Raw genomic sequence first — 72089 nt, forward strand, 5'->3', positions numbered from 1 at the left:
GCAGTTGAAGGGAAACTAAAGAAGAAGAAAGAGTAGATACAGATTGTAGTTAATTGAACCGAAAATGTTATAAGTTCAGTTTTTAAAAACTAAACCATAAAACAATATAAACTTTTAGTAAAAGTGGATCAGTTTTTTTAGTATAATATAGTATAATTACGGCTTAAATACTTACTTCGTCCTCCCGTGTTAAGAGGTGAATTTCTGTTTAGTACCCGGTTTTAAAAATGTAGACATTAGGTCTCAAAATTGTCAAAATTGTATGAATTGAGTCCCTTCCGTTAAATGGGCATAAACGGAGTTAACTCTCAGCTGACGTGACAAAGAAATCTTCATTTTTCTTCTTCCTTAGAAATGAGAGTTCTTTCATTACACAACTATTGTAGTGTCTGTCTCGTGACTGGGTCTTTTATTAGATTGGATTGAGAATAAGTTGGATAGGAAATTCTATTTGTAGAGAGAGAAAAAGGAGAAGAAAAATCTGCTATACAGGCTAATTGAATTGAAAATTGATGAGTGTTTCCACATTTTATCAATATTCTTTAGATAAATTAAAATTAATAGCTTGAATTTAGCTAATTCGCTTTCGTAATATTAAAAAAAAGTATTCTTTATATTTTCACATTCTATATTCTAATAAAATGAAAAAGTTTTTATTCTAAAATCGAATAAAAAAGAAAAAAAGTTATTTTCCTAATATGTCCCAGCTTTTTCTCTTTCCTGTATTTTTATTAAATATTTATTTATTTTTCTCTCTCCTTCCTCCGCAACCTCTACCTTCAGACCTTCAGAATAACCACTTCTCCGGTGAGTTCCCTCGCTCGTCTCACTTGCCTTCCTCGTCTCACTCGCTTGGATTATCCTCCAACAACTTCACCGGTCAAATCCCTTTCTCCTTCAACAACTTAACCCACCTCACCGGCCTCTTCTTAGAACCCAACGCCCGCAAGAAACGTAGATCTCTGTGGCTCGCCGTTGAAGGCTTGCAACCCCTTCTTCCCGGCTCCAGCGCCGTCTCCCTCCTCCAATTCGACCCCAGCCACGACGCTGGGGCATGTGTGTTCGGAAACGTGAAATCCGAGCTTGATGTTTGAGGGTCTGGATTCGGAGTGTGGTGATCTTATTTGGGGTTTGGACTCGATTTTGAAACGAGAGAACTGGTGTTCCGTGGAAGTTGCTGGGAAGTCGAGAAAGTCAGAGAAAAAATGGTCCATTGTTGCAGATGAGTGAGAAGTTGAAGATTGGGAACAAATGGAGTTTGATTCAGATGAGGTGAGATTTGGTTCCTCAAATAGAAAAGAGAAATTACTTTTGATGACATCAGAAGAGGGTGTGATCGAAAGAGGAGAGAGTTCTCTGAGATGGTGAAGTTTTATTTGATTAAGAGCAGAAAGTTGAAGAGGATTTGGATTTGACATACAGCGCTTGAAAATATACTGTTATATTGTTATTAAATTTTCAACATGCTAGTTTTTTATTTGAAAACAATGTTCCTCTGTAAATAAAAAGAAACAGAAAAAAAGTGAAAAAGAAATCGTGAAACTTATTTGTTACTGTTCTTTTGTAAAAGAAATTCTTTTTTTTTTGTGTTTGTTGCAATTATTAAAATTAAAAAATATAAATAATTGAAATTCGGACAAAAAATACATTTTCTTAATTATATTATAATACAAACATGTATGTGATATAAAACTAATCAAATCAGTTTTGCATTTTAAAATTCTATAAGAATGTGCCTTTTTTTAGTATATAATAAACTTAGCTGGAGTATTTGTTGTTAACTTAAAATGAAATTGTAGCCTGTTAGGAAGTGTTAAAACAATTTCATTTTTCATGTACTACTAAATCTAGCATAGAACAGTAACTATTTAACTTTAATTAATAATTTGATCTTTTTATTTAGATGCTTGATTCATTTTGATTTTAATTTTGGTTTTTATTTAATTGGGTTTCTATTTTATTAAAATAGATTTAATGGTATATATTAAAATATATAAATACTGATTTAGAAATGGTTTCTTATGAAGAAGAAGATGGAGAAGGAGCGTGTGCTTGAGATGTTTAAGAAGCTGAAGGAAGATTTTGAGTGTGTAAGAGATAGTGAAAAATGAAGATATATAATTAGAAAAGATTTTCATGTTTCAACTAGGTGCTTCCAATGATATAAAAAAGATTAAAAAAGAGAGAAAAAGCTGTGGCATTTCAGGAAAAGCAGAGGAGAGAGAAGAAAAAATAAAGATTTATTTTCCACGTCAGCTGAGAGTTAACTCTGTTTCTGTCCATTTAACGGAAGGGACTCAATCCATACAATTTTGAGACCTAATGTCTACGTTTTTAAAACTGGGTACTAAACAGAAATTTATCTCTTAACACGGAGACGAAGTAAGCATTTAAGTCTATAATTAACTATAGTGCGGTACAAATCAGTTATTTTTGTCCAACCCAATGGAGAAGTAAACTTCTATAATAATAAACAATAATTACACTTGTAAAAATGTAGTTGATGTTTAATAATGTCCTAATTGTTTCAAAGTTATTGAACCGAGCCTCACTCACACATGCATGTTGTTTTTCTACCGTTGGGCTGGACTGGGATGCTAAAGACTAATCGAAATTGGTCTCAACGAGTTGGGCTGACCTGGAAAGCATCTTACAAGGATCTGGGGCTACTGCTAATCTGCTAACAAATACCTTTTCTCTAACTACACCTTCACGTTAGTATGTAATTTTTTGTTTTCAAAATACCTTAAAATAAAAACAGAAGAATTCAAAATATCGTAAGAAATCAGCATCTATTATATTTTTCTTTTCAAACTAAAATAGTCGTGTCATTTAATTAAAACAATAACTTTGATATAAGATAGAAATTTATAACATAAATATTCTTTTCTCTTTAAAAATATTTTTATCGTGTATTAAATTATTTTGTTAGAGAAAGTGATAAATTGTCAACATACATAATTGTTTATACTGTTTATAATGTTTATAATAAGTTTTCTAACTTTTATAATAACTATCTTTAAACAATATTACAAAATATACAAGAAACTCAAAAATCAACATTCAAAAATATCAATAATATAAATAGAATTTTATAATTAGGAGTTTCATTATCTAATTTAAAACTTCATAGAATTTCCTCTACATTCTTTTTATAAATTCTAACTCTTTATTCATCTATTGGAAGATCAGAGACCGCCTGAAGATCCCTTGAAGCGAGATCTTCATTTCTAGTCGATTGATTTCAGCTATAAAGTAAGTTTATCTCTATCTTTTTTCCCTAAATTTTGATGTTTTTGCATGTAGGAGTTTCTTTCACTCTTTTGAAGTCTTAGTCTTCTCTAAGACTCTTTGTTTATCAATAGTACTATACTTTGATCAAATTGTCATGAATTGTAATAACAAATAGAGATCTTGGAGCCGTAGGAGAAATTTTAGAATTCTTGAAACTGTTGGGGCGCCAACTGGATAATTGAAGCTAGTTTATTTGGTATGGATTTAATATGTATGTGAAAATTTGATGTTTGTATGATGTGATGATTGATTTGTGAACTTTAATTGAATCGTGAAATTTGGTATGTTAGATGCTTGAAAAGGGTAGTGTGTTGAATTGAAAACTTATGCATATTGGTGTGTGGTGGTTTGATGATATGAAAAATTGTTTATTGATGTACTTTGACCGTGGGTTGGAATAAATTAAAAGAAGAGTGAGTTTTGGATATAAATGGAGTTTTGATAGGTAAAAGTTTGAGATCATGGTGTTAGGAAAGTCTGCATTTTTGGGAATAGTCTTGTAGCCATTTAAGACTTAGTTGGCCTCTTTTTGTAATAAAAATATGATGGTAAGTATTTATTAAACTTTAAATCCTAAACCTTAGACGTTTTATATAAGGATTTACTTCTTTTGAAATATTATATGTTTAGAAAATCGTACAGATATGTTTTATTGATATAATTATCACTTTAGATAACTGTAAAACTAAATTCTATGTTTTCTTTGCTATCTACTCTATAATATCAAAACATCTATGTTTTGTTTAATAAATTACTCTACTAAATGGATGTTATATATATATATATATATATATATATATATATATATATATATATATATATATATATATATATAATATAATTAACTATAAATTCAAATTATACAAATGAATTAACATAATTAAGGAAATCTTTTGATAATTGTCTCAAATTTATTTAAAACATAAATTTTAGTTTATTCATAGTATATAAACCTTTTTTATATTGACAGTATAAAGATATAAGTTGATATAATAATTAGTTATTCTAAAATCTACCTGTTTCAAAGAAAAGTTAATAATTATAAAAATTAATTTAAGATATCAGCCCTTATTATAATTCTCTTCAATATAAATTAAAATACTAATAAAATATATTTATAAATATTAATATTTTTAAAATATACTTATAAATTAAAACAATAAATAAAAATATAATTTTTAAAATATCAATAACTACCCTTTTTTATTTAGTTTTATAAGTTTGATGCACTTCTACTATCAAATTGTACTAAAAAATTAAATAAAGAAATATGTTACTAAAAACGCAAATTTTAACTTTCTCCTAAATATTGGGCAACAATACGTTTTATTGTGTCGAACTATAAAACTAAATCCTAAGAAATTATTGACCAAGTAATGTAAAATAGTCAAAAGATATTTATTTCAACTCATCAACTGTAAAAAGCACGAATTTCATACAGTTCGTTGAAGTTAAAAAAAAAATCTCAGACTTTAATGTACAGGTTTTAAAAAATAAGATATAAATCATGGCTTGTTTTATGTGCAAGTTCAATATATAAAAAAACACATGCAACGAAGACATAATTTCTAATTATTTGTGAAATGACTTTAAATTGATGAAGTCGTACTTACCAGAACTTACCTATATGATTTTTGAAATTATTTAAGAAATGAATTTAAAATTTAACCATTATTCTTCTGTGATCCTCTCTGAATGATTCTTTCATTGAGATGTAAGAGTTGGAGCTATACGTGTGGAGAGAGGAAGGAAGCCAACAATTACTCATGCCTTCTTCAGATTGCTTTGTGCTTGGATTAGGGATATCTTGTGCTCCACAATTATTCAAATTTACTCGCAATAATTTTTATTTGTATTATATTTTAGAATTAATTTTTTATCTGACTTTATATTTTATAATATTAATTTTTTTATAACTAAAAACATAAAATTAAAAAATATGTATGGATATCACGAATACTTAAGATAAAAAAGATATGGAAATAATATTTTAATGATATCAAGCAATGAGAAAGACAAAGAATTTTTTTTTTTCAAATGGAATGAGTCCACCCTATGTCTTTGTCATCCTTTGGTGACAGTGTCATTCTCCATTCTCATAAAAAATAGTTTATTTTAATATAAAATCTAAAGATTAATTTTTAACTTTCGAATTATGTAATTTAAAAATAAAAATAATTTTTAAATTGTATAATTTGATAATTATTATTTTCTTTAAAAAGAATTTAAGTTACACAATTTAAAAAAGTTTATAGGGTTGAAAAAGAATAAGTTTCACTGTCATATATTCATTTTCAAAGAAAAAAATTGCATTTTCATCTCTATATATAAATAATAGGTATTAAATTTTTGTTTCATCATCATCTTCACTAGATAATGAATATATATTAAAATCCGTATTTGTATCTGTTTTGTTATCTATTTCAATATTAACTAATTAATTTTTATAAAATCAAAAAAATTACAGTAAAAAAATATAATATTATCAAATATTTAATATTAAAAATAGAGAATTATCATTTTTTTAATATCAAATATTTAGAAAAAAGATTATAATCGTATATATTTCAAATTAAAATATCAAATAAATTTTCATGAGAACTAAAAAATTTAAATAATTTGCAAAAGTTAATGAAACCTAGTTAATAAAAATTAAAATTATTTTTAAAAAATATAAAAGGAAAACAAATATTCAAATTAAAAAATATTAAAAATGTCTCTTTACTTTAATTTTTTAAATTCTAATAAAATATATTTCTTTTATACACCAACAAAAATTATAATATTTGATCAAAATTACATAAAGAAAAAAATTAAATTAATAATAATTAAAATTTAACATAAATCTTTAATATTTTGAACTTCAATATATATTGGATGGTAATAAAAAAATTGATGACAATTATATTAAATTATTATATTATAATAAATAAATTTTATTTATATAATTATATGGATAAAATTACTGAATAAAAATAATTATATCAAAATATCAAAATGATATTCTACATGATAAAAATAAACAACAACAAAAATATTAAAAAAATATCAAATGTGTGTCTTAGGAATAATTTCATAGACTATTTGAAAAAAAACAAATATATAATTAAGATTATTCAAGAGTACGATAAGGTAAAAAATATATTAGAGATATAAGAAAATTGTTCAAATATCAACTATTAAAAGATAATAAAACTATTTTAGCAAAACAAAGAGTTATTCAAATAATAAAAAAATTAATAATAAAATAAAGAAGATAAATTGTTTATGTTACTTTTGTTGTTCAACACTTAAATTGAGAGTTAAACATCCTCGTGTGAAAAAAATACACAATAAATAAAAATATTAAAAATATATATATAAATGTGAGATAAAAAATATTTAATTAACATATATTATTTGAATATAATTATACAAATATTGTGATAAGAAAAAAAATATTTCAGAAATATGAATAAATTTCATAAAAAGGATAAGTACGGAAATGGGTATTATGCTAGGTACAAAGACACTGTAGGATAAATATGTACTTAGTAATACTCATCACCATATACAATTGAAAAAAATCAAATTTTACTCATCTCTAATTAATGCATGGATTCTTCCTCAAAACGAAAACAAAGTCGACCAATATTTACAAAGAGAGATTTAGTTCTCAGTCAAATGACTTATAAATTATTAATGCAAAAATTTATTCTTTTGAAAAAAAACTTTTAAATTACATAATTAATAAACTATTTTTTTTAAAAGTGAAACTACAAAATCCAACTGTAACCATTTTTTCTATTATTTGGTTATCATATCTTATTATTCTAGTTAACTATTTTGGGTAAATTTTATTCACTTATTACAAAATTTTAAGTTTTTAATTATTGTTATCTTAAGAGTATTATTTATGTTTATATGTGTCATTAAATGTATTTAGTATTTTTTTTATACGAGAAAATATTCTCTCTTTTTTTAATATCATTCCATTACATTAACTCCTACAATAACTTTCTTAAAGAAAAATACTAATAGAAAACATAAAACTATCATATTTAATTATCTTTCTTCTTATTTACCTTGATTTATTACCTTTATTAATTTGTTATAGTTTCTCAATAAAAGAGTAGTGTACAAGAGTTATATGTAAAATTTGTAATACCAAAAGACGTAACACATGGATGCATGTGTGTTTCCCCTGTGCCAAAATTAGGTAAGTAGAGAAATGTTGAATACAAGAATGCTTAATAGTATAAATAATTTTCTTGAACTGGTTTCAGAGGTGTTTTTATTAGAAATTTAAATATAAATGAAAGAATAAATTAAATAAAAAAATTGATAATATATAAAAAAAAATAAGATTAACAAAGATTAAATTTTAAAGTTTTACGGTGTGAGATAAAAAAATTCCAAGAAGCAACAAAACCACTTGAGCCTTTTCATGGTCCAAGCAAACAGAGTCGAGCCTGAATGAAATTACCGTCTTTCTTGATTGCATAATTGCTATTATGTTACGTGCATTAAGGCTAAAGCTAAACTTAAAATAATATAATTATAGCAGGATGAATAGTGGAGAATTTAAAAGAATGTCTAAAATAATAATGCTTAATCATTGTTTTGAAACTAAGTTTAACTGTAATCAATCAACTACACATGTTAGTGGATGAATAATAAGACTGGTTCTATTTTTGTTTAATCTAACTCAGTACACATTTGGTAAAGCAAAAGATTTAAAAATGGAAGAAAAAAGGGAGCAGAAGCGGCCTCAAAGTTCAGTTATCTTAATGAGTAATTAAGAGGCAGTGGAAGAAACGTAATACACAACACTGAATAGGGCATGCACAAAGCACAAAATTCCACCAATGGATAGGAAGTGATGGTGAGTGAAACCACATGAACCACTTGACTTGTTGTTTGATGAAGTTCCTATCACCAGCATGCTCAATCCAACAGCCAACACAATCCTGATCAACAAATCGTATGTATATGTTATGAAATTGTTCATCACACTACAAGATATTATACATTTAACATTTCTCCAAAAGAGGAGGCATTACCATGTTAAAATGAGAGAAGCTATTGAGAGCTGTCTATTGGGAGAAGCCTTATCAGGTTGTGGTTGAGAACAAAGGCAACTGAAGCCACCAACCAAATTCAGTATAACATGAGCTAATGCCAAAAGCACTGCTGCAGCCAACCCCAACATGAATGCCTTATGGCTTGGATCTTTACACTCAAATATCCACAATCTCAAGTGCTTAACCTGTTCAATTCGTTAAAAGCTAAAACAACTATTTCATCTCTCTACAAACTTGAAAAACAAAACATGTTCTTCGAACATACCTTGTTTTGTGCAATTTCAGCTTCAATGCCTAGAATCCCAGCTGCAATATCCATGACCACAAGCAAGAGGCATAAAAAAATTGCTGCTCCTCTGTTCATTTTGTTGGAGAACTGAAAGTGTTTGTTTCTGGTTTGATTGTTGGGAAGAGAGGTAAACACTGAATGGTACACAAAGTATATATAGAATAGAACTAGATTGGTAGAAGGTGGGATAAGTGGGAAAATCCTTTTCATACGAACTGGACAATCTAAACTTTGGTTTGCTTTTGTGTCTTTTTTTTTCCTCTGATGTTGGATTCGTTTGATAGGGTGCAAGGAAAGCAGGGCATAAACCAGCTCATAAAATAGCGTCGCTGTAGGTACTACATAGTGGGCCAAATGATTGTGGAATAGGTAACATTTCTTTATTAATAAATGCTCATAATTAACTTTTCTTATAAATTTATAGACTCATTTTATTATAAATACAACGAAAAAGGTTCTTTACACTTGACACTTACACAAAAGTAAAATGGTGATAAAAAAAATATTGTATTTATAAAAAAAAAGTAAAAAATAGAAAAGAACAATATAAAAGGACAACAAAAGAATTTTAGGTGTCAAATCTCCATCGTCCTAAATGCAATCATCTATAATCTTTATAATAATAAATTATAAATGAAAAGGTTCAAATATAAGAATATATATATATATATATATATATATATATATATATATATATATATATATATATATATATATATATATATAAAGAGATAAAAAGTTACATATAACATTGTTTTAAATATTTCAAAAGGCCAAATTTGTAAAAGACTAAAAACAAACATATCCTCCAAATATGAATGAGTTACATTAATTACCAATATAATACTTTTTATAACAAATTATTAGTACGAGGTTACATGTTCTTATCGTATACTTAAAATATAAAATAAATAAATAAAATTTATCTCTCCCAAATACTACATAGTATCTTATTATGAATTTTCTTATTTTTTTCTGCTTTCATTTTGCTTTTCATTCAGTCAAGTAACCAATGCAATGGTATCAAACGAGCACATGATTTCGTAATATAAGCCATGTATGCACATGAGCGATGGCATCAACGATAAAGCCAAGAATATTTAGTGAGGTGTCACTAATGTTGTAAATGATACTCTACTCTCACGAAAAACAATTTTTTTATTCTAATCTTAGAATAATTAGTACCTTATTTTAAAATTCATTAAACAAGTAGTGACATAATATTCCTTTTATTTTCCAAACTCGTGTACACTTTACGATAATAAATGATATACATATATAAAATTGAAATTGAAATTGGAAATTGAGATGGATACATTTGGAAGAAAGAAAATATCCTTGTCTTAGAAAAAAGATACATGAATACATGATGAATACCTATATGTGTGAGAAAAAGTATATATATGTGGTCTCAATCAGACAACCATGGTTTATGTTTGATGGCACTATGGACCTTTCCTTATTAATTAAGCGAACGTAATTTCATCACATAAAAGCTTATTAAAGCACTGATTGGAATAAGCAAAAGTGATTAATACTATTCTATAAACATTATTTAACGTTCAATGAGTCTTCTTTCAAGAATCTGTCACAAAATATAAATTTTAGAAACTTAACATGAGTAAATTATATGGAATTATGTATTATATTCTTAACGTGCTTCTATGATATTTCCTTAATAGGGGCTAGCATTTTAGATTTTAAAAGTTCCTTTAAAATGAACTAAAAATTGAGATTAAGATTGTTTTGTTGTGTATTTGTTTATCTTGAAGTTACTTTTTTTAATAAAGGTTGGGAATTAGAGAAGGTAATTAAGGTTGTTGTCATATTTTATAATCCCAATTAATAGTTTTAATTAATATATGTCTATATATAACCATACATGACAATACAAATTGGTGGAATCGAAAGCAAATGGGAAGTAAACAGTGAGAAGACCACTTAAAAGAAAATAATTAAGTTTACATAACAACTATCATTAAATTCAAGGACCCATATTTAAGTTTACCCAACACAATTTTCATCAAATAATTAAGAAAACATAAAAATTAAGATAATTTTAGAAATTTAAAAGAATCATGTTTATGAAATAACTAAGTATTACTTAATCTAGTTCCCGAAGATAAGAATTTCTAATAGGGAAAACTTTTTACTTTTAAAACTTTAATTAACTACTTGCGCACCATGAAAAAATAAGTTAAACAAACGTTAATTAAGATAAGCAAAGAGGGAGCAACTTAATATTTGAGATATAATAATCAAAATAAAACTCACAAATATTTTTATTTAATCAAAATTATACCAAAATAAATACTGGAGCTCTTGTTAGTTATATATATATATATATAATATGGTGGAAAAGGATTAGGGAAACAAAAACTTCCCTTCCCTAACCTTGTATTCAAACAAAATATAAAAGAAAATAAATAAATAAATAAAGATACATATTTATTTTTGTTTTAGTATCACATCATCACTCTTTTTTTAATAAATTTCTTTCCAAATTTCGAATAAACTGGCAGGCTTCTCGAATTACACCAAATTCAATTCACCACGGCACCAATGAATTTAACCTATAATCACCTAATCAAGCCACAGAAGAAGTATATAAACCATTGCGCCGGTTCAAGTTCTGAATTAGAAATACATGAACCATTGCACCAGTTCAAGTTCTGAATTAGTTGAACAAAAAGAATCTTATGCCAATTAGACAATCAAGTTAGCTGCATCCAATAGAATTCACTTTGCACCAACTAAACAAACAATTCCATGATGATCTAATTTGCTGCACTGCCATTGAATTCTTTAATTATTCCATTCAATCTAACCACATCAAAATCAATGGCATTAGGCACCGTACAACAACACCAATGAATTACCACAATTGCTTAAAGAATCAAATCGAATTTCTCCTCCTGCTGCTTGCTGAATTTTCTTAGCAATTGAATTCTCTATTTCAATCATTATATGGCACCAAAATTATGGAATTGATTTGAATAAAAAATCAATCAATAACTGTACCGCTCAAGTTCAGTTAATAATCACGAGCCAACTGCTTCTTATTAGGAGCTTGATCGATGATAGAAAAAGCCACCGTCAGTTCAATTTAACTGCACTGCGCTTGTTAAACGCTTGATAAAACGTCCGGAGCACAACAATCACAAAACTGCATCCACTGGCTTGTCTCTACTGTTGTGGAATTTAAATGCATTGAACGTACTCACTTGTTTTGATTCAAACTGCAGTTTCTGAATTAATTCAATCACAGAAAATATCAACTGCTTGCTTCCAAAACACTCGAGCAACGAAGCAGACTTTGGATCAATTGCTTCATACAAAATGCTCCAACTCATGCTTGATCAATTGAACTGCTGCTTGACAAATTCGTCTGAACAAAACGATTGAAACAGATGATAAAGCATAGATTCGCTTACATTCGACGCAGAGTCAAATTCCAAATATTGGACGAAATGCTTCAGTGACACCTGATTGATTCTTGAACTGAACGTAAATTTCAGCGTCACCTCCAGAATTCCGCTTGTTAATTGCACCGAGCAATTCATGTTGTCTTCACTCGAAACAGCTACTGCTTTGCGGATTCAGGTTCCAATTTAGTTTAATTATTGCACTGAAAAATACCGAATCAATTGCAATTGACAAGAGCAGCACTGCATTTGAAATGTCAAAGGCTCTGATAATTGAATTCACCGTAAGTGTGATTACTCCACCTGTAACTGGCCAGCATCGCTAGGAGATCTTCAATTCAAATTATTTGCTAATTCAAATTCCAAATCCAAAAACGCACCACAACACTTTCACCACATGCGCCAGTTTCAGTTTGCACTTTACATGAATTAAAATTCAATTCTGTTCACCTCTGCACGTGAATCCGTTCTGCCTCTACGAATCACGTGAATTTAATCCATCGTCGCTTAATCAACGAATGCGGTCCTTCAATGAAAGACGCCTGCCATTTACCAATCACCGAACAAACATCACAGAATGTTACAGAAATGTTGGATCTGTCATCAAAATGTTGGATCTAAGCTTCGATAACCAAATACGAATATTCGACTTGTGTTTAGATTGAGATTAGAACCTGTTAGGGATTTTGATTCAATTTTCTATCACAAACTAACAATGGAAACTCTGAATTTTGATCCAGAAATTATGGAAGCTTACTACTGAGAACAAATTAAATCCAAGAAGATTACTTGAATGTGAAGATTTACTTCTAAGAGATGAGACAGAATTAAACACATTTCAGTAGGTAAACAAAACATGATAGAAGACATTATTTGACGAAAACATGAAGCGAATGATAACAAGACAATAAGTTCAAGACAGAGAACAAAGAAGAAAAGATGGAGAAACTTATAATAAGAATGCAAGAGTCTTATATTAGAACCAAACATAAAAACTAATACCAGGAACAACTAATCTTTTCTTGCTAATATAAAAAATACACATTTATTTTATTTTCAGCATCACATCACCATCACGCTCAATTCACCAACCAACACAATCTTGATCAAACACACAATTAAAAGGAGATAAACAAAAACAAGGTATAGAATAAAAAACATGGCCCCCAAATTTTGTAATGGTTTTTCTCATAACATCGTTTATCACATTCCAAATTTCTTTGTTTCTCTCTTAATGGTACATTAAACATTTCTCCTTATTCTTTTTCTCTAAAACAATAGTGGAGGCAATGAGACATTACCATGTTAAAATGAGAGAAGCCATTGAGAATTGTCTATTGGTAGAAGTCTTATCAGCCTCTTGTTGAGAACAAAGGCAACTGAAGCCACCAACCAAATTCGCTATAACATGAGTAAATGCCAAAAGCACTGCTGCAGCCAACCCCAGCACGAGGCCTTGTGGCTTGGATCTTTACTCTCAAATATCCACAATCTCAACTACTTAAGCTGGTTAATTGGTAATCAACTAAAACAACTATTGCATCTTAATAGAAATATCAAAAGAAAAAAAAATAAAAAATTTTGAATGTACTTATAGAATTAGCTTCAAGCATGCCTTAGTTTTGTGCAATTTCAGCTTCAATGCATAGAATCACAGCTGTGACATCCATGACCTTAAGCAAAAAGCACAAAAAAATGTCTCACCACTTACATAATCTTTCCTGTGTAGTTTAATTCAGTGTTAGCATTCTCATGCAGGTCCTTACTGGAGGCTGGATGGAGTACCTTTAAGCTAATTGCAGGGAAAAAAGCACTTGCAAGATATGACACTGAAGCTTATAACCAAATGCTTCAAAGTGCTAGACGGAATCCAAGACCTAAATTGTATGGCGTCACACAAGTCCGTTTATCAACTGAGTTAAAGCAACAAACAACACACTCTGGCAAGCAACATTACTGCATTTAATCAATGTCGTTCGAAGTGTAAAATCAAAGAGTTATATACCTTATTGCGAAAAACATACAGGGTTACAGAAAAAGTACTCCCACTTTCACATCATCCCAATACCAAAAGAAAAACATCAATAAAGTAATAACCCAATCACCCAACAAAATTATGAAAAAAAGAGAGTAAGAGTAATAAGAATCACTCAGATCCGATACCAATTTTCCTTTTCCTTTTGGACCCAATTGTCATCTGAAAAATGCGATACATAGCTACACAAAAACATGCACAGGAGCTTGTGCCACCAGCGCCGACCCTGGTGTAGGTGTATTAATAGGTGGCCCCGCCACACTTGGAGGATTTGGAGGGGCAGATTCCTCCGGCGGAGGTGGCGGCGGTGGCGGCGACTGCTGCATTGGCGGCGGCGGCGGAGATGGGTTGGTGTCGGAAGGAGGAGGAGGGGTTGGATTTGTAACCGGAATGGTTGGTGGGGTAGGGGGGTATTGAAAGGAGGGAGGTGGGGTTGGTGGATTGAAATTGGGGGCGGAGATTGCAGGTGGAAGTAGATGTGAGCAAGACCCATCAGAACATTCATTTGCAGTTGTGTGGTGGCGGCGGCGTAGGATCCCCAATCCCAAAACCAGACCCAGAACAACGAGCACCGTGACTATGAAAATGAAGATCTTTGTTGCTTTCCCCACGTAGCACATTGTCTTGTTCTTTTTTCTCTGCAGCTTGGAAAACAGATTTCGTAAATGTCGAAGATTGTGGGGCTTTGTCTGTGTGTCCTACCCTGAAACTTGATTTCCTTTTCAGTACAAGTTCTTCTCCCAGTATTCGTTCATCTGCTTCAGCAGTGACTGTGTGTGGGTCTTCTGCTTTCTTTTTCGTCTTTTTCCATTGTTGCGTTCTTCTATGCTCTTTCCATGCTCCCTACAATGCACCTGCCCTTTCCTTAACGGCTAGAAACACAGTAATTCACGAGAGGTGCATAAACCTATCATTTTAAATGTTAATAGCTTAAATCAGAGATTAAAGACCAAACAGCTTTTATTATACTCCAAGGTTAGATTATTCTTAAATTAAATAATAGCATGTAATAACCGATTTTCTGGTCAACTAATCTTCTGAAAAAAAAACTGCCATGAACAACTCTGATATACACACACATACTCCATCTAGCTAAACATTATGATCATGGTTGCACAAACTTTATGCAGGTATGCGACGTCAAAGAAGACTCTTTCGTATTTAAATTTAAATTCAATTTATATCCATTAATTTATTAAAATCTTAAAATGTGTAATATATAATATATAAAGACAGTGGACAAGAATATAGAAAATCCACCTCTATTAATGGTAACAAACTGCTTCAACTACCACCAATAATAAAGCCAAAAAAAATCATCAAGAGAAGTAATAATATTAACTATCATGTTAACATATATGATTATAAAATAGAAGTTAAATTGATTATTTTAGAACGTTTAAAAAAATGAAAAATGATTACACTTTTAACTTCATAACTTTATATATAATCATAATTAATTACAAGGTGAATATTTCTATAATGATATTTCTCTATTCTATGAATAGATTTACTTATATCATTCATTAAATTAGATTACTGTTGTTTTGATAAGTTTTTGGACTGTATAAGTAAAGGTCGTTAGAAAGTAAATAAACTACAGAAGTGAATAATACTTAAAAGGATATATAAGAATAAAATATCAATTTATATTAGTGAAGACTCAATTTATTTTAATGTCGAAGTTAAGAATAATTACAATGGAATATGTAACAATGTATCTTCAAATAGTTGCTGTAAGGATGATAATAAATGTTTAAAAAAAGTAATTGATTTTATTGGTAAAAAATTAAACATTATTAAGGTCTCATATCACGTAGGATATTTTCTTACCAACACTTAATCTTTATATTAATATCTTTTATCATGTGTAACAAAACTTTTTCACTTGTTATATACTTTTTATCGTATTAAATCTTAACTATATTATGGCCTTTTACATTATAAGTTTATCATTAACATAATTCATGATTTTGTTAATATTTTTAATATAGAACAAGACCTCAACCTAACTATGGTTAAAATAGAAGTCAATTACAATTTTAAATGAGAAATTTTCACAATACTTGTATCAAAACTTCTTACATTCATTATAAAATTTTATCTATTTGAAACTAAAATCAACTTCTCTTTATAATTTTAATGTTAAAATACTAATTTAGTATTTTAGTTTGTTTTTGTTTATTTAATATTAATATTTTTTAATAAGATTTTATTTTTTATTAATTTTGTTCAGTTTAGTTTTATTTTCTAATCTTATTTGTCACAAGTCAGTTTGGTTTTTTAAATTTAAAAAAAATATTCACGTGTTAAACTAGTAGTACCATGTTTTGGGGTCAATAACACATTAGTATTACGTGTTATATCCGTTATTTTTTTCAAGTTAGTCATAATTTTTTAAAAGTTAAGCAATTTTATCTTGAGACCAAATTAAAGTTTTTGATTAAAATAATATTTTGATTTCTCACATCTTATTATTATCAAATTTCTTTTATGTATTCTCTCAAAGTTTAACAACAAATACTACCGTATCAAAATCAAAACCCTATAAAACGTTAACTGGTTTATAATTTCTCGTCACGCTTTTTTTTTTTCTTAAAAAAAAAATTGAGTTAAAGGAGTAAGATTTTGATAAACAATGTGAACTATAAAGATTTGATACATACACATAATGATTGTTTTTTACTAAGTGTTATTTTAAATTTTGACTAAATGTTATTTTAACCATTTATATGTCTTGAGACTATAAATGGTGAGTAACTTTTAAAACCCAAAGTGGAATCCAAGAACTTGTGCCACAAAGTAATATATTTCGACTTCAGCCCCAATATTTAAAAAAAAATGAACAAATGTTTAATTGATGTATATTCTAAGTTTTAATCATCCAATATACTAGATAATTACTTTAATTAATAAGAATTAATTTGTATTTTTTTAATCTCTCATCATGATTAATAAGTATGAACTTTCAAGTATAAATTATTATATTTAAACCCATTTAGGTCTGCTTATAGTTTATTTTCACTATTTTTCGTAAACACAAAAGAAATAGAAATAACTTTGTCACAAAATATATATATATATATATATATATATATATATATATATATATATATATATATATATATATATATATATATATATATGTATATGAAGGTAATGATGACACTTTATTGGAGGAGAAAACTCTCTTAATAAAGCTATTATAATGGATAGAAACTAAAAGTAGGAAAAGTTAAAGGGGCATAAGAGGAAGTCATCAAGAAGTAATTTCTTCGTGAAAATTGACCCAACTTTCCAATGCTTTCTAACACTTTAAATTTTCATTCTTTTTCTTTCTTGACAAGCTTTTGTTTAAAATAATATTAAAATAAATTACTTCATGATAACTTGCAACAACAGCAACATGGTTAGTAATAATGATGATAGTGATTTCAAATATTAAACCAAAGAATGGATAGTGTATAAGATATGGTGAAAATTAAGTTAAATGATTTCAAATTTATATATTTATCATTCTCACTAATACAACAAAAGTATCTAATTTAGTATTGAAATTTTGTTGGATATTTTTTTCCATAAAAATAATAATTTTGAAGTTGTATTTAATATAACCTCATTTTCATATTTCACTAAGATATTTTTATATTTGAGGATGCTTTTCTAGATTACATTTTGTTATGATATTTATAGTCTTGTAAAAACACGTTTTAAAGAATTGATATGAACCTCTTCACCTATTATTATTCTTGAATGTTAAGAAAAGATTTCTCTAATTAGATCATTAGTATCATATTTTTTAAAAGGAGAAGAAGTTGAATTTGTATTATTTTCATTTATATATATAAAAAAATTATATTATAAAAGTAGCACAATTTTTCTTTTCAAAGAAAAATAATGTTTCAAAAAGAAATAATCAAAAACATTATCATAGTAATCTTTCCGTTAATCTTTTTTTCTCTATTTCACTTTTCATTAATTGTAGACTCACAACCCCATTAGAGACAGCACAGAGTGAGCCCACTACTAAAGCCTGTTATTTGTAGCTACTAATTTCAAAAGACATTTTCTTCTTTCACCTATTATTACTAAATACACCAATTTTAAAGAAAAAGACTAAAATACCCTCTCTCAAACTCAAAATGTACTTCCCAAAATAACATAACGAAAACCAATCACCAATAATAAGATCTTATAATCTATATGCTTACATATTAACATTATAACATATAATTTCTTTAAACTAACAAAATTATAACTGTAACATTTCTTAATAGGTACATTATACATATCCGTTTTATAGGTACATTAGTACTTTTACATTTCATAATTTTAAATATAGTAAATCTGAAAAGAATATTTTAGTCTTTTAAAATATTTCACTAATAAGTTATCTCATTTATCAGTTTAAACAAATTTTATTAATTGATGTTACTATGATAAGAGTGGAAATTAGAATCATGGGAAATTATCCAAAACCAAACTTTATTTGTCACAAATTTTGTTTTCAATTTTATGTTTTCTCTTTATTTTTATTACTGTGTCATTATCACACGATGCATTTTCTTTAAGTTGATTTCATTCTCACAGTTTGTTAAACATTTTATCTATGTTTATGATTTTTCTAGAATTCTGTTTTATGCAAATGTTTTGACGTGTTTATTTCCTTTCATTTTGAATCAACGCGTTAAGATAAAATATATACCATCTAATAAAAACAAATTAAAAGATAATAGCTAGAAATTAGAACTAAACAAAATAAAATAGTTTATAGAAGCTAATTCAAATTTTAAAAGAAGTATGATTGAGTTCAAATTATATATATATATTCACACATATGTATCATGATAAAATATTTATAAGGTCATTTTCCTCGTATTTATTGATTTAACATGTGATAAATTCTTTATAAATCCATCAACTATAGATTTTCAACTGATGGATTGGTACAATAGGTAAGTATCTACCGAAAGTTAGATCAAAATATATACAATTTAATACAAATGAAAAAATAAGTTGAAAATTCGAAAAAGTTTGTTTTGTATTCATATGACTTTTGAGAAAAAAATACGTATTTATTACCTTTAATATGATCTCATGATATGATCAATAACCTTTTAAAAATAGACTTCTACTATAAAATGTTAATAGTTATTCATAACTTCTCATGGTAACAAAGTCACACTAAGTTTAAAACTACCATATCATCTCACGAATAATTTTGGAAATATTGGGAAAATATCTTTTTCGAAACAAAAAAAAATTCAAGAAATTGATAAGACGAAAGGTAAAATGTATCTAATCGTGTACCACAATAAGAATAGTTATTATTAATACAATACTTATAAAGAGCAATTTTTTTTTTAAAAAAAGCTTGAATTTATAAATTTGTTGTTCCTAAACTTAAACAAAAGAAAACACGTTAATAATTTTATTAAATGATTAAAGAAGCTATTTTCACAAGGATCACGGGGATATAATGAAATTGAGATGAAAATATGTTTTGGACTATCTGTATTTAGGGAACTATTGTCCAATCTTATTCCATTTTATTAATATTGGGATACGATCACGTTTCTAAACACAGTAAAAAAAAATCGAATAAAATTGATATAATAATATCATTTATAATATTTTGGAATTCGTTAAACGCGTTTTTCAACCTATACAACATTCGTTCCGTTCAGTGTCCAAAAACAGTACTAAATTGAGACTTTTATATTTATCTTTTCGTACATTAATGTCCAATTTTGAGAACATAATTTGTAATGAAATGAGGTTTAATGGTCATCTTATCCATTTTAATACTTTATTCAATGGCTTATAATATATATATATATATATATATATATATATATATATATATATATATATATATATATATATATATATATATATATAATAACGAAACAGCGATTTGAAAATTTTAGAAATATTTATTAATTTTTAAATATGAATTTTGATATTATTATAATGAAGTTGCGAAGTAGGTGTGTAGACGATTGGAGTAACAGAGATATGGTATTGCTGAGAAATTGAAGAGAGAGGAAGTAGGAAAATGTGTAAAAGACTATGAATGTAAAATAGCAGTAATAAGAGGTAGAAAACATTGAAGACTTAGTTGATGGTATCTTAGTGTGGTGAAGTTAAGTGCATTAAAGGGAAGAAGAAAGCGTGGAGAAATGAAGGCAGAATCTAAGCTTAGTTGAAAATAGATTTGGAGGAAACGTGGTTATGGTGGTGGTGCCTCCTATCTGATAATTTTCTGAGAAGAGACAACTGTTCGAGAGAGAAGACACAAAAACCTTGAGAATATAGCATGGTCTGTGCCACGGGTGAGTTAACCAGGACCTGCAGTAGCTGGGAGCGATTCAGTTTCTCCAGATCCACGAATACTGCTGAGTTTTGGCGGAAGGAAGGCGAGGAAGAAGACGAATGGGAGGGCATCGACTGTAGCACGCGGAACTGCGCCTGAAGAAACCTCACGTACTTGTACGCTTCCTCCAGGAGCGTGCCTTGGTCCATTTTCTTGTCCCACGGCATCAGTTTCTGCAGGCACCGGGTTTTCTCGCTCAGCTTCTGTCTGCGTTGCCGAGCCAGGTTGCTCTGCGGGATCACCGGGGACTCCAAACGCTGCCGTTTCGGCTGGGGCTGCTCCGGGGAGCGGAGCTGCGGGAGGCGGAGAAAGGGGGTTGGATGGTATTGGGGGAAGAATTTGAAAGGTTGAGAGGGTTCGGTTTTAGGGACAAGGATTTTTGGAGGCTCTGCGGTTTGCGGGATTAGGGTTGGGTCGTCGGTTAGGGAAGCCAAGGTGGGGAAGCCATCCGCGAAAAGGGAAGGGTTGAGAGAGAGGAGTGACTGTAGACTGGTGCCGGAAAACATGGGGTCCAAGGAGGAGCCGTCGCCGGAATACATTATCTGCAGAGAGAATGAGAGTGGGAGAAGTGAGAATAAGGAAAATGGGGATATATAATGGTATATATATGTATATATATAATAGGTTGGTGATGGTGAGAGAGAAGAGAAGAAAGGAGTTAATTATGGATAATTAATGTAGCCATAAACAATACTGTATAGTATTCAATAATAATTAGAGATTTAATTAGAATGGTGAATGATTTGGATTCTTTTTTCTTTCCAGTTGAAATAAAAAAAACTAATCCATGTATTATCTCAATAAATTTGACAGTCATATTTTAATTTTTTATTAATTTTAATTGGTTTTTATTTCATTTGTTAGATTGAAGAATAAAGCTTATGAATTGGTAGGGTTTATTAGTGAGGGAGTCGTAACGTTACACAAAACCTATGGTGACCTCGTAGAAAGGATATGGATGAATTAATTTTAGATTTTATTAAATATTAAGATTTATTAACGTTAAACAAATCCTGTTTTTTATTTTTAAGAACATATAAAAAAAAAAGCATAGGTTAGGTATATTATGAGGCAAAAAGAATATTTAAATTAATATCATTACCTGAGAGAAAGTGAGAAAAATGAGAATGAGAATAGAAGTAACAGGTGGAATGAGAAGAATGGGTGCGTGCAGGTATGACAGTATATGTGTACGTTGGTTGGTTTGTTTGTTTGTTTGTTTATTTTGTCTGCGTCTGATACAATTTTGGGCTTCTTGTCGTTCTTTTTCCTCTTATTATTCTGACACTGTTGTTGTCGTCAACTTTTCCTTTTTCTTGTAATTTAGTTATGGTTTGAGGCATGGCTTGCATCGCAACCGTTGCATGTCATCACCATCAGACGGCTGGGATGCTTCATTCTGAAAAGGTAATGTTTCGTGTTCTTTCATCTTCCATGGTAATTATAAGGGAATCAGTGAACCAAGTTGTTCCACATTATTCACACGTTCTTCCAGTGGCATTTTGTTACAATGAAACACTATGCTCAATCATTATTATATGCACCAAACGTGGTTTTACATTTAAAAAAGAAAAAAAAAGAAGGTATCTCAAAATTATGATTTGCTTATAAATAATGGTGATCCGTGTTATGCTTCTGAAAATTAATATGACAAAAGTATATATGGTTTAATTTAGTTTTACTTATTCGCCCAGTATGATTTAGATAAAAATAGTTTTTTCTTTATATAAAAGGTTTAATCCTTTTCGACATCCCTATTTGTGTAGGAATGTCTCAGATAGGTCCTCGTTTTGTAAAGTGTATCAAAATGGTCGTTAATTTTGAAAATTGAGATCAATTGAGTCCTTCCCGTTAAGTTGGCTGGACGGCGTTAAAAAAATTGATGAGTGGAATGCTGAGGTGTCCTTTAATTACGAGGTGGCATGGCATCAAAAGAGTCTTGTTGACCAGCTTTGACTGATTCATAACGTGACCAGTGAAGACCTGCCACATGTCAACCCCTTTCCCACCCAAAATTAGGGTTTCAGATAGGGGAAAGGAGGAAACCCAGAAACCCTAGCCGTCAGCCACCTTGAAGCCACCACCGTCAACCTTCAAATCGCCGCTATCCACCATCGCAGAAACGTGATTCGATCTCCTTCCTCGCAAGCTTCGCCGCAACCTCCCCCAAACCAGAGATGCAAGCCTCTCCGAATCACGCCTTTTTTTTCGCATCTCGCAGCTGCTTCGCCAAACCTTAGCGCCACAAAACCGCCGTGAAGACGCTGCCATGATCGCAACCACTAACCTTCATCACCCTTGCACCTGTCAGAGAAAACACGCAGAAAACCCAATCATAGAGAAAATCAAATTTCACAAGGAGAAGCCCTTTCCCATGGTGGCACTGTTTGAAGGTTGACGGTGGTCCGGGGTTGTGCGGCGGTCAGGCAAGGGCTCGCGTGAAGGAGATGGTGGCGAATGAATTGGGATTCTGGCTTGGAGTTTGATTTCGGCGTTTAGGGTTCGAAGGATTTTTCAGATCAGATTGGGTTTTTGGATATGCAGGTCTGACATGATGATTGGGAAAATGAATGGTGGCACGGTGATGATGACTTGTGGCTGGCGGTGCGGTGGCACGATGTTGTTTGCAGTGGTGCTGTGGCGAAGATGATGGTGGTTCGAGATTGTCGAACTCGCGAAGAGAGACGCGATGAGGATCGCGATTCTGGGTGGCTGTTCTCGCGGTTTTGATGGAGGCTGGTGGCACTGTTTGAAGGTTGACGGTGGTCCGGGGTTGTGCGGCGGTGATGTTGCCGACGACACTAGGGAGAAGATGGTAAGGAGACGCCAGGTCATAAAAATTTAATTTTTTTAAATATAAAAACTCACCATTAAGCCAGGTCAACAACAACACTGTGCCACGTCAGTCATCTCAATAACCACGCATCAATTTCTTTAACGCCATCCAGCCAACTTAACGGAAAGATCTGAATTGATCTCAATTTTCAAAATTAAGGACCATTTTGATACACTTTAGAAAACGAGGACCTATATGAGACAATCCTACACAAATAAGGATGTCGAAAAGGATTAAACTTATATAAAAAAGTAATATTTTTCTTTTTCATTATCCAAAAATCAAGTGAAACGACAAATGTTAAGAGAATGTGGCAACAATAAAGACGACCAAAGCAACAATACCATTGATCGAATGTTACAAAAGCATCAAAAGTTTAGGTGTAAAATTGTCATTTTCCAAAGGAAGCATCGATTTTAATAAGAACTCAGATATTATTTAACAATATATTACATCTTAATTCAACGTGTCATAACTTAATCAACCATAATTGTTTTATTTTAACATTCACCTTTGTTTATAAAAACTCAAAAATTTATTAACAGCATAAAAGTGATGCCTCAATCGTTTACACTTGTTTCACATAAAAAAAAACTTGGTATTTTTACGTGAATATCATTATTTGAGCACCATATTTAAATTTATAAAAATAGATGAACTATTTTGAGAAGACTTAGTACATACCCATGTATATATAACTTAATTGTTATTAACCAAAACAAATTGGTAATAGAAAACTTTAAAGAAGGGATTAAATAGAGGCTATACTTTATTTTGGAAGATACTTAACGATAATTCCTAATTCTTAGGTTAGATCTAATTCATTAATGAAAACTTTGATTACAAATAACTATAACTATTTAATTATATTTTTGCAATTTTTTTAAAATTTTTTCATAGATTGAGAACATGACTATTCTTTATTGTCATTTTTTGTTTCAATCATAAAGCAAATATTGAAAAAGAGTTTATTCTCAATGAAAGTATATACAAAAGAATTGATGCAAAAGTGTGCTAATTATTCTTTCAAAATAGAGACTACTAACCTTGTTCTATATTTATCAACTTATTTGTATTCATTCAATTTGGTTTTATAAATTCATTTGACTTCTATTGTCTTTGTTCTAACTTATAGATCCATTAGTTTTGAGGTTTGATTTTTCTCAATTGATTGAATTTCAATGTTCATAGTTTTCCTCCATTTTGCATGTTGAACAACTTCTTCAAATAGAATCGGGTCATCACTAGTGACATTCTAGACCATGTACGCTACTCCCTCTTCTTCTTCTTCTTCTTCACTCAAGCCTACACCATTGACACAATCTCTCATCCAAGTTGGTTTTCGTCTCTCTCTCCTTTGAACTTCATTTATTTCACCATCACTTTCAAGCTTCATGTCTTCCTCTAGTTCATTTCTAGCATTGTCATCAGTATATTGTTGCTCGCTATAGAGTTCATCATCACCCCATATCAAATCAAGTTCAATATGCTTTTGTAATTGGTGCTCCAATTCCAACTCTTTTCTTCTTAAAAAAGACAACTTTGGTAATCACAATTCTCTTGGTTTTAGGATCAAATAGGCGATAACCTTTGGATTCACTGCTAACACCGAGCAAAATGTAAGGAAAACTCTTATCATTAAGTTTACCTCATGTGGCATCTGATATATGTACATGAGCTAAGCATCCCTAGACTCGAAGGAGTTTGATAGAGGGTTTGATTCCACTCCAAGCTTATTGTGGTGTGATATTCTTCATAGCATGTGTAAGACAACGATTCAGTAGATAAAAAGCCAAATTCACTACTTCAGGCCAAAAGGATTTAGGAACTCCTTTTACTAAAAGCATACATCTTACCATGTTCATAACAATCATGTTTTTACGTTTAGCGACTCTGTTTTGATGTGACATGTAGCTTGTGGTAAGTTGTCGTTTTATACCATTTCATCACAAAATGATTTGAAAGCTAGAGAATTAAACTCTCCTCCTCTATCTGTTAAGAGACATTTGATGAACTCTCTAGCTTCCTTTTCCACCACATTCTTGTATGGCTTGAAACACTCCAAAGCAAAAGAATTAATAAGTTTTTGTGTCATATCAGAAAAATAATGTCATTAAAGGTTAATATGATACTCCTATGCCAACAACAACCATGCGAGAGTCACTGTCACATTTAACAAAAATGTTTAGCCTTAAATACCAAATCAACGAAATCATTTTTACCACCTCACATGTGATTACAACATCTAGAATTCAAAAACCATGACTTTTTGTTGACAGTAGACATCAAGAGTTAACTTTCATGTGTCATCAAGTTTTGCATAATTTGCCTCTTTGTTCCATTGAGGACATTTATATTGAAAGTGACTCAAGTAGTGACACTTGAAACATTCCACATTTTTCTTAGAGAAAGATTGTCTTCCTCTACCACATCCATGACCACAGTTAAACTTTTTACCCCTTCTGCGACCTCTTCCTCAACTGCTTTCTAATGTTAATACTAACTCATCATCTTGGTTAACTCGTTTGAATTTTCGCTCATGAACCGCCAAGGAGCTTTGAAATTCGTCCATGGACATGTCTCTATGTCCTAATATTCTTCAATTGAAACAACCACATAAGTGAAACGTGTTGTTAAGGTGCGAAGTATTTTTTCAACCACCTTGGAGTCTGACATATTTTCTCCATTATTATGCTTCTTGTTGGCCACTACCATCACATGTGCAAAGTATTATGTGATGGTCTTTGTATCATTCATATGAAGCACCTCAAAATCTCACCTCAATGCGTTAAGCATAGATTTCTTTACTCATGCATTTCCTTCATATTTACATTTTAGGGAATCCCACATAATTTTGGGGGTACTCCTATCCAGAATCTGCTTAAAAAACAGTTCGCTCAATGACCCAGAAAAAATAATGTTTTACCTTGTGATCTTCGAGTCTGGATTTCTTCAATTGTGCATAAGTCAAAACAATGTCCTCTTTGGCTCTCTACACCAATTTTGACCAAGCTCCAAAATCCCTTGGCACAAACCAGATTCTCCATTAATTCGCTCCAATGGTCATAGTGCTAACCATCAAAGTAAAGGATCTTGGTGGATAACTTTTCACTTTGCATTTTCAAAACTTTTTGAATCTCACAAGCTCTGCAACTTTGTGTATGAGGCCCCTTAGAGCTCTTATAACATTTCATTTTGAAAGTGTATATGAAAGAATTGATGCAAAACTGTGTTAATTATTGCTTCAAAACAGAGGCTATTATAGCCAAACACAATACAAAACGGTCACTTACGTAATAATAAACTAATTCTAAAAATAGGATTATCCCTATTGACCATGACTTATTCAAAAAACAAAATCAAACAATAAAAAACCGTTTCACTAAAGGAGATTATGGTTGAAGTATCTTCTCGGAGAGGGATAAATTCATAGAGCAAAGAATACAAAAGTTTAATACAGTTTCATCAAGAACAAATTACACATAAAGCTAATGAACAATAGTTGTAGACATTCATGAAGTTGGAAATATAGAAACAATATAAATATATTTGGCAGTTCAATTACATTGATTGCACTCTTCATTTAGTTCATTGGCAATTGATTCCTTGAAAAACTTTTTAGAACTCGGTTACCAATAACAACTCAATTACTATTTAACAATATAGGATTTCTAACAATAATATCTTAAATGACTCCCGACTACTCTTAACTAAGACAAATTTGTAATGACTCATACACTGTTTCAAGCTAATGTGAGATCTTTAACGTACTATGAGGAAACATTTAAAGGATGATATTAGATATTTGAGGAATGAACTTTGGTTCCTCTTTGTCTCAAATGAAACCAAATCGAAGTTGTGTGTGCATTTATTACAACTATTATTTATCTGTGACATTCAATCATTTGATTCTACTTGGTTTGTTGTTATAAAGTGAAGCGATTCGTCAGCTGATGCGCCGCAACGTCCAGACAAACTGCGAACGTGAATGTCAGATAATGTTCATAATTCTCTAAGCTAAGTTTAAGATCAAATACTACTCACTCATAATGAACCTGACCATATTATCGAAGAGCAAAAGGTATTTATTAGTTTGGACTAACATAGCAACTAATGGTTCTAGTTTTTGGCAAATGGATGTTAATTATGATGAAGATGAAATCGATAAAGGAGACTCAGATGCCTTCATCCTCGTGGATCGCTGCTTTTTTTAAGACTCATTTGGTGCCGATACTCACTCCACAAAGAATTCACCATGAAAACACCTTCAGAAACGAGTTTCAATGTCCCTCGGGAGTCTGTCACTCTCTGGTCTAATCTAGTACACCTCCCTCCTTTCTTCTAGACTCTGTTTCGTAGAGGATTAAAGGAAATGAAAGCAAGAGATTATATAATGGTTCATATGAAATGTTTGGAAATTTTCAAAAAAATTTAGAAAAAACAACCATTTAGAAATCCTCCTGAATAGTGACATAATTTATCATACTACAAAACAATCCTCACCCCCCCCCCCCCCCCCCCCCCCCTGTTTCTTCTTATTAATCACCTTCTCCCCATGTCTTTTAAAATAATAAATTAAAAAAAATCTCTTTAAATAAACAAACTACATTTCTACTTTATTTTTATTATTATTTTTATCATCATTTAAGTGTTAAAGTTATAAACCAAAGATTTTCAAGAAAACCATCGAACTTTTTAAGGAAAACACTGAGAAACGAATATTTTTCTCATTAAAATAAGCGTAGGTTACATTCTAAAGTAAGTTTATATACAAATACAGCTTAACTAGCTCTAATGAAAGTCTATGCCAGAAAATTAATATTTTGATAAATAATTAGACTCCTGAACGAATTAAAAAGGTAACTATATTTTAACACCAAAACTTAATTGTAGTTCAGTCTCCTACCATATCACATATCCTCCATCACTTCTCATCCAAAAACGGACACCATGTTAAAAATTAGCAGGTAATAAGGAAATATACTGGTAAAAAAGCTCGGCTTATAGTATGAATTTAAAAAATGGTATGCTCAAGTTAAAAACTAAAGCATCCAAGAAACCATGTTGCAGCCGACAAAGCGCAAAAAAAAACAGACACGCGAGGACAGTCAGTGTCAGCGATTATCATTTCTCCCCCCGTAATGTTGGTTATCAGCTACCTACTGAGTTACTTATCAGGTACCAGCTCAGTACTAAAAAGTGCAGACCATAGGGCAACCTAATATGAAGCAACGTCGTCACCTTCTGCATTCCTCATTACGCACTCTTAAGTTTCCGAGGTGAACTCGATCCGAACATTTGAAAGGGGCATTCATGGGGAAAACTCAGGGCACCGTTTTAGCATATAGAAGACGAGAAGACAGATGACGGGAAATAACCTTTCTTTTTTCTTCCTAACTATCATTTCATATTACATAAATGTAAAAACAATGCCCTACAATCAAATGAATTACAAATCAATGGCCAACAAAACTGTACACAAGAATGACTGAAAAGCGGTACAAGGAATGACGCTTTTGGATTAATAATTACAGACCCCCCACCCAGGCTAAAACAGGCAGGCAGCTCTGAAGGATGAACCATTCCACATCTAAAAGTAGCTGCTTTATCGAGCGTGCTCTGACCAAAATTCTCCAAACCATGCAAAATTTTAACGGTCCCACATGGCTTGGAATATGGCAGGTCTGTGCTTCAACCAATGAACCATCTCCCTGTCCAGTGCAGAGTTATTTACTACAGCATCTAACATTGGGCTACCAAAGAATTTCGGAGAACTTTTGAATGACCATATCCGGTCTTTGGGCCAAGATCTCTGCGGCTGCTTCTCCTGAATAAACAAACAGAATAGATGACCAATTAATTGCCAATGTCACACTAAATCACAAATAACATATCTGGGCTAGCTTTGAAGCATGTCAAAAGTCTACTTGAAGGATTTGAATCTGATTGAAGCTCATTGAGGCATATTATTGCCATGGATAGTACGTGACAATTGCGGAAAAGAGGTTTTCTATGGACAGCATGAGAAGGTTATCGAGGCTGTGGATGCAGTTACTTAATTCGCATTCTATGAAATCCTTTCAGTTGGGGTTTTCCAACCCCTGTTCGCTCTCAAAAATCTCAAGAGAATGCTTCTTGCAGAGAAAATATCTAGTGGCAGTTTGATATATATGCCTATCATTTTAACATTGGCTCAGTTACTCACCTAATGGAACTAGTCTTCTGTGATTGATCACTTTAAAATCATTTTGCCTACTGGGATAGAGTTTACTATTGTTAACAGAACCTCGTCCTTTTTGGGTAAACTTATACTGTGTAAAGACATTTCCTATTTATTATTTCCAATCCAAGAGCCTACCCAGGATTAAAAAAAGCACAATAACAGAATAACTTAAACAATATATCATGATAAAAATAAAAACTAACCATTCTAGCAAGCATAGATCTGACGGTCCTTGGACCATAAACACAATGTCGAGAGGGCTTCTGCGCCTTGGCATAAAAGGAACTGGTATCTGGCAAAGACAAGCAACCCCTGCTAGCTCTAGCCAGGCTCCGATCTGGATCGGCATTACTCTGGTTATGCCAAAATATAAGCTGTCCTAAACAATAATTTTCGCCATATATCTTTCGGTACTCCTGAAATTCTGCTCCCGACTTGTTAGTGTACTTGGGACCTAAGTCAAGTGGACTAATATAGACAGGTGGTGATGTAATCGCTTCATAATTCTGCAAGATAAAAATTAAAACGGTTCAAAATGACAAGAAAAAAAATTAACTGTACCATCATGTTGCTTAGTATTGGACAGTAGAGAGGTATACCTGTATCCTAAAGAAGTACTTGGTATAAGCATAAATATGGATTAAGTCAGCAGCAGCATCATGCCGACATTTATATGTACAAGGAAGATTTCGGATTTCATCCCTCAACCTTTGAAAATGAGAAAAATAGTGTAAAGTTTGTGAAGTTCCACTAGGTTAAAATAAACTAAAAACAAACCAGGTGTACGAACCACGTACCATAACAAAGATTTCCGAAGCTCTTTTTGAATATCTACTGAATTTGAAGGATCGTGAGCATGAATTTTAAGCTTGAGATCCTTCAAGATCTCTTCTTCAATATGAGGAGCGATGCACTTAAGAAGCTCCTCAACAAATGAACCCTCACCTTTCCAGAGGAAGGAAACAGTTGCTTCAGGACTGAGCTTCTCAAGAGGAGGTGGTGCTTTCCGTGGATCGCCAAAAATACATCTCATGACATACCTTACCTGCAATACCCCAATAAGAAATTAGCATACGGAAAGAAAAATTAATTGGATAATTACCAGAATGAGATAATGCCTGCAGTGAAATAGGTGACACTAATCAAGTTCAAAAAACAAAGGGTTGCAATTTAGTGAAATGCTTGATTTCCTACATAAGATATAACACTATTGACCATCTAGAAACGGCCAAATGATTGATTTTCTACGTAAGATATTACAATATTGACCATCTAGAATCGGCCTTATGATGCACGGCTTCTCTATCACAGTAGTATCAGCTTGGTTATTGATTGTTAATTGTTAAAAAGCCCAGGCCAAAAACATTGTGCTCACCATTTCTCCTTTATGATCAGGTTTACATGCAAAGTGTTTTCTTCTTATCAACGTTAAAAATATAGAATAATGAAAAAGGAAAAAAAAAAAAATATATATATATATATATATATATAAGGGTGGATAATCACCTTATCAAGAGTGACAGCAAGATTCTGAAGCCTTTGGTTGTAAACGCCCTCAGCCTGAGTCATACAAAAAGTGGGATAAAGGGAAAATATTAGGAAGAAAAATGGGAATACAATATTACAAATGTCATCTCACGAGAATAATGTACGCAAAAAGAAAGTACACAGACAGAGAGCATACCTGAACTTCGGCATCACTCCTTTCAACTTCAAGACATATATCTGAAAAATATTTTCTTTTTTCTTCCAGATTATGCTTTAGAATTTCTTCAGGAAGTTTTGTTCGTTCAAAATTGATAAATCTCACCTGCACCATAGAATATGTTAGGGATAATTTATGCACAACAACCACAAAAACAGAAAAAAAGTATCAAGACAGATGAAGGCACATACAAGGCGAGCCGCATAAGCAACAAGCCAATCTGGCAGGCCTCCAAGCAAACAACTGCCTAAACCAGCTCTTCCAAGGTCATTATAGTCCTCTTCAGACACAGAATTTAATTCACAAGCTTCTAGCATTAAATAATGCCGATCAAGAATTCCATGAGAGTCCTTCAGAACCTAAGAGGAGAGAAAGCTCACTCCAGTCAACACATAAAATAGTAACATAATAGAAACTCGGTTTTCATGCAAAAAGCGCTACCAACTATTAACAAGCATGTCTTCTAATTCCACTGAACTAAGAATATTTATTTCTTCTTCTGGTTTTTTTAGCACCTATAAATTGAAACTTTTGTATAAGTTCAAACCTTTTGGAAAGCCCCTTCACCAGTCAAATTCAGATAACTCCCACGGCATACTTGGCTTCCACACAAACAAACCGATGCTTCATACTCCTCCTTGCTCTACAGTGAGATGAAAGATACTCATTACACGGCGATATACTAAGAAAATATTTACTCATGAAATAAAATAGAAAGAAGTCAGAAAGTAACAGGACAAACCTCCGTTACAGAATTGTAGTCAAAAGTGATCTCCTCACCATGTTGAATTTTACGAACACTATAAATACCAATTTGATATTGACCATCAACGGCAGTAACCCTACAAAAACAGTGAAAATAACAGATAACTACCCGAGTATATGATAATTAACAATTAAAAAAACGTAACATAAGGAATGCAACCCAGTAATATAATCCTCAACTAACAATAAATAACCGAGTCATTTCCAGGAAAAAGTTTTAAATAAAATATATTAAATGTGTCAATCAGTCAAATCTCAAACTATGTCAGAATATTAAAGATTTAAATACAATGTTCCTATCATGCACGCAGGCTTGGTCCCTCAGCACCTTTATTTATTGCCACAGCCAAGGGACATAAGTGGAAGCTCGGCGGACTAACTAGCTGAAATTTATTTCAAAATCAACCTATGCAAATTTTATTTTCCCCATCAAAAGACGGCAATAGGCATTTAAAGCCCGTCGACACATTGAAGGACAAAACAACGCAGTGAGGTTAAAAGAAGTCAAGACAATAGAATAAGAAGCAACAACTTTGCATGCGAACTTAACTCTGAATCTGGTAGTAATTCTTGCATTTAAGTTCTTTTAGCAGAAAAATTCAAGTGCATTCTTTTGTGAAACTTTGATCTCTCTAGTTCATTTTTTTAGTAAATTCTGTCTGTATTTAAAAAATTAATAATAATAATTGATCCTTAATTTTCTACTCAAATAATTGGGGATTTACAATTGATATGGCACATATAATAAATTTAAAGGGTTGCAAGCCAAGAATTTAGTTGAAATTTTATGTTAAGTATGAAGGGAAAATTTTGAGATTATTTGTTATGAAATTTGATATGTTTTTGCTGGTGAGTTGTAAATGAATGAATATATAAAACAAATTATTCAACTTTTTTGAAGATTTGGAATACAAAAATGAGAATTTGAGAGTTTTAAATACAAATTGAAGGTGATGAACTTATTTGTAATAATTAAAAACAGAGATCGAGTTCAACAAAAAAAAATAGATGAGCAAAAAATCACACATTAACAATAATAAAGGGACTAAAACTTTAATTGAACCTAGCAAATAGTATAGACATATTAAATAAAGAATGGAAAAGGAAACATTCTGATTGAATTTAACATGCCAATATTTCATCGTCAGCAACAAACACAAGATGCAAGATGCAGATCATGATGATCCACAAGAGGTTTGTTATCATTTTCAAACGAAGGCCAAAGGAAAACTCACACTTCCATTAATGAATAATGGAAGTTGGAAGAAGATAATGATATAATGTCTACAATGATCACAATCATAATTGTAGCCACACAAAAGAATATCATGATTTCATTTGATAAATAGATCATTATAATCTTTCATGCACAATTGACCCCTAAAATGCACACAGTGCACTAAAATAGCAAACACAATTGTTTTTACAAACAAGAAAACTAGTATTGGAATCTGAAAAGTCAGCAAGCAACAACCATACAACTTGAATGACAAACAAATGATATAAATGTCTACAATGATCACAATCATAATTGTAGCCACACAAAAGAATATCATGATTGCATTTGATAAATAGATCAGTATAATCTTTCATGCACAATTGACCCCTAAAATGCACACAGTGCACTAAAATAGCAAACAATTGTTTTTACAAACAAGAAAACTAGTATCGGAATCTGAAAAGTCAGCAAGCAACAACCATAAAACTTGAATGAGAAACAACTTACTTGGCTTCACAGTTAGGTCTGCACGAATGACATATTCGACTGGCATAATTAGCCATATGCATGGCATCAACAACAACTAAGTCATACCCATCAGCATCACCCTGTCATGAAAATTGTAAGATTCATCAGTATAGAATGAAGATGAATGAATAATATCAAGTTAGCCATCATAACCTCAGTATTTTGAAGGGATAGGTGGCACCTTTGGCCTTTCAAGGTAGATGTTGTAGAATTCTGGTGCTGGATCTTTACTATCTTTCTGCAGAGATCGAATCCCATCTTGTTTTTCAAACCACTTCCACACAGGATAAACCTATGAAAAACAATATAATAAAAACTATAATGCCTCACAAAAACAAAATCCTATAAGCATATGATGCTATGCTACAGACTAAATTTCTAAACTGGATAACCGCTTGTGCAGTTGATAAGCTGAACAAGCAGAGCACATCAACTCAAGTAGAAACACCTATATCTACAACTACTGTAAATAAAACACTTTAAATAAACCATAGATAGCAACCCGAGCAGTAGTTCAAATCCCCAAGGCTATCCAGAAAGTCAAGATCCAATAGGCCAATATTTGTTATGGTAACACATTAGAGAGTAAATTATTGCACACTTCACAAACTGCACGTGCAAAAGATACAAATATCTAGATCTTTAGAGAAAATATAATACCCGGTATAATGACTAGAAAATACAGAAACAGTGTGTGAAAAGTTTTCTATTCTCTCCAGTGAATGGTTGTTGCTTAGATATTTGATAAGTCTCATATGTAAAATACAGAAATGTATAGATTTGTACATTTTGCAGAGAATAGATCAAGAGTAATTTAATCATGTTAAGCAATACAGAACAAATAATGAAAGGGCACAGTCTTCTGTTCTGTCTTTAGAAGGACCATTGCTTAAATATTTAACACTACATTGGAAACCTGAATTTATCCTAAAGTAGGAGCTTGCACGAAGAACCATATACCTTGCAAATTTAATAATCAAAGACTGAAGTTTCAAGGGTAAAATTCCATTGAGACATACCTCTCCCAGAAACTCCACAACAAAATCATCTTCCCCAAATCCTTCTTCCTTGTTGCAAACAACACCAAGCCCCTGCATGATCCATCCCAACAGATAGTATCATAACAATGAAAAATAGCAGTGAGAAGTCAATCACCAGAAAACTAATGTAAGATAACTGTAAAATTAGTTAACAAACAAAAAAAATGATATACCTTCCTATAAGCTACGTATTTGTCTTCTGGACGACTATCCATGGCCTTCAGAATACCTTGACACATTTTAACCATTCTTGCATCACAATCGTCCTCAGCTTGTCTTTTAATATCTTCAACAACAGGCCGCAACGGGTAGCTCATTGGAGTGCTTCCAGTTCCAGTAAAATTTCTACCTTGCCTATTCAATGTTCGAAGGAGTGTATCTTCTATAAACAAATGCTTCTCTGGCAGAGCCCAATCTAACTCCTCTGGCATAGAATCAAGCAAAAGATTGTGCGTAAAAGGATCAATTCCATAAACTTCTTGCTCGATAACCTCATATCCTAGCTGCTTTCTAGGTTTGTAATCTTTCACTTCAGGAAGTTCCATATCTGACTCCTCAGTGCCATTCTTTTGTGCACTCAGCTTCTCAGCATAGTCGTCTGGTAATGAAACCCTCATCTTCCTTCGCACATCCTCTTCATCGGCTACAATGCAATATTGATCAATGACTTTATATTTCCTGGTAACTGGAGGAACCAAACTTGCTTTTGTCATGCGTGCACCCCACTCTCGATCATCAGTTATAAAATCCAAATCTTCCTCAGGTGTCAAGTATCCTTCCCCTCTTGACTCCCTAATCAGACTTTCTGAATGTACTTCTCGTTCGCTTTCAGTGTCAGAGGTTGTAGTATCACTGTCACTCTTTCCATCTTCATAAGACATAAGATCATCATCAGATGTTTCACTCTCTGAGTCCATCGATTTTTTGTTCAACTTTGATAATCGCCTCTTAATTTCTCGATCAGAGGTATATTCCACATTATCCAAACCATTACTCCTATACTTCCTTTCATTCACTGACCTATTCTTCTTATACTTTGACAAAGTAGAGCAGGACACTGCAGGCAAGTCATTGTCCCACGATTTCAGTAGATTTCTCTCATGCACAGATTTAGAACTCTCTTCCAGCCGTGTTGCAAGCTGAATAAACAGTGTGATAATATGATTCATGTAACTGGCATCACCCCGATTCTTCACTCTGTAATCAATACCAATATGAACACATTAAAAATTTAATAAAAATATTGGATTAAAAACAAATAAAAATGTGGTTGGATGAAACACCCACATTTTGAATGATCCAAGAAACATGTGCTAAATGAATAAGTCCATAAACAGAGGCAACTGTAACGTATAATGAGTAAATCTATGTCAGAATGCAAAACAACTAAGACATGCACCCCACCAACTTTAGCATAGATGAAAGATAACTACAACTGAAAAGCAGTAGAGCTTACACATACACCTGAGAATCAAACAGCTCAATGGCAAGAACATACATCACTCAATCAGTATCTTGACACGAATATGACAAACTAAAGGGACCTTTGTATTCTTTTCACCATAAACTAATAAGTCCTATCATCTTCAGTTCAATGTTTCCAACAAGAAAAGTAATATTATAATCCTGGGATCAGTAATTACTACCTACAAATGAAAAAGGAAAAACGGAAAGAGAACTTACTTTATGGCATCACGACACATTCTACTTATGTCTTCTTTCACAGAATTCAACCCACGGCTACTATAATAACCATTTTTCATTTTAGCCTCAATTTCTGCAACCTATTAAGAAAAATAAGCGAAAATAAATCATGAACAAAGGAGAACTTCATGATAGCGAAATTAAAATAATTTGGCCAGTACCTTGGGCACAAAAAAGTCACAAGAGTTTGTCTTCATAATTTCACGGAGTCTTGAAGCAAGGAATTCCTCCATCCTCTTATAACCACTTTCAGTTTTCTTGATTGCCCACCGTCTTGTTCGAGCATCCCTCGATAGAATGGAGGAGGACTTTCTAGCATCATATAGTTTTGATCGCTTGTACAAGTTTTGACGGAACAATTGCTTGGTATCTCTCTTATCCACACTATCAAAATAGTCCTTCAATTGCCCAAAATCATCTATACCTATACTGTTGGATTTGGAAACAGACGAGGCTAGCTCTGTAATGTGTTTAAGACTTCTAATTTTGTGAGGATCCTCAGAAATTTTAGTCAAGTATGAACTCCGGCTCTTGATCCATTTCACATTCGCAAATTTAAGAGTGAGCTCTCCAAACTGGTTGCACCCTCTAATGTCTACTGTAAATAAACCAGGAAATGAAAGAAGAACTTTCTCAAGCATCTCAACTGTAATATTAACACAACCCCTTAGAATTATAGAATTGATCTTCTCTTTCTCGTATCCATTCTGCAAACAAATAATCAGATTAGAGGAAGATGAAGAATATGAGACATTCCTGTTAAAGTGAATTGGCAAGTACATATCAAACCTACCAAAATGTTCCACAACATGGCATCAGTGCATGAATGACCCAAGGATGACAAATTGACCTGCATTGACACTTCTTTATAAAACCTTACAGAAGCTCTCCAGCGCTTGCAAGTCAATGAAGCAAAAACAAGGGACTTCAAATCAGATTTCAAAAAATGGAAAATCTGTGCTAGCACACGGCCATCCAAATTGTCCCAGCTTCCCATTTGAGAATCAGCAACACCAATTTCATCTTCAGGAAAAGTAGCATCACCACATAGATCCTCAAAACTAGATTCATCCTTCTCGATAGTAAAATCACCATCTTCCAAATCACTGTCATCTTCACTATCATCAAGTATCCGGGCTCTCTTGGTTGCATGTGCATCACCTTCTAAAAGTTACATGCAACACACAAAATAAGGAAATAATTAAAAAAAATTAATCATGAGTCCATTCAAATCAAATTTTCTGTGATATTCTCAGATGGATCAGTCTAACACACTACCACACAGGAAATAACATGTGACAAGACCACAAGCATTGGTCAGAAGGGTAAATTTGCTAGCAAATGGGCTCAGCTTATACCAGTCACGCTAATACATTAGTCTAAAAATAAATTACTTGCCCAATCAGTAGTTATTAACAGAAAAAATGAGGTTTGAACTAAAAAACAGGTTAAAAATTTTCAACCAAGGAAGGTCTGCGGACAAATTAAAAATCAAAGAAATAACCATTACCTGATTTCCAATAAAGTAGTTTTTCAATTTCTTTCTTTGGTTGTCTTGCATTGATCCAGGGATCTAAAACCTCATTTATAGCTGCAGCAAACTCTCGGCTCTTATATGATTTCATCACAAGCTCATGTAGCTTCCCACGAGTATAACCAATAAACTGAGGATGCAAGCTGTTAAACAAACTTGAATTTGTGTAAGGTTCACCACATGCCTGAGTTTGCTTTGATGAAAAACCAGATACTGAACTGCTTTCTTGTTGGATCGTGAGACTGCCATCAGATGTTTCTGTTCCAGAGGTGACAGGAACCCAGAGTTTGTCACTTTTCCTGAACACACTGCTATGCCTTTTTATGATACCTTGATCTACTAAATACTGTAGCTCTGAAAATGATGAGGGGCCCCTTTCACGCCCAGAACCATCGTAATAATACCAGTCACCCAAATGTAATTGCAACTCATGGATAGTACAGAGATGGTCTTTGGGAGTGTTAAGGAATTCCATGATCCTGTAAGAACCTTGATCACTAAAAGCTTTTAACTGGGAATCATGTTCAGTTGATGATCTCTTGCTATCACTGGTTGCAGAGAAGGGCCGACTTGACCTAGAATGATGTCTTTCCTTGCCCCGCGTCTTGTGGCGTGACTCAGAGACCAATGACCCCTGGTCCTTTACTACACATGCATTTATCCTGACCACTGAAAGAACATTGCCTTTCACTCCTCTCACAGAAACAGGCTTACTTTGAACTGATCTACCTGCAGCAGTGCATTCATCCCGCTCATCAGCACAGAAAGCCCACAGAGGAAGATCAAGCCTCTTGTTTTGAGAAGGAAAATACAGTTCATCTTTTTGAGGCCAACGAGGATCTTCACATCCAGACTTTGGCATTTGACATAACGAAAAACCATTATTTAGGACAAGTTTCTTTCTAGAATATCTATCCAGGGAATCATCATTCCTCTTCCAGTCACCACCCTTACATGACCAACGGGTGGAAAACCAGTCACTAGAAATACCAAAGCCTAGTCCATTATCCTTATCAGATGACATACTTAACTGAGACTCAGAATCTCTAGATGCTAAATCAGTACTAGAATCATAATCTTCCCCAAGGCAGGAAACATTCCAAGGAAAACCTGAAAAAAGTTGGGGATGCTTTGTCATGACACATCTAACTCATAAGTGAATATCCCTTTATTTTTCTAAGATGAAAAATAATCATAATCCACAAAAAAGTTGAGGGTGCGTACACATAACAAAATGGGAAAATTATAATTTTAAGTTCCATAAATGATGCAAAATAACAATCTGACAAAGCTTACAAATTTTGTTTTGAATGAACGTATACCCAGCCATCATAAACGACTGAATGGAATCACCACAAAAATTTTGTTCTATGAATCAACCAAGTGAATTGCTAACATAAGATAGCATACCTAGCCATCATAAACGATTAAGTGGGATTACAGCAAGCAAAAAAAAAATTCAATGAGAAGTAACAAATTATCTCATTTTATAAATAATGACCGAAGTGTTCTGTAGAACACTAAAAAACTCCCTTCAGATTTTATACACGAATAAGATGTATTTGCCTGAAGCAAAAGCAAAGTGGTTGTGGAACAGTCCTCTGCCCTCGACAGAGTTTGCCAGTGGAGTGGTTTAGTATAGCAACCATACATACTGAATGGCAGCCGCAGCAGCACTTAGTTGGTTCCAGAAAAGCTCTCTCAGACAGAGAAATTAAGGTTTTTCTGGGCAGCTATCTTGGCATTCCGGTTTTCAGAAAATAAATATACAGCTGTAACAGTGCCTCTTAATTTTTACAAGGTAACAAGACTTATATCACATATGTAAACAACATTCATATAATAATACATAATTCTTTTTATAGTAATATTATAACACAATAAGTATTTTATCATATACTTATCATGTAGTTGGGGGTCATGATCATTGGGTTGAAACTCCCGAACCCATTACCAAATCCAATTTAAATTGGATAATTCCAACCCAACCCACAAAAAGGTAATTGGGTTTTGGGCAAGTTTGTGTACTACGCGCATGATCATCAAGTTTGAAACTCCCGAATCTGTTACCCAATTCAATTTGCACTAAAAATTCCAACCCACAAAAATGTAATTGGGTTTGATTCGGGGAGATGGTGTTAGGTGCAACCTGCCTACGCTCCTAGTGAAAATGATAAAAAAAAAAAGATAGATTTAAAAGATGATGACTAATGATTTCAAAAAAGGAACTTGGATTTGACTTTGGTTGGCATTTACTTGTATATTTTGTTAAGACACCAATGTTATTGTTAATTATGAATGTCATTAATTTGGAGTAACTTTTACCCTTTTTGTATAATGAACATTATATTAAATATATAAAAAATTCCAAATAACAGTTATCTGGCTAAGGTTTTTCGAGCAGACCACTACTCGCCCCTATGGGATTTGAACACTGAACAGTATTATTTCCAAACAAAAAAGCTCACCTGCAGAAGCTAAACACATACAAGTTTCACATATTTATCGTCTCCCAGTCATGTATTACCAATACCAAGAAATGGGTCCACATGTCAATGCTCAATCATAACCAAAAACAAGAAACTGCTGTCCGCAAAAAAAAACGACAAAACACCAGTAATGAAGAACTCCAACAACAAAAACCTCAATGTTGCCAGATACCAGAAAACCAAAACAATTTGAAAATTTTCAAAAATTAACCAACAATTTGAATATAGCACAATATATAATGCTTCCAAAAAAGTCAAACATCTAAGAATATCGCAGCTTAGTAAGAAATATCAGACACACAAAATCGTGAATTAATAGAATATGTAAAGTTAATATTAAAACAGACAAGAACCACAAAATAATTACGTACCATCATAATCTCTCGATCCCTCCCCTCTTGCATTTTCAAAATTCATTAGCAACACTTCTGCAAGCATAAAAAAAATAATAAGAAAGGTGAAAAGGATGACGAAATATTAAAAAGGACAGGGTATGGGGGATGAAATTAACAACAAATTTTGAGATTTATTCTCACTTTTTTTATTAAAGAAACTCTCAAGAATTTTCATTGACAGAATAAAATACCTTTTATTGCCTCAGGTTCCATCTCAGGAGTGACATCATAACCCTCCAAGAGATTTTTAACTCTTTCATCAATGTGGAAGTCCTCCAAAAGTTCAGATGAACGCAAACTGTCAATGGGGCACACTAATGGAGGCGGCGAGGAGGTTAGCATTTCCTGGTGATTCTCATGAGCAGATTGAAAAATATCAGCTGTATCTGACAAGATATTACCAGGAGCTTCTGGGGGATTTACCAGTTGAGTTATGCTATCCGACACAATCGAAGGAAAGTTCTGAGGTGCCAAAGGTGACGCGGCATTTTCAACTGTTAACCACCTGTCACTATCTATGTGCTTGATAAAGTGATCTGACATTAGTACACCTTCCTCCACAAGGACCTTGATGTCGCACAATTTAGCAGGCCCATTTTCCACACCACCATAGTCCAGGTAATACCATTTCCCTGAAGACAAATCTGTCACCACAGGGACATGTGGAGGGGTATCACAAATGTCCATATCCTCCTCCATAGAAGGCATCTCCTCAGGAGGTGGCTCGGAGAGAGGAGATTCTTTGTGGGTAACGGTTGGGCTGCAACTCCGGTGTTCATTTAAAGGTTGATTGCAGATGTCTTTCTCAACAGACTTAATGGTCTCTTGCACACTTTTTTCATTCTGAGATTCGGTACTTGAACAGTTTGAATCCCTCTGAGTCTGCTTATCTTCTTGATCCTTACAACAATTTTGGGAATCATGTTTTTCACTTGGTAAGGTTTTACAACTTGAATCACGTCGACTGTCTTTCCTAGCCTGATCAAGGGTAGATGCTTCTAACAAATTTGTGGTACTATCCTTAGGATCGTGCCGCCGACTTCGATCGGGTGGTGACTGTTCAGAACGTGTCGGACTTCTCAATTTATGATCAGGCTGACGACTTCTGTCCCAGTTCCTTGTATATGGCGACCTCTCCCGACCATGGGGGGATTTCTCCCGGTTATACGGATATGGGGACCTCTCCCGTCCATGTGGGGACTTCTCCCGGTTATATGGAGATCTGTCACGACCACAAGGAGACCTGCGTACTGGAGTTCGATCCCTGTGATCATAATACCTGCCTCGTTCACGTGGGGATCGCTCAGAATGACCAGGGCTGCGCCCATGCCTGTCATAAGCCTGTCTAATAGACAAAGAAGATTCATGATTCCTACTTGAATATTTATCTGCCGATAATTTGGTAGCATTATTAGTTCGGTAAGACCGTTCCACAGAACGACGAGAATAGTTTTCTGAATAAACTTGGCGACAGCTATCATCAGAAAGTCTTCGACTTTTTAAACCGGCATAATCTGCAGAATGCTTCCGCTCATAGCTGTCAGTATCATTACCAAGCCTCTTCAACCGACTTCCAGAAGTGTAATCTCGTGCATGGTCCTTACCATTGCTGTGAACGTTCTTCTCGTCATCCACAATCTTAGAACTGATCCTTACATTCCGCTGTTGTCCACCCTCCCACCTGGGAGAACTTTTAGAATGCTGACTCCCACGAATATTCAAATCCTTCTTCCTAAAAAAATCATCCCCAGAATATCTCCCAGAAGAAGGTGTACTTTCACGTTCACGTTCACGTTCAATTTTCCACCCTTTGTCCCTACCTGAATGGTACCTGCGGATTCTACTGTCATAATCCCCCTTGTACCATCTATCCGGAATGAATTCTCCCTTCTCAATTTCATCATTTACACCTCTCCACGACCCATATTCACCTCTCTCAGCTTCCCCTTTCCTACCACCCTTCTCAGGAACTATCTCCCCTCTTTCAACATCCTCTTTCCTCCATTTCCCAGAAGCAATCTCCCCCTTCTCCAGCTCCCTTCCTTTCCACTTCTCACTCACAATCTCCCCGTTCTCAATCTCGCCCTTCCTCGGTTGGGCTGGTGGCGGCATCTCTGGCACGAACTCCCCATTTTCCAGGTCAGTCCTAGGCCACTTCAAAGTGCCCAATTCACCTTCCTCCACTTCCTCCTTCTGCACCTTCTCTTGCTGTTTCTCCACTTCGCCACCATTCTCAACATCATTGCTGCTCCTCTTGCTCACTCTGTCCAACCCCAATTCACTCTTTCTCGCCTTCATCTTCCTCTTCTCATTGCCAGCAAACTTGAACAACTTGGAATTGAAGCCATTCCCACTCTTGCCTCCGCACACAACAGTCTTCTCGGAACTCGGCAACCTCTCCATAATATACTGCAAAGGCATGCACGGGACGCCTCCATCGCCCATGGAAATCTCACACTCGACGTAAGAACCTCGAAACCCTAGCAGTCCCCTCGCCCAGGGCTGTCGATGCTCATGCTGCAAATGCTTCGCCTCAATTCAATCCCTGCTCCAATTGAAAACCCTAAATTCCACACACAATCACGAAACGGGTCAAAGCCGAAGGAAATGCGTATAATTCGCGCACCGGCGCGCGCAAACGAACGAGAAACCTTCCGTGGAAAAAATACGCTTTAAGATTCGAACCGCGTGAAGCCACTCCGCGAAAATATATAAAAAAAAATTAAAAACAGAAAAGGAAGAAGAAGGAGAGAAGACGAGAAAATTACCGAGAAAAGAAAGATATAAAGAAGATGATAGATCGGAGAGACGAGCGTAGCTGTAGTTTGAATTTGTAGCGTTAGAAGAAGGAAGATCGAAAAGTATGGTTTGTGGCGAGAGAAAGATAGGGTAATTAGTAACAGTGTCTTCGTTCTTGGCGCTTCCTCTCTCTGCTATTATATGTTCTCTTCTTGCCTTGTTTTGGGTTGTTCTTCTTTGATGTTGGTCTGGGTTAAAGACGAACCAAACCTTCGTGTGTATTTCTTCTCTATTTTTTTCCCTTTTCTTTGGGTATATTTCTTATTTTCTTTGTGTATATTTATTGCTGGTGACTAAGTTAAAGTACGAAAATGCCCCTCCTCATGCGGAACTCGATATATATTCGGGTGGGGAAAAGGGCCGGGCCGGGACAGTTTATTTTTAAGATCCAAGTCTTGAGGGTTACTCCCTACACCACCCCACTTTGCTCTCTCCACCACTACATTTTTTTAAAATTCCAAAACTATCCTTTATATTTTAAAATATCCTACACCTCACTTCTTTTCTTCAACGGATGTCAACATCTGTTGAAGAAAAAATGCTTCCACGGACGTGCACATAACGGATGTGGCGACATCCGTTACCTTTTTTGTTTTTTAACTTTTAGTTTTTTTATTTTTTTGTTTTAAATTAATATATAAATATTATTTAATTATTTTAAAATTATTACTTAATTATTTATAAATTAATTTTATTTTATTTAATAAAATAATAATTATTAATTTTAATTTATGTATTATTATTTAAATAATAATTAAAAAATTTATTATAAATATATTAAAACGGATGTGCCACATCCGTTGCTTTTTGTTTTTTAGTTTAACTTTTTTATCTTTTTTATTTTAAATTAATATATAAATATAATTTAATTATTTTAAATTATTACTTAATTATTTATAAATTAATTTTATTTTATTTAATAAAATAATTATTATTAATTTTAATTTATGTATTATTATTTAAATAATAATTAAATTTTTTTTTATAAATATATGAAAACGGATGTGCCACATCCGTTAATGGATGTGGCGACATCCGTTGTCTTTTATGTTTTTTAGTTTTTAGTTTTTTAATTTTTTATATTTTAAATTAATATATAAATATTATTTAATTTTTTAAAAATTATTATTTAATTATTTATAAATTAATTTTATTTTATTTAATAAAATAATTATTATTATTTTAATTTATATATTATTATTTAAATAATAAATAAAAAACTTTTTAAAAATCTATTAAACGGATGTGGCCACATCCGTTGAAGTTTTTTTTTTTAAATAAAAATAATAAACTAAAATATAGAATATGTAAATAGATGTTACGGATGTCAACATCCGTTGAAGGTGAAACGGATGTTGACATCCGTTTTATAGAAGGGCAAATAAGGTATGAGGAGGTGCAGGGAGTGGTTGGTGGTGGTGGAGGGAGCAACTCTCCCAAATCTTATATACGATGAAACCGTTGACTCAAAAGAACTTTCACTCGAATCCATACACAGAGAATAAAATATGGCAATTGATTTTTGCACCCCATCAATTTCTGAATGCACTTAATCATCTTTTGGAATTTCAATTTTATTCTTGGAAATTTGATTTCAAAATGATCTCCTCGTTGGTTTGTGGTGGTGGTTGTCACCCAAAGAGATTACCTCAACAAGTATTGGTGGAAGTTGTAATGATTTGTTAAAATCAAAGGAGGTGTAATAGGTAGATCGGTCAATTTGACTTATGGCTCAAGGGTCATCTTTAGTTCATCTTTGAATAATTTTTCATCTAAGAAATTATCAAACCAAAGGTAAAAATACATCTCAACTTTCAAAGTTTCCTCTCAAACAGATTAGATTCAGGATTAAGGCAAGTTTGGCTTCATTATAACATATTAATTAACTCTAAAAGAGTCTAAATAAGTTAAAACTTATGAGCTAATATGGTCTACCACGAGTTCTGGTCGAAGTGGGTTAAAAAAATTGTAAGTTTTGACACAGACCAAAAATGAACTCGACCCATTGTGAACCCAACTCATCCGAGTTGAACCCATGATGAGTTGAGTTGACTCACCAATCCACCTACAAATTCTAAGTATTAAATTATATTAAAAAAATCCTAAATGCTCTCCAATCTCTAAATGTATTCGAATGTATTGTATTTTTGTGTTTGTAAATTGTATTTGGATTTAACTTTATTTAGATTTTAATTAGAAAAAAATTATACTTTTTTATATGAAGAAAATCAAATTCGTAATCAAGTGAGTCAATCCGTTTAATCCACCAACCTGTGGGGGGCCGGGTCGAGTGGCATGTTTTGACAGCTCTAATTAACTCTTAAAAATAATACATTCATTATGGGTCAAAGGTTAGGTCAAGTCTTCTTAAACGAAAGCGGAGACGGGCAGTCTAGGTCGAAGGAAGAAACATGTAATTTCAAGTCAAAATTTGAGACAGACCAAAAGTTGAGATGGGCTTACCGAAGTCAAAGTTTAAGACTGGCCTAAGGTTGAGACGACTCGAAGGTTAAAAGAGGTCGCTCTAGGCCAAAATATTAGACCAACTATTATAGGTCGAAGGTTAAGACGGGTCGACCTGAGTCGAATGTAAAGACAAGTCAAACCAGATGAAGTTTGAAACAAGTCAGCCTAAGATGAAGGTCCAGAAAGGTCATACTTGACCAGAGGTTGGGACGGGTCAGCCTTGGCCGAAGGTCAAGAAGGTTCAATTCGGCTAGAGGTCGAGATGATTCAAATCAAATCCGAAGGTCATGACATGCCAAACCAAACCAAAGGTCGAGATGGGTTAGACTGAAGCGAAGGTCAAGACGAACAAACCTAGTCTGAAGGTCAAGACAAACCAACTCAAGCCTAAGTTTTAGACAAGTCGACCAAGGACAAAGGTCAAGACATGCCAAAGATGAAATGAGTCAGTTTAGGTTGAAGGTCAAGATGGACTGACCTATGCCTAAGTTCAAAATATATCAAGTTGGGTTGAAGGTCGAGGCGGGGCAACCTGGGTCGAATGTTAAGATGTTTTTCCTTAATCGAATGTTGAAACGAACTGGTATGGGTCTAAGGTCAAGACGAGCTAGCCTAGGCCAAAGGTCAAGACATGTTGGGTTAAGCCAAATTATGAGACAGATCAATGTTGGTCGAAGGTCGAGATAAGTCGTGACGACTTGTGTTACTTTAAGTGTCAAAGTTTAGCTTATAAGAAAATGAAGTATAAATATATGCTTCCAAAACACATGATTCGAAATATGTGTAGGAGATGCAAAGTATATTTTTTAAAATGATTGGATATAGTTCTTTCAATCTAATTGCATTAAATATTCTTATAGGTCAAACGATGTTTCATAATAGTGTGTGAGATGTTTACACCGTTAGAATATTCTACCTCAAATATTACAGAAAAATTTAATACTATTAGATTGGAAAAACTATATCTATTTATTTTTAAAATAAAGACACCAAAATTTATCAAAGTTTTAAACAAAAACTAATTCTAATTTTGGTTTCAACTTGAAAAACTAAAAACATATTTCAACTCTGTTTAAAATATTTTATGAAGTTACGTGTATAAATGATTCATGCTAATTTTTTAATAAAAAATATTAATTTAATTTTTATATAACAAAATTTATGAAGAATATTCAACAACAAAAATACTTATATAATAATTTAATATAATAATGATAAATATAACTTTTTGTTGACAATGACTTTTAAAATAAAACTATTACATGACAATTTTTTCATATGAAAATGTAAATAGTTTTTATTATTAAAAAATCTATATTATTTTTTTAAAATGATATTATCTTAAGACATAAAACTAAAATATATTTTTTCTAAATTTATTTTATTATATGAAAGAGTAAATAAAAAATAAAATTAAAAATTAAAAAATATTATGCAAAAATAAATAATACTTTAAATGATCAAATAATTATTAATCATGAAAGAGTAAAATTAAGAATGAAAGAAATAGCACAGAAAAAATTAATACTTTAAATATAAGTTATTTTTTCAATTATAACTATATTAAAAATACATTAGATAAAAATTTTAATTATGACTAATAAGGACACAAACTAAAAGAAGTAATTATTTATTTATTTTAAAAATTAAATGATTTTTAAAATAAATTTTAGAAATGTCTATCATAATTTTGAGTTGATTACGAAAAAAATTCATATGGAAGAGAATTTTTTATATTGGAATTTGTATTGTTAATAAATATATATTATTTTTTAAATAATTTTATTTTAACAAATAAAAGAAAAATATACTTTTCTAAATTTAACTTTATTAAATGACTAACCAAATAATTATAAAAAAAAAGGATAAAATTAAAAATGAGTGTAGAATTATAATTAACATTCAATTTGAGTTATTCTTTAATAATTTATTAAACGACCAAATAATTAGAAATTATAAATAGATAAAATAAAAAAAAATAGTATAGAACAAATGAGTTACTATTTTAAATGTAGGTTATTCTTTAATAATAAATATATTCAAAATATGTTAGATTTTTTAATGATGATTAAAACGTATCAAATAACACATTAGAATAAGTATTTATTTATTTATTTATTTCAAAAATCAACAAATTTTTAAAATAATTTTTAGAAATGTATATCATGGATTAAATGGATAAAATTGATTAATAATATAATTCCAATTTTACACATAACTGACATTTTAAATATTGATATGAAAAGTTCAAAGTTTTAAAAAAATAGTTCTATTCAAGAATTAAAATAATAATTTGTTCGATATTGACATAAAGTTGAAATATATTTATATTTTTACAGGAAATTAATTTAAAAATAAATCAAATGGATAAAGTAATAAAATAACTTTCTAGACACTTTTTATATGTTTGTATAAACAATTTATATTATATATATATATATACTATTATTTAAAATAATATTATTTTAAGAAATTCAAATAAATTATATGTTTCTAAATTATATTTATTAATGACCAAATAATTATAAATCATAAAAGATAAAAATAAAAATAAAAATTTGAGAAAATTAAATAAAATTTGATCGAGACTTCAAATGTATTTTAGCAAAAAAAATGAAATAAAATTATCGTATTATTGTTTTAGTAAGACATAATTTTGCTAACATGGATATATTCAATTACATGAACAGCAAATATAAACTATTTAGGAAACAGAGCAACAGAAATTTTATCTAAAATTTCAATTTTTATTAATTTTTAATTTGAAAAATTAAAAGAATTAAAAACACATTTAAATTTAATTGATATTGAAAAACGTGAAGAGAGGATGAAAGGGTTTTTATGAGTATTGCTCCCTCCACTACCACCAAATACTCCATACACCATCTCATACCTAATTTGCCATTTTAATAAAACGGATGTCAACATCCATTTCACCTTCAGTGATGTCAACATCCGTTTCACCTTCAGCAGATGTTGACCTCTGTTACATATTTTAATTTTTTTTAATATTTTAATTTATTATTTTTATTTTAGATTTTATTTTAATAATATTTTTTATTTATGTTCATAAAAAAACAAAAAAAAATTAAATACTTTATAAACTAATTTAAAATATAATATTTTAGTAAACTAAAAAAAACCACGAATGTGACCACATCTTTAAATAATTAATTAAATAATAATACATAAATTAAATTAATAATAATTATTTTATTAAATAAAATAAAATAAATTTATATATAATTATGTAATAAATTTAAAAAAAAACTTAAATAATATTTATATATTAATTTAAAATATAATAAATTAACAAATTAAAAACTAAAAAAAAACCTTAAGTAACATGACACATCCATTTAACTAATTGTATAAAAAGTATTATAATAATTAATTAAATAATAATAGATAAATTAAATTACTAATAATTATTTTATTAAATAAAATAAAATTAGTTAATATATAATTATGTAATTAATTTTAAAAAATAAATAATATTAATATAATAATTTAAAATATAATAAATTAATAAACTAAAAATTAAAAAAAAACAAACCTGGATGTGACACATCCATCACCTACCGATGCACATCCATTTAACTAATTTTATAAAATGTATTATAATAATTAATTAAATAATAATATATAAGTTAAAATAATAATAATTATTTTATTAAATAAAATAAAATTAATTTATATATAATTACGTAATAAATTTTAAAAAAGTTTATATAATATTTATATATTAATTTAAAATACAATAAATTAATAAACTAAAAACAAAAAAAAATCGTAACGAAAAGTGTATCCGTTAACTAATTATACAAAAAATATTTAAAATAATTAATTAAATAATAATACATAAATTAAATTAATAATAATTATTTCATTAAATAAAATAAATTTATATATAATTATATAATAAATTTTAAAATAAATTAAATAACATTTATATATTAATTTAAAATACAGTAAATTAATAAACTAAAAAAAATTTGAACGGATGTGACCACATCCATTAACGGATGTGACATATTGGTTGAAGAAAAGAAGTGAGTGTGTAAGATATTTTAAAATATAAAATATAGTTTTGAAATTTTTAGAAAAATGTGATAATGCAGGGAGCAATGTAGGATGATGGATGATGTAGGGAGTAGTCCTCGCTTTTTATTCATATCCAGTAGGCCCAATAATTAGCTAGTCAAGGTGATTACTTCCTTCAGTCCCTTATTTGCTACCTTCACCTCCATTGTTAATGCACAAAGTAAGAAAATGCTCTTATGGGATTTTTACGGTTAACCCTAATTTTTCTTCCTTTTCTTTCGTCTCCTTCACATGTGTCGGTTCTCCTTCACTGAGTGCATCCTGTAACTCATCCTGCACATTAAAAAGAAACCTAACAAAAGGAAACTACTCTTTCATACCTTGTCCAAGGCTAAAATACTTCAAAACGTTTCAAACTTAAGGGAGTGCATTTAGGAAATCATACAATGCAGGAAGTAAAGTCCTCTTCGTGATTTAGCTGGCCCACAATCACGCAATGAAGCCCACGAGGAAATAGGGTATGAAACAATAGCGCAAACAAGGTGGTCGAATAAAGTCTGTGAATTGAATCTGTATTTTAGGGTTTGTTTGAAGTATAAATAGAAATTTATCTAACTCTATTTGGTTTTATTATATTACTTATATGAAACATAATATTTACAATCTGCATAAATAAAATAACTATTAGTAATAGTAATTATGATAAATATAATTTATATAATACACAAATAAATATCAAAATAATCAACATATTTTTATAAAAATATCACATGTTTTCATTCTAAAAAGCAACCCTAACAAAAATTTGAATCACACCAAAAGATTATACAAGTCTTTATATAATTATTCAGAGTAATTTGTTATATAAAATACATTTTTGAAGACTTGTACTATGCATCTCTTAATATATATATATATATATATATATATATATATATATATATATATATATATATAAAATCCGATTAGGTTTTAGTTTTATAAGCATTCTTTTACTTTTTTTACACATTTTTTTCCTCTTTTCTAATTCTTTAGCTCATTTTATATCCATTAAATCCTCTGTGGAGTTATGTTTAAATGATGTATTATTAATTACACTCAATCTAACAATTTTAGGACTCAAATTTGAATATTTATATATTTTTTAATATTTTTATTTATTGTTTTTTCATATACAAATATTTGACTCTCAATTTTAAACCTTTCATTTAGTATACAAATTTATCTTTTTTTATACTATTTAGTCATTAATTTTTGTTTCATATAAAGAACTTTTGTTTTGTTAAATCATTTTTTTATTATCACATAATAGTTCAACTACTTTGATGGGATTGTAGAATGTGTTATCCCGTTCCATTCCATTGTCATTCCTAATAAAATCATTTTAAAAATAATTTGGTTCCAATTAGCTCATGAGTCAAACTAATTAAACTTAGAATGTTGTAATTTGTACTAGTAGGAACTAGGCAACGAATAGACCAGACGTCCGCATAACCATAATTGTCCAATCACGCGACCTTGCCGCTCTTCATCAGGAGGGGTCGGGCAGCGATAGACCGGAAGTCCGTAGGTCCATGATTATCCAATCACGCGATCTTTCCGCTCACCATCCGGATGAATAGCAACTCATATGAAGCCGACCGGCCGTATCGCCAGTTAACCAGATTGCCTGTATGGGCCGGCCGGTAGTAGAACCAAACTTCGGGAGACCAGCCGAAACTTCGGGAGACCGGCCGACCACATCGCCAATTAACCAGATTGCCTATATGGGTCGGCCGGTCGTAGGACCAAACTTCGGGAGACCGGCCGGCCATATCGCTAATTAACCAAGTTATGATTAAGATTAAGGTAAGTAGTTGCTAAAAGCTATTGGGCTGAATTTGGACCGTGATTAACTTTTCACTAATCCCAAGCCCATAGCAAAAACTATAAATATAGATCCAGGGTGGGTGGTAGATAGGTTGCATTTACTGCACATTTATTACTGTTCTATTGAAAACGCCATTACTCTCAAACTGACTTTGGCATCGAAGAATCTTTCGCAGGTCTCCCACCCGCGCGCAGACGAGTGAAGCAAGGAGTAAGGAGCAAGACCGGACGACCGAGAAACAGGAATAGGAGGACGTGAAGGTATTAGACGACTCAGCCCCCACAACCGAAACATAATTCAATTTATATAACACTTTATATTTAATCAAGATAGAAAATTTACTTTTCATTTTTGTCTAAATATGTTAATGGTAAGATGTATATTAAAGTTAAAATAATGTCATAAGTTAATTGTAAATAAGGTAAATTTAAAATAGGGTTAACTATTTTTTGGTCCATAAATTATAACACAATTTTGATTTTATTTTCCGTATCAAACTTTAATCGTGATAGATTCTCACATTTAAAAAATGTATGAATGTAGTCTTTTTCGTCAAACAGTTTTAACTAATTTTTTATATGACAAACAAAAAATCATGTTGGATGCAGTTCACAAGTTTTCCTCTTAGTGATGTTATGTCAAAAATTAGTTTAGGACTCTAATATGTTGACAACTTTTTAACAATATGTATGTGTCACTATTTTATTGGCTCGTTTAAATTTATTTTTAAAAAAATATTTAAAACAGACCAATCACGAGTCACCATATGAGTGTTATAAAAAGTTGTCAAAAAAAATTATTAAAAAAACATTTTTTTGTTAGGTAAAAAAGATCACATCCATAGACAAAAACATAATTAATTCTTTAAAAATATTTAAAAAAAATTGAATGTCCTTGGATTAAAAGAATTATTTATTTTCGTAGACTAAAATATATCATCTTAACTTTTTAAAATAATTGCCATAAAACAATATTTTCAAAGAAGGGCAGGTTATAACATACTAAAACTTGATTGAATTATATAGAAAAGAACAAAATCCGGAATAAGTACGTGGGTAATTTAGTTAACTGTTCTTATTTTAGTTATTGCAAGTGGATATCTTCAAAGAAGAAAGGAAAACATAAATATAATCGGTGGAAATAAAAGGTATATAAAAGTGACCCAAATAATGTCTTATAGGAAGTGTTCTTGTTTGTCTTTAGTTTTGGCACAACTCAGTTATATTTAATATTCTACGTATATTAATTATATGCATTATGTAAGAGTCAGGGAATGAAGGCAACAACAAATTCAGATTTGTTGCAGTAAACATGTATATGATCTTCTTTAAAATAGCCATTCCATGAAAACGAATTCGACAAGAGTGGGCCGGCTAGTACACCCCTTTTAACCTATTCATCATCTTCTGTTTTATTTTGCTTATAATAACCATAATCATTACTACAGAACAAATCAAGCTAATCCAAAATAAACGAAGAAGCAGCCAAATTAGCCATACACGATCTTTTCATCACTCAAAACTTACCAATGCATGCGCCATTACTTTTCCAATATTCATCCAAAAGGGAAACGAAAGATACAACAATATATATTCTGAAGAAGAGACGTAGCTGAAAATTCTTCCCTCAACTTTATATAACTAGAGCCAAAGTTTGACCATCCTCAACTCACTTTTGCCATTGATGCACCTCATAATTCACCAATCATGCCACTAGTTTATACCAGCTAAATCATTTTATAATCATATACTGATTAAACTCTACCCAGAGTCCTGTACTTCAGTCATGCGTATGCTAAAACCCAAACTAGAAACTAGAAACTTTCTATATAATATCTGCATTTTAAACATGTATTTTTCTTTTTAGTTAATCCTGTTTAAATGTGAATACTTTTCACAATCGAATTCAAATATACTAGTTAGCTGCTTTCTCTAGTGGACCTAACCAAAGTTGTGTATGTATCTTGATGTAACCCTTCATTATGATAGACCCCTTGTTTTGCTATAAATATGTTTCAAGGATTCACACAAAGGAAATATATCATAAAATCTAGGTTCCTTCCGTTTTGCCTCTCTACCTTTCCATTCCAGAACCCATCAGTTAAACCATCTTAATCTAGCACAACAGCATAGAAACCTACCTTACTCTTCAACCACTTCTTCTCCACCGTTTCTCATTTCTCTCTACTTTAGACTCCATGCACGTCACGTCCTCACATAGCCACATGAAAGCTGAGCTTAAGGGCACGTCCGTTTCCTTTCAAAACCCTACTACTCTCTTTAACACACCTCACAACCCTCTCTCGGGAGCACTCAAAGGGTGTCTGGGAAGCCTGGATGGAGCTTGTATTGAGAAGCTCTTGCTGCACTGTGCCAGCGCTTTGGAGAGCAACGACATCACCTTGGCTCAACAGGTCATGTGGGTGCTCAACAACGTTGCTTCCCCTGTGGGGGACACCAACCAAAGACTCACCTCGTGGTTTCTCAGAGCATTAATCTCTAGGGCTTCAAGAATTTGCCCTACTGCCATGAGTTTCAAAGGAAGCAACACCATTCAAAGGAGGCTCATGAGCGTCACCGAGCTGGCCGGGTATGTGGATCTTATTCCTTGGCATAGATTTGGGTATTGTGCATCCAATAATGAAATTTTCAAAGCAATAACGGGGTACCAAAGGGTACATATTCTAGATTTTAGTATAACCCATTGTATGCAATGGCCTACTTTTATAGATGCATTGGCCAAAAACCCTGAAGGACCTCCTTCACTCAGAATCACAGTTCCATTTTGTAGACCACACGTACCCCCCCTGGTCAATGTATCTATACATGAGGTTGGTTTACGTTTAGGGAATTTCGCCAGGTTCAGAGATGTCCCTTTTGAATTCAACGTTATAGGAAACACAGGACCGTTAACACCTGTGGAATTGAGCGATGAATCATCTAACTTTCATTTTGAAGCAATGTTAAGTCTCTTGAATCCTACTACACTAAACCTTAGGGAAGATGAAGCTTTGGTCATAAATTGCCAAAATTGGCTGCGCTATTTGTCTGATGATAGAAAGGGAAGCCGCCAAAGTCTTTCCCTTAGGGATGCTTTTTTAAATCTAATAAAAGGTCTTAACCCCCGGATAGTGCTCTTGGTTGATGAGGATTGTGACCTTAGTGCATCTAGTCTCACGTCAAGAATCACCACATGTTTCAACCATCTTTGGATACCCTTTGACGCATTGGAGACCTTTTTGCCTAAAGATAGTGGTCAGAGGGCAGAGTTTGAATCCGACATAGGCCAGAAGATAGAGAACATCATAAGCTTTGAAGGGCACCAAAGAATCGAGAGGTTGGAGTGTGGGGTGCAAATGTCCCAAAGAATGAAAAATGTTGGTTACCTCAATGTTCAATTTTGTGATGAAACTGTTAGGGAAGTTAAAGGTTTGCTAGATGAGCATTCCAGTGGGTGGGGGATGAAAAGAGAAGAAGGTATGCTAGTTCTCACATGGAAAGGAAACAGCTGTGTCTTTGCGACAGCTTGGGTCCCCTGTGAAATAAGGGATCATGTTGGAATGGATGCAAGTCTGCCTTAAACACACTTCATGAGAGGCAAGTTTGGACCTACCATGGAATTGATTCCAATTGCTTAATTCAGTGGTCCAAAAATGAGACAGAGAGGAATTTCATCTCTTTCTCATAGGGTTGAAATTCATCTCCAAAAGACAACTAGAAAAAACGGCCGCTTTTTGAGAATTATTTGTGGCAACTTTGTTATGGAGCACAATACGTTGGATCACATGAAAGGCAAAAGGGAAAAAAAATGTGTACGCTGTCCTTCTTGTATGAGACAAATTTGTCTCTTTCTTATTGCTTCTCTTTTATGCAGCTTTAACTTGTTTCTGCTCAGAGCTCTGGGTATAAGAAAAAGAACTTGTTGTAAGAAAATCCCACTTTATTATTACCCAATTTTAACACTAATAATTTTCTGATTAGTAGCAGCATTTGTGTCAAAACATATGCATATAAAGGTAAGGCTAACTATAACATTAATGTAGCATAAGTGTAATGGCTGACTCAATCACTGTTTCCCCAAAGGGAAGTTTTCAAATACTACCGTGCAATTTAACTTTTTAAGGTAGTTCTAATATTACTTAGTACGTACCCAAATGCATGTAACAGGACCACCCAAACTTTAATTTTATGAGTAGTCATGTTCAATGAGAAGATGTACAGGCTAAGGCCAAAAAGTTATCTTTTGAGCAGAAGGTGATAATGATAAGTCATGAATAGCAGTGTCTGCAAAAATGATATCCAGCAACTGCATTTAGGGTCCAGAGGGACCTCCTGTAATTTTTGTTTTCTATTTTCATGGAAATGAAATTTGATGTTAATTGGGAGGTGAAAAAGGACAACATGGTCCATGAGACAAAACGAATCAGAGCTGCCGGATTCGAACCAGCGACTAAGGATAACTGAGGGTGGTCCCACGATACAGTCTCCTCCGTGATGTCGTTGTTTTTAAATATTCAAGGATGTCCTTAGGGTTAAAGACTTGATACGATAAATCACTCTAGATATATGTTTGAAAATGGCTTCTAGATAAATATTAATTCATTGAATTTTTTTATAAATTTATAATAGGTTGTTAAAAAAAAATTGTAGAAGTTATTTTTTATAAGCTTCTTTCAAATCTTATTTCAATTGATTCCAGAAAAATAATAAGTTAATTGCAGTTACATGTTTTACAGACAGATTTTACATATATGATTTTTGTATCTAACATATTAGTATGAATGTCACCATTTCTGGAATCACAATATAGAAATTAAGCAATATCCACAATATATATAAAAACAAGCCCATTTCAACCAAAACCATCTTGAATAAATTGCTCTCTGATATGATTGCTTTTAAAGATTTTGTGAACTGTATCCTTATAACAGTGATAATAAATCCCATATCAAACTCTTATTAGGCAATAAAAACTCATCATTTAACGATGAATTTGCACGCCATGTCAACTTTGAATGAAATAATTAAAATGGTGACCGTGAACCTAAGAATAAGCATTCTCGGTGAACTTTGAATAACATTATATAAAGGTTTACTGAGTAATTAATTTGATTATATATATACACTTTTCTTTCCTTTTAGTCTTTATATTTGTATTTTATATTTGTTTTTTCCTTAATGAAGTCTCTATTTTTTTTTAAAAAATTCATGTTATTTTTTCCATTTAAATTTATGTTAATACAGTTCAAAAGTTTTGTGTAAAAATTTAAGTATGTTAGATATCAAAATCTTGATTATTTTTTACTTTGAAATCTCTGATTTTAACATAATATTTCAGATTTTTGACATATAACATTTTAAAATTACGTTAACGTCAATTTAATGAAAATAATAATAATATTGAATCTTCTTTAAAAAGAAATTTGATTGAATTTAAAAAAAAATTAATTGAGTAAAAAAATATAGAAACTAAAATGAATGAATAATATAAATATAAAGAAGAAATTATTAATTAAATCTTATATAAAAAAGTATTTCCTAATTTGATTGTATAAAAGTAATGATACTGTCAAAGTGATACTTAAGAGACAATTATTGTAGTAAAAAGTAAGGTAAAAACGACTTTTATCTTTAATGAGACAGCTTTATCTGTGTGAAATCCATGTCTTTACCGTCCACTTTGAAGATATAGGATGAGTCTTAGTATATAAATTGTTTTGAAAATGAGAAAAACTAAGCAATGCGAGATATGTTTTCGTTTGGAACAATCAAAATCTACAACCATACCCCACATAAAACAAAAAAAATAAGAGAGAAATAAAGAAGAAAAATCTTAGTTTGATAGAAAACGTAACGCACATTACTCGTATACTTGTGTCAAGTATTTTAAATATTTTATTCGACCTTCTTACTGTTAAAATCTTGCTGGAGATCAAATTTGGAAAACCATAAAAATACAGAAAAAAGGTTTTTTATATTTCACCCTTTTGGCTATTTATGTCTCTTTTAGATTAAAAGTAGATTTGAAAAATGTAAATTTAAGTATGTTAAAATAATATACGCAAATTTACCTCTAGTGTTAAAATAAGACACGTAAGTTTAATAGGGATGTGTATCCCATGATTCAATCAATTGTTTGTGAAGTGATGAGCAACATTTTAAAGAAAATCGTAACTCAGATTTTCTCTTCTTTAACCGTATTTTCCTTTCTCAACACAAAATAATGTACAAGAAAAAAAAAAGAGAGATAATTAACATGGGTAAGTGGATTTTCCATCTTCCTTTCCAATGAACATGTGTGCACAATCTTTATAGGTTTTCAACGAAGTATTTATGGATTTGTCCTATGGTGAAAACAAATGATAGTTTTGACATATTATTATGTTATAATGGATTTTAAACCTAATTCAACTTCTCAAAACCAGCTTTTAAGGTAAAATTTCTTTCACTTATAAATTATGAATTAACTTTATTTCTAATCGATACAGAACTTCCAACCTATTAAAAAATTTTACTGCAAAATTTTTAATGTTTGATCTTCTCTTTTCAAACATAAAATATTTGACATAATATACGTTTTATGTTTTATTACTCCCAAATATTGACTAGTAAATTTTTTAGTATTATGTTATGTCAATCTAGTCAAACCAATTGATAAAAAAATTATATTAAAATATGCTAAGCTAGTGCAATTTCTTGACAAATGATAATCCCTCTTTCTTAATAAGATATTTAAAAGATTTACACTTTCAATGATTGGTGGTCCATGAAAAAAATAGAATTTACAAAACATATTTTATAAATAGCATGTGATTATTGCAGCTAACTATTAAATATATATAATCCTTAAAATGATTGCAACTTTTGGAGATTCTTGTAGGCCTTTTGGGAGTTAGGTTTTGTTATCATGACATAAGCTAATATAGATCACAAATAAAACCCAAAAATGTAGATAACAAAGTCATTATTAGAATCTTTTTAGTTAAGCAATGAAACTTCGTATATTCATAAAGTTATGACAATGTATGGCGACAGTGATCTAGTTAAAAATTTTACTCCTTGTATTATGTTTATTTTGGAGATGAAAGTATTTAAATGTATGTTTATCAATAATAATTTAATTAAACATCCATTTTTACATTGAGAATGGAACCTGTAAATCAATACACACTAATTAGAATATAACCAAGTAATATAATCTCTACTGAATATTACTATATGTTAAAAAAACCAATTACTTGAGATCGCAATAGAAATATATATATATATATATATATATATATATATATAAATATATATATTTTGTTATTATGTAACTGGAAGGTATAAACTTAATTGTGTAAGCGATAGGTGTATAAAACATATTTATAAAAATCGTCGACAGCAGGATTCGAACCTGCGCAGGCAAAGCCCAACAGATTTCGAGTCTGTCTCCTTAACCACTCGGACATATCGACATCACGACGTTCAACTTAGAAGCTTAATTCATGATTTAATCATTTAATCCAACAAATTATGTTTGCATTACCTCTTCCTTAATTTTAGAAAATAATACTTATTTCAATAAGAAAAAAATTACAGTATTGCTTGTTTTACGTTTGTTTAAGTTTTTAAATTTTAATGGATACAAAAGTGAAAATAAATAAGAAACAAAAATAGCATAGCAAAAAAATAAACTTTTTTTAGAACTATAACCTAACATAATATAGAATCTTATTTTATAAACTGTTTGGTTTTAAAAATATCGAATATCACCTCCAAATAAACGCATAAAATTTGCACGAGAAAGAAACCAAGAACAAATAGTTGATAAGTCAAAAAGTTGGTGGATAGATATAACATGTAAAAGAATGAAATTTATCAAGAATGATTTCTTTATGTTTCTTGATCTATTGTCGTAATGTTTAAATTCATTTCCATATAGGTGTATACGTGGTGTGAGAAGAGAAGTTTTATATTTAGAAAAGTTTACGTTGTTCTTTACTTTTTATATTATGAAAGTAGCAAGTTGTTTTTTTTAATAGTACACGTTAATTTACATATAACTACGTCAAATATTGCAAATTTACATTTAACAATACCAAATACGATTTTATTCAACTTTGTAAAAAAGACTTTTAAAAAGATATACTTGGAATACTCTCATCAAATTCTTTAAACTAAAAAATTAATGAAGTGTTTGATATAGATGATGGAGGACATATGTTGATGAAGATTTTTTAGCATTTTACAAGTATGAAGATATTAAGACACACTTTTTTATTCCACATACACCTTAGTATGTGTGGTATACCGGATGAATATAATTCTCCTTGATAGAATAAAAGTTATGCTAAGTATAATTAATGTGGATAAGTCATTTTAGGTACAAGTAGTTAAAACCACTTCTTACGTGATAAATCAATTATTGTTAATAATAATAGGTTTGAGGACATCGAATAGAGATATGGAATGACAAACTAGTTAATTATTCTTCCTTACAAGTATTTAGCTATCATATATGTTATATACAACTTCCCAAGAAAAAAAAACAAAGTTGAATTTAAAATTAAAAAAAGTTGTATTCTTTAGCTATACGAACAATTTGAAGGAGTGTTGTCTACATATGCCACTGCATACAAGGTTGATTTTAGGAGAGATGTAATTTATTTTTGTAGAATATGAATTATAAAATGAGCAAACAAATTTACAAAGGACACTACCATAATATAAATAGGGAATAAGCCTTTAGATTATTCTTCTAAGTCCAAGTAGGATCTATAATAGCTTTATTTCTATAATAATGAAAATAAATGATCATCATACAAATTGTATTAATATTTATTGTACTATAAACGCTCGAATACACCTCAGTCATGTCAATATAATAACATTGTTTGTCCAAATACATCTCAATCACCTAAGTTGATATGTATTTGGCCCAAACATATGCGACTAGGATGAGACTATATCGGCCAGACTACTGATATAGCTAAACTATGATTAAGTTAGAAGGAAGGGTTAAATTAAAATTAACAAGTAATTAGGAAACACACCTAAGTCTATTCGGGTAAAGGCCTATGAATAGTAGTATAACTAAAACATTATATGAGGTACATTAATTACGTTAATTAATTACCGCATTTATTACCATCTGACGCACTTGATTGACTTGAGCGGCAAAGTTTCTTCTACAGACACAATCGTCATTCAAATTGAAGAGGACAAGTGTCCTTGGAGAGGACGAGTCCCTGTAATTGGAACTAACAAGATTGAAATGTAGTTTGTGTAGAAACAGTTGTATTTTAGTGATATCTTTTATTGAAGATATAACAAATTTATCCTGTGATTAATGGAATTATCATTTGAGGTGGAAAATTAAAAATATCATATGAAGAATAAATTTGTAATTATTATAGAAGAATCACAAATTGTTGATATTGTTTATGAGTCAATCTTTACTTGGTATATGTTGAATCTTTCTTTCAAAACATCACACCTCGTTGAAAATTTTCCATTTGAGTGGCTAATGCTATAGTCACATTCAAAAAAATAATTTGGGAAGCATGGCATGTATACCATTTTAAATATTTAATATCCGTAGAAAATAATAAGATAAAGATAAAAAAAAAAATAATGTAGGAATGTTAATGGGACGGGACATGTACACATTTGATTTTTCCATTCACATCTTCAAAGTAAATTTTTTCCTCATTTACGAGTATGAAGTTTTACTTCCATCCTTTTCTCTATTGGATAAATAGTATACATGTACTCACACCAGTACTTCTCTATTTACTATTCCAAATATGTTTTAGTAATTTAAAACAAAAACAAATAAAAAAAACAGATACGGAATAAATATAAAATCAGAGACAAAATAAATGTATACTTATTTCATCTCATCGTATCCAATTAAAAAGGTGGATATTATCCCATATCCATCCATATTTCGTCATTAAGTTCATTTACTATTAAAAAAAGAATTTTGTTTTTCTCTTTTTAATTTTTACAAGATCAATATTGTATCTATGTAAATGATGATGATAATACCAATAGAAATACATAAAAATAAGAAAACAAAAGTTGAAATTATGTGAGTGCACTGCATGCACAATTATGAGATCCTAGAACCTACTGCTGAATATTTGTAAGAGATATCAATATAAGTTTGTTGGCATTCATTGAGGGTTTAAACAAATTTCCCATGCACTGTTCACAGAGGAAGAGAGAAATGAAATAATAAATGAATAAGACTAAGCTTATCCATTACAGACAAAGTTTACTTCTTTTTCCTTTTGATTGTAAGAGTTTTTAAAAAAAAGTTACTAAACGCAACTCTTAAAAATAGTATTATCATCCTCCTTACTTAAACATAACTATCATTTTTAATAAAATCTAAAACTAATTTGCATACATATCACACATATCTTAAATACATAATAAAATAAATTAGAACTTAAACATAAATTTAATTTAATTATTTTTTCAATTTATTTTCTTCAATTATATTAAAACCCAAAATAAGTCGTTTCAATCATATTCATAATAATGTTGTCGTCATTCTTGTCTTAAAATTTGTGAAAGGGATTTAAAAATATTTATAATTAATTTTATTAATTTAAAAATTAAAAAATTTGTGAAAGAATTATTGCCGTTATCAACAATTATTTTACAAAATAACTATATTGTTTTGATAAAAAAGTTTTATTTTATTATCTAAGTTCAATTAAGTCAAATAAATACTTATGTCATCATTTTAGTTCAGGAAAAAAAGACATTAAAAGGTTAATCTAGTTTTATTATTATTATTATTATTATATATATATATATGTTATAGATAAAATTTAAGAATAAAACTTAAACTTAAAACTTACTTAATAATTTTAAAAATAAATAATTTGTAAGAAAGGTTAAGACTTTCAAAGGTTGTTTATAATAATCAATCATTTAAAAAACATAGTTATGCAATACGATTGTAAATATTTCATACAAAATATTAGTAAAATTGTTAGGGGTGACAATTTAAGTTCAATGAATTAATTTGGTAGTCCGACAAAAAAAAAAGTAGATTAGATTATTTTTTAACCTAACTTGGTACAACCTTTTCTACTCAGCTCAACATTATTAACAAAATTAATTATAAAGAACTCATTCTCGTCTAGTTTGATATTCCAATTCAGCTAATACAACAACTTAACATCATTAAAAAAAGCCTACATATAAAAAAATTCGCTCTCGTTCAGTTCGATCAGACCGTCAATTCGTCTGTTTGACAAAACTGTTATATTTAAATAAGTGATAAATTATTTAATATATAAATATATTTTGATATTTAATAAAAAATTCAAATATCACGTATGATAATCAAATGATAAATTATTCATATACAATTTAACAATCCATAATCTGACATAAATTCGTTTTAGCTTAGCCCACCCAACATGCCAACCATTGAAACAAATCATAAAATTCAATCCATAATTAAATAATAGCTCAGTCCAACCTAATTTATTTACAGCTTATCAAAAGTCTAGTCATATCATAGTTAATTCTTTTGCAATCAAATTGTAATGTTTTGGTATATAATTTAAGAAAGTAAACCTTTGAAAAAATCTGGACAGTCAATTGTAACGATTTGATAGTTTTCTAAAACCTCACACTTAAAATACAAATATAGTAGACTAATAAATTATAATTAATGCAACGATATTGGTAAGAGGTTTTGGTTGAGTGTAGAATAGCCAAATTGTCATAAAGGTATTCATATTCAGAACCATTTATTAAACCTATTCAAATTAATTAATTTTAAGTTATCTAAGATTTGATTCACAGTCCACAAGCCAAAATATTCATATTGTACGTGTTTAAACATGTGACTATTTTGAATATTACTTTTTATGATGAACAATTAATATCAATACCACATAAAATAAATAATTTTAGAAAGTAGTTACTTTTTCAACTATAGATTTTAATTTTTTTAGTCTCATTTTAAAAAACCTTTTGGCAACTTTTATTTTAAATTTTGGCCAATTTAATCATTTCCAATTTTTCAAAACACTATTTCAAACTTTTTTTTTCTTGATTTAAAACGTAAAACATCATTAAGTTCATCTCCTTAAAAACTATATACATCTCAAAACCGATGTTTAAAGTAAAAAATAAATATAAAGAAAGCCAAGCTTACATGAAAAATAAGTCACACGTGTAACTAAAAATACTTGTTTTTTTTATTTCCCATAAAACCTATTTTTCATGCAATTTTCATCATTTTTATTTTTATCTTTTTATTTTAACATAAGTTAAGTTATACAATTTACATGTGAAAATGTAAGAGTACAAATTTCACAACTTCGATTAGTAAAAAAACATATTTACAATTAAGTTCCAAAATTTAAATGGTCCTTATTTTGAACAGATTAAGGATTACAATGAAAGAAAATTGTAATTCATAATGTATTTAAATAGTTTTTTTTATATATATATATAGCCGCCCAAATTGTTGAAGGTGGTTATTGATAGCGCAGTACTTCTTTACTTTGGACTGGAAAGTTGTGAATTTCTTAAATAACCTAACTATATGTAGAGTGACGTTTTCAATGTCAAATTCAACCCTCAAATCCATAAGTACATGCTATCCTGAAAATAAATAAAAAATAATATATGTTTATATTATAAAAATATCTTCCATTTGCGTTAATTGTATAATTAAGAATTTGACGCGCCATGTAGTAACTACATTTAACATAAGTTTAACTATCAACGAAGTTATTTTAAACTATGTTTATAAACTTTTAAAGATAGATTGGGATTCGTGGATAAGATAAGATATTTTTTTGTCGGCTTTATTGCTTTTTGAGTTTCAGCTACTTTTGATGACTTAAAAACGACGTTATCAATAAACCATTTTTTATTCTATTTTTAAATAAAGTGGAACTTTTATTTTTATATTTCGTTTTGTTCAATTAGTTGTTTAGTTTTTAGTTTAGTAGAAAAACTTTAAGTTGATTATTTTTTTAGTAGAACATGTACATAAAAGGAAGACCCATTTTTGTTTTTGTTTTTTCTTTTTTTTGTGCATTTTTTCCTTATTTGTAGGAAGGCAAGCAGGTTCACAAGTTTTATTTTCTTTAGAGAGCAAGTGATCTATAAACTAATTTTTATTCTAGTTTTAAATATAGTTGAACTTTTAGGTCCACTGTAATATTTTTCTTTTCTCAATTACTTTATTAGTCTTCATTGGAAAATTTTAAGTTAGTTCTTTCTTCTTAGAAAGTTTTAATTGCATTTAATTTTTGAAAACTTCATCAAGTATTTTACAAAAAAAAATTTAGCAACTTTAGCGGTGTGAATGTGTTTTTAATTTTTATTGTTTTACAAATTTTTTGTTCTTGATGTGACATGCGATATTGTTGGTATCACATGATTTCATGATAGAACAATACCACATGTTAAGATTTATGTCAAAACTTTAATTTACTTTTTATATATATTTTTTTATCCGATTTAGTTTTTTATATAGAAAAATAGAATAATAATATTTTTTTCTAAATTGAAATTAAATTGGACTAAATTTATTATTTATATAAATATTATATTAATATTTTTTATAAAAAAAAACTTTTAAAATTTTATATTATTATATATTATTAACTCATTTTATTAATAATGACTGTTAACACCAAATTTTAATATAAATATTAATATAGTATATTTTAATATAAATATTAATATAGTATTTATATAAATAATAAATTTGGTACCAATTTAGTATTTGAATAATTAATTAAGTTATTCTTATAAAATAATATAAATTAATGATATATTAGTTTTAAATATTTTTTTTGTTTTAAAGTACATTAACAAATTATGAATTAATAATATATAATAATATAATATTTAAAAAATTCAATTTTAATAAAAAATTAATATAACATTTATACAAATAATAAATTTGGTCTAAAAAAATGACAATATTTTTCTTACTTTCAGAAAAATTAAAATTAAATTGAATTAAAGAGATATATATTTGTGCTAAATTACATGTCAAACTATCACATCATTTTACAAAATAATAAAAATTAAAAGATTAAAAAATATAAAAATTCACAAATTGACACTTTTTTAATGTCTGTTAGTAATTGTTGTTTTTAAATAATAATTGAAACACCCATAAGTTAGGATATGGAAATTTTTTAATAAACAAAAAATAACAATCAAAATGAGAATTAAACAAGTAATTAAATTTTTTATTTTCAAAATATTAGAATGTTTATAAACTCTAATTCATGACCTCCTTATGGATGGTTTTTATCTAAAAGTAAAATGTAAATAGGAGATACGAAAAGAATGAGATTTCAGTTTTAAACTTGTAAATTTTTTAATGGTGCGACAGAAGTGCGTTATATTTAATGTAGATAATTGAATAGAGATTCAATGTAAGATATTAATGGAGTTTGTTCTATTTTTAGTAGTTATGTTAATTTAGTTCCTTTTGAACCAGTAGTTTCCTTTTTGTTCTTTCTTCCTTCTTATGCATATATTCATGTATGGGTCTCTTTTATATATAATTTGTTTTTACGGTAAAGTGTTCTTTTATCTTTTTCATCGCTTTGCGATATGCTTTCCAACTTTTAACTGAGAGTTTTGACACAATAATCATGTTTGTGTTTTTATAAACTCTAAGACTTATAATTATAAGTTCAATAGTATTTTTTTTAATATTCAAAATATTTTTTTATGTGATTCTCAATATTTTTCTTTCTATTTAATTTTAAAATTATTTAAAAAGAGTGTGATTCTTCAATTAAATTGATTTTCGTTTTTATGGTGACTATGTATAAGTAATTTTGAAATTTTATAACCCTTCACTCTATTTATTTTTACTTGGTGTATCAGTTTCTATTCTCATTTAGGATCGGTCGTGAAACTACAATGAGTAGAAACAGAAAGAATAAAGGGTCAGAGAAATCCAAATCACTAACACATATATAGTCACCTTTAAAAGAATATTAATATTAATTTAACTACAAGAACTACATTAGTTATTTTTTAAATAAAATGGTTAAAGAATCACAATTATTAAACCCACAGATATTGAAATCGAAAAATCTATTAACTTCCGTAATATAAAAGATATATTATTTTTATTTGTTACAAAACTTAAACCTACTTTATTATTGAATCGCGGTTTAAGTCTACGACTCAAGTGATAAAATTACAAACCTAATGAATTTAGGTCCAAGATTTTCAAAAGTATATAATAATAATAATAATAATAATAATAATAATTATTAGCATAACCGAAACATATATTCTAAGAAAGTTGAAAATAAAATAAATAAAATATAATTATTTGAAAAAATTGTATTAGATAAATAATAATAAAAATATATAGAATACAAGATTAATTAATTTATTATTTATTTTTTTACTATAAAAATTATAAAAATCGATTTTCACTTTAAAGCCTATGTAAAGTTTAGATCACATTTAAACCCTTGTAGTATCTATATATCTTTTTCTTTATTAGCATTCTGAATGTCAATGCATTATTTTGTTTCGTGCACCCATGTCCTCTTCAAATAAACTCCTCTTGACAATTAAAGAGAAGGACAATTAGACAATTAATGAAAAGTACAGTTTCCGATGAATGTATTTAGATAACAACTTGACAGTTAATAAGTCATTAACTTTTTCAACAAGCATGATTATTTAATATTGGTATGTCAACTAATTGATATAACTTTTTAAAAATATTTGAAATTGAGAATTATTTTTAATTTTGAAATATATCTGTTTTTATTGGGCCATTAGTCTCATGTCATTTAAAAATAGAGAAAAGATAGATCGAATTATAGTTAATGCAAAACTTGAACAAAATAATAGTAGAGAAGACAGAAGCGTGTGTGTATATATATATATATATATAGAAGTGCAAACAAAGGTATTAACATCCATCATTATTCCTAGAACAGCAGTTAAATACTAAATAATACGATAATGGTGGTTACAGAAGCAAGAGTTGTGTCCTTTACAAGCTCACTGGCTTCGCACACTTCACGCTTTTTCATGCATCATCCACCATGCATTTTATCTTCGTTACAAACATCACCACATGCTATGAAGCAAAACAAATTATCCATTAAATCAGTTGCTTTCCGCGACAAGGTACTTCTCCTACATAGATGTCTTTTGTAAGATTCTTCACTGGACTCTTCTTCTCATTCGCTTTCGTATGAATATTCTGCTTTTATCATTTTCTGCCATGAACATCTTTGCCGTAATATTTTTCTGTTTTTTGTTATAATATTTTGTCTCAGTCTGAGATGGATTTTCCTGTTGCAGACACCACCGATTGTTCTTAATAATCACTGTCAACGCTGTCCGTTTGGTAAAGAAGAAACTAATTAAACTGATAGAAAAGAAATGAGAAATAAAAGTTGTTTGATTAAAGAGATATAAAAAGTCAAGTAAAATAAATTATGGAACTGTTTACTTTTCAAAAATAAAGAAATACTAGCTTATTAATATTATTTTTATTAGAAATATTATTATCAATAATAATATTTTTTTATTTGCTGCATATTTCGGATAAAAACATAAGTTATTTTTAGGGTTTGTATGTAGAACATGTAATTCAAATAAGGTTCAAAATCAGACCCATCTAAAAGATAAAAAAGTTAATGCATATTGTCTTCCAATTTTTCGAACCCTCTTAAACCGAATAATTTTATTTTGAATTGAAAATTAAGAATTGAATAAATTTATTTAAAATATTTAAGTATAAAATATTATATATTGATAGTTAATTAACCACTAACATCCGTACATAAGTATATCTATTAAAAGTTGTTTTTATTATACTCTACTTACTAAAGTAAGATAAGGTATTATTATAATTTTTATCCACAAAATTGTGTTATGGTGTTTATAAGTATATGAAAAAGTTAAAATTATGTTAATTGACAGCATTACTTTTATTTTAGGAGTTTTTATTATAGAAATGTTTATCACCTTTTTTCTGTAAAAAGTATTTTATAATTTTATAATAAAAAAAAACGTAAAAATCCATTCAAAAGAAAATTTGAAATATTGGTTTGATTTAATTCAAATGTTATATTAAGTTAAACTAATTTTTACATTGGATTCAGATCACTCTTTTGTGAAAAAAAAACTAATTAAATCGAACTGCAACCATATTCCAAACTTTATATAAAACCTTTCAGATCTCATTTACATTATTTGTCTATTATAATCTTACAAATATACATATATCATTTAAAAAAGCTACTAAAAGTCTCGTTTAAAAAAAATTTTGTCTGTTAATAAAAAAGCTTGTTTGGTACACACGAATAATTAGTTGAAACAACTTTGAAATATTAAAAAAAACTAAAAATTAACTAAAATAACATGTGAACCATATATAATACCTAAAAAAAGAGGTACAAAGAAGGCAAGTCTCTAGAAAGATGGTTTTGAACTAAAATTATAATTTTAGTTTTATATATATAATGTTTTTGTTATTTTAGTCTGATTGAGTTCTATACCAAACATATTATTTAATTACTTTCCATTACGAATATTAAAAAGGAAATTTAAAAAAAAAAATGTAATTACTTATAGTGGTTTCTAATTAATTATGAATACAAAAATCATTACACCAATAATATATGAAAATATTTATTTATGTTGTTTAGATTTGTATGAATATTCTTGTTTTACAGTATTAATATGTGATGAGAGAATGCAAGAGTGATGAGAAACTTAAAAAATGTTCACAATCTTCTCTTTAATGGGTTTTGTCATGTTGGTGGTTGAAGGTGCCTATTCAAATTGATCCTGGGAAAAAGAAACTGGAGCAAGTTAAAAGAAGCAGCCAAGAGACACTATTAAACTCAAGTGATCCAACCAAAACATTGAAGATAATTGACAACATTCAAAGGTTAGGAATTGGCCACCATTTTGAAGAAGAGATCAATGTAAAACTTGGAAAGGTAGCGGATTGCGATTTTTCTCAAGACCTCTGTTCCACTGCTCTTCAATTTCGACTACTCAGACATAATGGCTGCCATGCTTCTTCTGGTACATTCATATTCAGTCTTTGCAAAGTTAGTTTCTGAATATGTTGTTACACACACATGCTAGTTTGATTAATTCATTGCATTGGTAGCAGATGTTTTCAAGAAATTTTTGGACCACAGTGGGAACTTCAAGGAATCAATTACCACTGACATTTGGGGAATGTTAAGTATGTATGAGGCATCATATTTGGGTGCAAAAGGGGAAGAAGTGTTGCAACAGGCCATGGACTTCTCCAGTGCTCATCTGCAGCAATCACTTCCACTTCTAAGTCCTGATGTAGGGAATCATGTTGTCAGAGCCTTAACACTTCCGAGACACCTAAGAATGAGTAGGTTGGAAGCCAGAAACTACATTGAAGAATATAGCCAAGTGAGCAGCAAGATGCCATATCTTCTGGAAATGGCAAAGATAGACAATGCCATGGTTCAGTCAATGCACCAAAAAGAATTAGCAGATATCTCTAGGTAATCTTGTGCTGAATTAGGATTTTTTTCTATTGTACTTTAAAAATACATTGATTTTGATGTTTAAGATATATTAGAAAGAAATTTAAAACACAAACAACATCGGTATATGATTTTTACTTTTACTTGATTAGGTGGTGGAAGGACTTGGGACTTGTTGAAAGGCTTGGTTTTGCGAGAGATAAACCAGCAGAGTGCTTTCTATGGACAGTGGGGGTGTTTCCAGAACCATGTTATTCAAATTGTCGCATTGAACTTGCAAAAACCATTTGTATTTTGCTAGTTATGGATGATATTTTCGACACTTACGGCACATCAGATGAACTCGTTCTTTTTACCGAGGCAATCAAAAGGTTTGCATCTAAAATTTTTGTGAATTAAAATCAGCTAGCAAAATGAATAACCAAAATATGAAACCTCTGTTATCATTTACAGGTGGGATCTTGATGCGATGGAACAGTTGCCTGAATACATGAAGATAAGCTATTTGGCATTGTATAACACCATCCAAGAAATTGCATGTAGAATTCAAATGGAGCACGGACAAACCGTTCTTTCTTGCTTGAAAAGAACTGTAAGATTTTGCATATCCTTATAATCTGAAACATGTATGTAACTGTATAGAAGAGTAAGAGTAAGAGGTTAATGAGAGATTTTTGCTGAATTGGTGCAGTGGATAGACATATTTGAAGCTTTTCTGAAAGAAGCCAAATGGTTCAGCAACAAATATGTGCCAACTTTTGAGGAATATTTGGCTAATGGGGTGATTTCTTCAGGATCATACATGGCATTGGTGCATGCTACTTTTCTTATTGGGGATGGTATCTCAAAGGAAACCATTTCCTTGATGAACCCATATCCAAGACTTTTCTCATGTTCAGGGGAAATTCTTAGGCTTTGGGATGACTTAGGAACTTCAAGGGTATTGATTTTCATTTGATTGATCTGATGTTAAAAATATGTTAGAACAAGAAAGTGACACTGATGAGAAGTTGTTGATGTTTCATGTTCAGGAGGAGCAAGAAAGAGGAGATAATGCTTGTAGCTTACAGTGTTTGATGACAGAAAATAATATTTCTGATGAAATTGTTGCAAGAAAACAAATAAGAGGATTTATCAGGAACTTATGGCCAGAGTTAAATAGTCTTGCTTTGACCACAGCCTCTTTGCCTTTCTCAGTTATAAAGGCTTCTCTTAACATGGCTAGAACTTCTCAGGTAATTTATCAGAATGGAGATGATCAGAACACATTCACAGTTGATGATTATGTCCAAACATTGCTCTTTACACCAGCTCTCGAATATTGAAATGAAATTCATGTATCAGTTATCGATTATGTGTCACAGGATGAGAAGCTAAGTTTGTATCAGCTGTTTGTACCATTATTTTGGCTTTAATTGCCCTTTTGTTCATTCCAATCAAAACAAGTTAAATTGAAGGTGAATTTAAGTTTATCACACA

General features: G+C 30.6%; 5 protein-coding genes and 1 non-coding gene across 8 annotated transcripts in view; 2 read left to right on the forward strand and 4 right to left on the reverse strand.

Moving 5' to 3' along the window:
• Positions 1-7886: 7886 nt before the first annotated feature.
• Positions 7887-8865, reverse strand: LOC108333706 (protein VASCULATURE COMPLEXITY AND CONNECTIVITY). The gene is made up of 3 exons (XM_017569184.2): positions 8623-8865; positions 8337-8542; positions 7887-8243 (listed from the first exon to the last, which is right to left on the reverse strand). The coding sequence occupies exons 1-3, from the start codon at positions 8854-8856 to the stop codon at positions 8072-8074; spliced, it is 612 nt and encodes a 203-aa protein (XP_017424673.2). The 5' UTR covers positions 8857-8865; the 3' UTR covers positions 7887-8071.
• Positions 8866-14288: 5423 nt separating this feature from the next.
• LOC108332880 (leucine-rich repeat extensin-like protein 3) lies at positions 14289-14726 on the reverse strand. Its single transcript, XM_017568179.1, has one exon. It carries the CDS (start codon positions 14724-14726, stop codon positions 14289-14291), a length of 438 nt encoding a protein of 145 aa, XP_017423668.1.
• A 13956-nt stretch (positions 14727-28682) lies between these two features.
• LOC108333849 (histone-lysine N-methyltransferase ATXR3) lies at positions 28683-43974 on the reverse strand. Of its 3 annotated transcripts, none has more exons than XM_017569311.2 (20): positions 43689-43974; positions 41112-43483; positions 40897-40953; positions 38013-39146; positions 37296-37663; positions 36664-37209; positions 36482-36582; positions 34972-35995; positions 34778-34849; positions 33940-34050; positions 33738-33838; positions 31989-32088; positions 31794-31889; positions 31438-31605; positions 31226-31351; positions 31048-31101; positions 30339-30586; positions 30141-30249; positions 29745-30047; positions 28683-29145 (listed from the first exon to the last, which is right to left on the reverse strand). In XM_017569311.2, exons 2-20 carry the CDS (start codon positions 43363-43365, stop codon positions 28969-28971), a joined length of 7149 nt encoding a protein of 2382 aa, XP_017424800.2. In that variant the 5' UTR covers positions 43366-43483; positions 43689-43974; the 3' UTR covers positions 28683-28968. The 3 variants fall into 3 exon arrangements, with proteins under 3 accessions (XP_017424800.2, XP_017424799.2, XP_052726309.1); XM_017569310.2 differs by having other exon boundaries at positions 37296-37666; XM_052870349.1 differs by having other exon boundaries at positions 37296-37666; positions 41112-43571.
• Positions 43975-54158: 10184 nt separating this feature from the next.
• LOC108333678 (scarecrow-like protein 32) lies at positions 54159-56053 on the forward strand. The gene has a single exon (XM_017569154.2). It carries the CDS (start codon positions 54297-54299, stop codon positions 55677-55679), a length of 1383 nt encoding a protein of 460 aa, XP_017424643.1. The 5' UTR covers positions 54159-54296; the 3' UTR covers positions 55680-56053.
• A 3420-nt stretch (positions 56054-59473) lies between these two features.
• On the reverse strand, positions 59474-59555 carry TRNAS-CGA (transfer RNA serine (anticodon CGA)). The gene has a single exon. It is a non-coding gene; the product is annotated as a tRNA-Ser (tRNA).
• An 8494-nt stretch (positions 59556-68049) lies between these two features.
• Positions 68050-72089, forward strand: part of LOC108333323 (probable terpene synthase 11) — a 4048-nt gene continuing 8 nt past the window's right edge. Inside the window, exons 1-7 of the mRNA XM_017568732.2 lie at positions 68050-68250; positions 69903-70164; positions 70256-70628; positions 70763-70981; positions 71064-71202; positions 71302-71550; positions 71642-72089. The exon at positions 71642-72089 is cut by the window's right edge and continues 8 nt beyond it. Of these exons, the coding sequence (XP_017424221.1) occupies positions 68083-68250; positions 69903-70164; positions 70256-70628; positions 70763-70981; positions 71064-71202; positions 71302-71550; positions 71642-71935 (1704 nt within the window). The 5' untranslated portion in view covers positions 68050-68082 and the 3' untranslated portion in view covers positions 71936-72089. The remainder of the gene's footprint in view (positions 68251-69902; positions 70165-70255; positions 70629-70762; positions 70982-71063; positions 71203-71301; positions 71551-71641) is intronic.

Source organism: Vigna angularis, chromosome 11, assembly GCF_016808095.1.
Source record: "Vigna angularis cultivar LongXiaoDou No.4 chromosome 11, ASM1680809v1, whole genome shotgun sequence".
Taxonomy (NCBI): domain Eukaryota; kingdom Viridiplantae; phylum Streptophyta; class Magnoliopsida; order Fabales; family Fabaceae; genus Vigna; species Vigna angularis.

Bases quoted from the DNA above. Each gene is read 5' to 3' on its own strand.
- LOC108333706 (XM_017569184.2), bottom strand. From the start codon at position 8,856: ATGAAAAGGATTTTCCCACTTATCCCACCTTCTACCAATCTAGTTCTA. The intron at 8,543-8,622 runs GTATGTTCGAAG...CGAATTGAACAG, and splicing joins CTGAAATTGCACAAAACAAG to GTTAAGCACTTGAGATTGTG. The intron at 8,244-8,336 runs GTAATGCCTCCT...TTTGTTGATCAG, and splicing joins GCTTCTCTCATTTTAACATG to GATTGTGTTGGCTGTTGGAT.
- LOC108332880 (XM_017568179.1), bottom strand. From the start codon at position 14,726: ATGTGCTACGTGGGGAAAGCAACAAAGATCTTCATTTTCATAGTCACG.
- LOC108333849 (XM_017569310.2), bottom strand. From the start codon at position 43,365: ATGGGCGATGGAGGCGTCCCGTGCATGCCTTTGCAGTATATTATGGAG. The intron at 39,147-40,896 runs GTACGTAATTAT...AACTTTTTTCAG, and splicing joins GGGATCGAGAGATTATGATG to GTTTTCCTTGGAATGTTTCC. The intron at 31,352-31,437 runs GTATGTGCCTTC...TCTATGGTGCAG, and splicing joins TTGCTTATGCGGCTCGCCTT to GTGAGATTTATCAATTTTGA.
- LOC108333678 (XM_017569154.2), top strand. From the start codon at position 54,297: ATGCACGTCACGTCCTCACATAGCCACATGAAAGCTGAGCTTAAGGGC.